We start from the raw sequence: 53099 nt of genomic DNA, 5'->3' as shown, positions 1-53099 counted from the left end.
ATCTCTTGTACAGACCTCATCCATTTGATGCAAAAAGATAACTGACCAGGAAACTGGACAATCCTGACAATGCAATGCCGGTAATAGCTCATTACCACATTCTCATCGAGTGATGGCCGGCTGGCCAACTAATAACCCTGACAAAAGGAAATATCTGGAAACCATGTCAGGACAAGGATGTAGTAATTAACTCTTTATCTGTATTCACTGACTGCAAGACAGAGCCAATACACAGGGAGAGGCCATAACTTAGGTTTTACTATATAAATATCTCGTGAAACTGTACCATTTCAAAGGTGTTCACTTAACCATTGACTGAGTGTGACCTTTCCCTTGCTAGCAAGTAAATTAAAGAAACTTCCGCCGGAGCTGAAGGTGTCTGAGTCGTTTATCGGAGGTCGAGATTTCGACAGTTACTTTTTGGAGGTTCCACCGAGATGCATACACTCTGCCCTGTGAGTAAAACGGATACAGGCATAGTGCCTCTCCAGTGAAAGGCTTCAGTGGCCAAAACAAGATGAGCCTTTTGCTCACAAGAGGTTTCTTCACTGTTGAATTGCATATGTAATCTGTTGTCCACAGGGGAGGTACTGCAACCTACGAGACTCGACATTTAAAAGCTAAAGTTATTTTTTTTATGATCATTTCTTTCTCAGCTTGCAGTCAGAAGAGATCTGGTTCTGGAAATATCTTGAAACAGCCCGAGGAAGGTTTCAGTAGGAAAAGGTAAAAAGAGCGCTAGCGAAGGTTCTTATGTGATAAGATTAGAAAAAAAAGTGATAATCGATTGAAGGTTCTTATGTGATAAGTTAATTAGGAAAATGGTTCTTACGTGATAAGATTTAGAAAAAAAAGCGCTAATCGATCGAAGGTTCTTATGTGATGAGTTAATTAGGAAAATGGTTCTTATGTGATAAGATTTGGAAAAAAAAGCGCTAATCTATCGAAGGTTCTTATGTGATAAGAGTTAAGGTAATGGGACCATAAGTTTTATTAGGCTAAGTTAAGGAGTTGGTCTGTAGTGGCGTACAACGCAGACTGAGAATTGATTATTTGTTTAGATAGAGTTTAAGGTTATGATTTGTATACCCACGTGAATGTTGATTGTCCTAGTTGTCCTTGTTATACTGTTGTGTTCAATACTTTTGTGCGACATTGCAATTAGAGAAACGGGAAGAGTCACTAGGGAAAATTGTGATTCGGAAAAACAAGAATTGATTAAGAAAAGAAACAGTAACTGATTGATCAACTACGGTTGGTTTGTGCCAACATATCTCACACACCCAGACTGAGCTCAAATTAAGAGCCTTTTCAGGCCACGTAACGGCCAGGAGAAGTGGGCATAGAGAACTCGGTTGGCCGAAAGGATTGTGAGATCAGAAACTGTGGAAAATCTTAATCATCCAGAATGGGTGCCGGAACAAGTTAAAACACCACAAAAGGCATACCAGCCTATATCATGCTCCAGAATTGTGGTCAGTCTTCAATTGGCCAAAGAAAAATGGGTAAAGTGGACTAAGGATGAAAACAGGCCATTTCCACCCGATGGTTCATTTAATTTAGAGAGAACAACATGTCTAGAGGAGTGACTTATAAACAGAGATCCAGGTAGAAGAGGTAAAAAAAAAAGGAAAGTAATAGAAAAGGCCTGGGTTCCGATTCTTCAAGCCCATGTAAAATTAACACAGGAAGTAAATCAATATGTAAAAAAAAAGAGAACCTGACAGTGACTTATGGATTAAAAAATAAATAAAGCTGGCCAAAGAATAAAAGCTTTATTGAATGAAGAGACTGTGAATGTCTGCCTTTGAATGAGAGTGCTTCTGTGTTTTTTTTCCTCTCATGTCTGGAAACCTGTTTGGAAAGGTGGTGCAACTGCCTGTTTGTTTTAGCTCCACCCACTTTTTCAAACAGAGTGAAGTTTTTTTTTAAACCCTTCATAGTGTTGTCCTGTATGTGGGAAGTTTAAAACATTTTAAGTTAGAAACGCAAGTGTGGATTTATTCGGATGAGAAGTTACGGAGCTAGGAAATGCACAAAGGGTAGGTTTGTTGAGACATGGTCCCGGTAGTTTTAAAAAAAAGAGAATTTGTTTGACATGCTCACTTACTTGTCGAAAGAAGACACGCAATCATTGATTATATTGGTATGAAAGACATAAATTTAGTCTAGGAGTAAGATAAAGAACGGGGAAGGGAAGTTGTAATGCCTTTTTTAAAAAAAGTCTTTGTGGGTCTCTCGAGGCTGCAGGCTGGGGGAGTACGCTCCCATTGGCCTTGGTGTAAAATCTTGACGCGAAAGCTTCTAGCTCAGTAAGAGGATTTGTTTTTTAGATAAAGAGTGGCAGTACAATATTTAAATTGGGATTTTGAGATATTTCAGGTGATCTCCTTGATCAACATTTTGGGTGTATTAGAAAAATCTTGGGTTTGAAAGCCTTTTAATAAAATTATAAAACAAATACTTTACATTCTGTGATCTGTGAATCACTATAAGCATAAATGAGAAGTCCGTGTAACACACCTTCCGGTACAGAAGCCCAATAGTGACAAATGGAGGTTTGTCCAAGACCTACGAGCTGCGAATGAATCTACTATATTCTCACAATGCTTACAGAAGGATTTGGAATGAAGTATCCCAGAATGCTTTCCAGAATCTTAAGCAGTCCCTCACTTCAGCACTAGCCTTGGGATTACCAGATTACACGAAGCCATTCAACTTATTTGTTCATCACAAGTTGGGTTTTGCACAATCTGTTTTGACTCAGTTACATGGGGACAGGCAGCGACCGGTAGCGTATTTCAGTACCCAACTAGACCCAGTGGCACGCGGACTACCAGGATGTCTTCCTTCGTTGGCAGCAGCTTATTATGCTATACAACAGGCTCAGACAATAACTCTAAATCATCAGACCATTCTATACATCCCACACTCTGTCGAGATTTTACTTACTAAATGTGCCACCCAACACCTAACTTCTGCAAGAACCACTAAGTATGAAGTCGAACTGTTATCAAATCCGAACCTTATCATTAAAAGATGTACTACCTTAAATCCAGCCACTCTACTCCCCATGGAAGAAGACGGCGAACCCCATTCATGTGAAATGGTAACCGAATTAGTGACTAAACCACGTATCAATTTAACAGATGTACAATGTGTAACCCTGATCTAGTGTACTATGTTGACGGATCAGCCTTACGAAATGATAGGGGCCAACCTAGAGCGGCTTATGCAATTGTAACCCAGTTTAATGTTGTCGAAACAGCCTCTCTTCCAGACTCCTTTTCAGCCCAACAAGCCGAATTGTTTGCATTAACTCGAGCCTGTATTCTGGCTGAAGGACAAACAGATAATATATAACTGACTCCAGGTATGCTTTTGGGGTATCATATGACTATGGACAAATTTGGAAGATTCGCGGGTACCTGACTTCTTCAGGAACCACTATTAAAAATGCAGAACAAGTGGAAAATCTCCTGCGAGCCATTCAATGCCCCTTGAAACTTGCCATTATCAAATGCCAAGCACATACAGGCCAGTCGAATGAGGTGGCACTTGGGAACGCCAGAGCTGATAATGCAGCTAAGTCAGCAGCTCTGTCAAAAGGGGGATGCAGATGTCATTGTTCCCACTGAGGAAAAATAATTGCTCAGACCCACCACCCATTATTACTCAGACCCGTCACCCACTATTAATGACGTGTTGGCCTTTCAGACACAGGCCAGTACGGAGGAGGTGGTGACCTGGACGAAGGATCAATGTTATAAAAATCCAGAAAGAATATGGGTTCACCACGACGGCCGCGTGGTGGCACCCAGATCCTTACTTCCATGGATTGCCCGATGTGTTCATACATTCACACATGCAGGCAAAGGGGGGATGGCAGATTATATTTTGGAAACTTGGTATGCACCAGGTATTTCGGCAATTGCAAAACAAATCTGTGAAAATTGTGTTACCTGTCAGACAATGAATCCGGGTAAGACGGAAAAAGTAGAATCTGCCTCCCACCCAAATCCAGTGGGGCCTATTGTACATTTACAAATGGATTTTATTGAATTATCTATGTGTATGGGATTCAAGTATGTATTAGTTATTGTAGATGTGTTCTCTAGATGGATTGAAGCCTTTCCGTGTAAAAAGGCCGATGCCACTACTGTTGCTAAATGTTTGTTAAAAGAAATCGTACCGTGCTTCGGAACCCCTGCTAAGCTTTCTAGTGATAACGGGTCACATTTCACGGGAACTGTTATAAGAGAAATGTGTAAAGCTTTACAGATTAATCAACGTTTTCATTGCAGTTATCATCCACAATCGCTGGACTTGTTGAAAGATATAATGGAACGCTTAAAAATAAGCTGGCAAAATTATGCAATGACACTGGACTGAAATGGACAGAACTGCTGCCCTTAGCTTTGATGGTAATGCGATCTGCAACCAACAGAACAACAGGCCTGTCACCGCATGAGATAGTTATGGGACGTCCTCAACGACTACCTTTTACAGCACCATTTACTGCAAAACAAATGGACATCCACAAAATGGAGGAAAATATGTTGAATTATTGTATCGCACTAACCAAATGTATTTCCAGCTTTCATTCACAGGTAAAGGAAGCTCAAGTCAAGCCAACGGAAGGGAAGTGTCATAACCTGGAGCCTGGGGAATTCGTTTACATCAAAATCTTTAAAAGAAAAAGCAGTCTACAGCCAAGATTTGAAGGACCATACCAGGTCTTGCTGGCGACTAATACTGCAATCAAGGTAAAGGAAAGACCAACATGGATCCATGCGTCCCATTACAAAAGGGCACCCGACCAGGAGGAAGGGAAGAAGGAACCAGAGGAACAGAAAAAGGAAGACTGAATAAGGAACTGTATGGACTATGGGGACTGATGGTGCTGGGCTTGACAGGGTTTTACTTTGCCTTATTGATTATACCAGGGGTACAGACACGCCACCGAAGGGAACTGCAAGTAAACGTATTTATGGCACTGAGTCATAAGTATGCTCAAGAAAGAAACTTGGCGAGTTGTTGGATATGTTCCCATGTACCTGTCCACTCCGAAGGGGGTATTCCCCTAAGATCTGTCCCCTTTAACAAATCAGAAATGGTAGAATGGTTGATAGTGCAAAATAGGACAAACCTAACCAAGGTGTCAGAAACGAAGGAGCAAACAGAATGGAGGTCAGCAGGGTATAAACTTACAACCTTCCAGGGATGGTACCAACCAAATTATAATAATAACCATCAGCCTCCCTTCCTAAGAATTACTCCCAGAATAGGAAATCCTGAGGGTATAATATGCCTAGTGAGTAATGAGACTAAAGGACCAGAAATGGGACGCAGCAAATGTTCCCAAATGACTAAATGGCAAGCCACAACTAATCCCACTGATGGGAGAAAGATAGCAACCGTTGGCTGGACAATGGTACATAACAAAGCCCCAGGTGAAGGATGGGAAGGTGAGACCACTCGAGTATGGATGGCGCGAAAGGACCAGGAGCTGACGTCCTATAATTGCACCTACTTTATTTGTGGCCATAAAGCCTACCCATGGCTACCAGCCAACTGGACAGGGTCCTGTTACTTAGGATATGTGGTACCCTTTATCAGATCAATAAAGACTCTTAAGGGATGCCAATGAAAGTCATAGAGTTAAACGGGATTTGACATGGCTAAATGGAATATTCAAGGTAATGGTGCCACCCTATGGAATAGCATCAACCGAATGGCAGTTACGGGAACTGGCTAACTTAGTCGAATCAGTAGCCAATGCAACTTCCCAAGCCTTCAAAGGGGTGAATGATGAAATGGTAGCTATTCGAACAGTGGCTTTCCAAAATCGTATGGCCTCAGATTATCTCCTAGCCAAGGAAGGAGGGACATGCGCATTAATAGGTGGAGAATGCTGTACGTATATCCTGGATAAATCAGAAGAAATCGGCAGTCTAGCTGAATATATTAGGAAAAAGGTAATAGAGTATAAACAGACAGTTGGCCAGGACGGTATCACCTTGTGGGGTTGGGCATCGGGATGGTTGGGATCCCTAGGGAGATCTGTGGTACAGGGTTTGATCATATTCCTGCTGATAGTCTTCGCCCTATATCTATTACTTGTCTTGGTTAAGTGTTGCTGTGCCAGGGTGGAAAAAACCATGTTACCTACCGAGACCACGACAAGAGTTATGGTAGCAACAACTACTGAAGGCTCTTGTGTGGAAATGGAAATAGAGAGACTACAAGATCAGAATGGATTAAGTTGTCCTTGTGAAGGACAAAATGGGGGAATGTGGAAATGTATTTTTATTTAAGCTGTACCACACTGTATTGTTGTGCCCTTTTTAATATAAAACAAAATGGAGTCCTGGTCCTTCCAGGAATTTCGGCAACAAGCAGTCGGTTTGCATAAACAGCTAAACCTGGCTTGAAATGGCTGATGCCTCCCAGCTGTCTGGTGGCTAAGTCCTGCTGAGACAAGTACCCCCCCCCCCCCCACCATGGTGCTCTCCTATTGTCTATACAACACCAGTTCCACTCCACCCCACCCTTTTCGAAGTACTCAAACCACCAGCCATTATCTCTTGTACAGACCTCATCCATTTGATGCAAAAAGATAACTGACCAGGAAACTGGACAATTCTGACAATGCAATGCAGGTAATAGCTCATTACCACACTCTCATCGAGTGATGGCCGGCTGGCCAACTAATAACCCTGACAAAAGGAAATATCTGGGATGTAATAATTAACTCTTTATCTGTATTCACTGACTGCGAGACAGAGCCAATAAACAGGGAGAGGCCATAACTTGGCTTTTACTGTGTAAATATCTCGTGAAACTGTACCATTTCGAAGGCGTTCACTTAGCCATTGACTGAGTGTGACCTTTCCCTTGCTAGCAAGTAAATTAAAGAAACTTCTGCCAGAGCTGAAGGTGTCCGAGTCGTTTATTGGAGGTCGAGATTTCGACACTTCCACAAGGTGGAGACAGATGTTAATATCACAGAATCTTAGTGCCCATTTATAACGACCACTGATGTCCTAAGCAGTCAGGGACAGCATGAAAAATGCTCGGATTTTGCGGTCAGTGGTAAAGGGATGGCACTTGCTGCTGACCTCGAAGAAAGCTGTCCACAAACTTGTAGTGGGCTCTGTGTGATCAATTTTACCTTTTCCGACGTGATTATTCATCTCACACTATAGGGGATCTGTAGCATCCAGCAACAGTGATGTAATCAAGCAGGCTAAGCAGCCAATCACATTGAAGAATTCTCACAGCCAGCAAACCAAGAAGTAAAAAGCTGGTTTTATCATTCACTATTTATAATTTTGCAAAAAGTGAGATAAGTATTGGGACATACACATGGGATTAAGGTACAAGCTGAAACATTGTAAACAAACTTAAAAATAATAAAAATAATCTGTGGAATTTTTATTATGGAATGGAGAAAATGACATGCCACATCAGTTTTTAAGGGCGAGCGGTTGTTCGTCTGTAATTATGAGTTAGTACATCATTAAAAACTTAGTTACACCTCATTCAACAAGGCTTAACTTTTTCAAGGGTTTTTACAGCGAGAATAGTGCTTAAAAGTTGGAAGTTCATGTCAATTTAGTCATTTTAATTGATTTCCATCGGAGGACTGCAACAGTGCACCCTGAGGGGGAGCAGGGCATCTCTGACAGCTACTTCCGGAAATCCCTTCCTCAGACTCCAGAAGTTACTGTCAGTTTTACAGAGTAATGATGCCAAATGCTGATAGCTTCGCCATCATTACAACCACAAATTCCAGGCAACTGATGACTGGTTTGTACAGTATTCGGAAAACAGATGGAGTGGGCGTTGAGATTTTTTAGTGATTACATGGAATTATATCGTCTTCAGCACAGAAACAGCCCATTCAACCAAACTGGTCCATACCGGTGTTTATGCTCCACACGAGCCGCCTCCCACTCCTCATTATCGAACCCTATCAGCATATCCTTCTATTCCTTTCTCCCTCATCTAGATTTCCTTTAAATGCATCTATGCTATTTACCTCAACCACTTGCTGTGGTAGTGAGTTCCACATTCTCACCACTCCCAGGGTAAAGAAGTTTCTCCTGAATTCCCTATTGGATTTATTAGTGACTACCTTGTAATTACGGCCACTAGTTTTGGTCTCCCCCACTAGTGGAAACATCTTCGCTACATCAAATCCCTTCATTTGGAGAGACGCGAGTCCGGGGTCGGCGAGAGGCCTACAAAAGGCCGCGAGAGGCGTCGGGAGGTGCGTGGAGAGACGTGAGTCCGGGGTCGGCGAGAGGCCTACAAAAGGCCGCGAGAGGCGTCGGGAGGTGCGTGGAGAGACGTGAGTCCGGGGTCGGCGAGAGGCCTACAAAAGGCCGCGAGAGGCGTCGGGAGGTGCGTGGAGAGACGTGAGTCCGGGGTCGGCGAGAGGCCTACAAAAGGCCATGAGAGGCGTCGGGAGGTGCATGGAGAGACGTGAGTCTGGGGTCGGCGAGAGGCCTACAAAAGGCCGTGAGAGGCGTCGGGAGGTGCGTGGAGAGACGTGAGTCCGGGATCGGTGAGAGGCCTACAAAAGGCGTACCGGTGCAGCTACAGGGAGAGGGCAAAAAAGTAGAAAAAAACAGAAAGGTGACGTCACAGCCAAGGGGTAAGTGATTGGCGAGTAGCTTTTCTTTTTCTTTCTTTTTTATATCAGTCAGTAACTTTTAACATTGTTGTTGCCAATTTAAGTGTATCTAAAGGTTAAGTCATGCCAGGGGAGCTCGGTCACGTGATATGCTCCTCCTGTACCATGTGGGAACTGAGGGACACTTCCGGTGTCCCTGACGACTACATGTGCGGGAAGTGTATCCGCCTCCAGCTCCTGACTGACCACATTGCGGAATTGGAGCTGAGGGTGGATTCACTCTGGAGCATCCACGATGCTGAGAATGACGTGAGTAGCACGTGTAGCGAGTTGGTCTTACCGCAGGAGAAGGATCCACAGCCAGCTAGGGAATGGAAGACCAGCAGGAAGAGCAGTGCAAGGAAGGTAGTGCAGGAGTCCCCTGTGGTCATCCCCCTGCAAAACAGATACACTGCTTTGAGTGCTGTTGAGGGGGATGACTCATCAGGGGAGGGCAGCAGCAGCCAAGTTCATGGCACCGTGGCTGGCTCTGTTGCACAGGAGGGCAGGAAAAAGAGTGGGAGAGCAATAATGATAGGGAATTCAATTGTATGGGGAATAGATAGGCGTTTCTGCGACCACAACCGAGACTCCAGGATGGTATGTTGCCTCCCTGCTGCAAGGGTCAAGGATGTCTCGGAGCGGGTGCAGGACATTCTAAAAAGGGAGGGAGAACAGCCAGTTGTCGTGGTGCACATTGGTAGCAACGACATAGGTAAAAAAAGGGATGAGGTCCTACGAAACGAATTTAAGGAGCTAAATTAAAAAGTAGGACCTCAAAAGTAGTAATCTCAGGATTGCTACCAGTGCCACGTGCTAGTCAGAGTAGGAATCGCAGGATAGCGCAGATGAATACGTGGCTTGAGCAGTGGTGCAGCAGGGAGGGATTCAAATTCCTGGGGCATTGGAACCGGTTCTGGGGGAGGTGGGACCAGTACAAACCGGACGGTCTGCACCTGGGCAGGACCGGAACCAATGTCCTAGGGGGAGTGTTTGCTCGTGCTGTTGGGGAGGTGTTAAACTAATATGGCAGGGGGATGGGAACCAATGCAGGGAGACAGAGGGAAACAAAAAGGAGACAAAAGCAAAAGACAGAAAGGAGATGAGGAAAAGTGGACGGCAGAGAAACCCAAGAAAAAGAACAAAAAGGGTCACTATACAGCAAAATTCTAAAAGGACAAAGGGTGTTAAAAAAACAAGCCTGAAGGCTTTGTGTCTTAATGCAAGGAGTATCCGTAATAACGTGGATGAATTAACTGTGCAAATAGATGTTAACAAATATGATGTGATTGGGATTACGGAGACGTGGCACCACGATGATCAGGGCTGGGAACTCAACATCCAGGGGTATTCAACATTCAGGAAGGATAGAATAAAAGGAAAAGTAGGTGGGGTAGCATTGCTGGTTAAAGAGGAGATTAATGCAATAGTTAGGAAAGACATTAGCTTGGATGATGTGGAATCTATATGGGTAGAGCTGCAGAACACCAAAGGGCAAAATACATTAGTGGGAGTTGTGTACAGACCTCCAAACAGTAGTAGTGATGTTGGGGAGGGTATCAAACAGGAAATTAGGGGTGCATGCAATAAAGGTGCAGCAGTTATCATGGATGACTTTAATATGCACATAGATTGGGCTAACCAAACTGGAAGCAATACGTTGGAGGAGGATTTCCTAGAGTGCATAAGGGATGGTTTTCTAGACCAATATGTCGAGGAACCAACTAGGGGGGTAGGCCATCTTAGACTGGGTGTTGTGTAATAAGAGAGGATTAATTAGCAATCTCGTTGTGCGAGGCCCCTTGGGGAAGAGTGACCATAATATGGTGGAATTCTGCATTAGGATGGAGAATGAAAGTTAATTCAGATACCATGGTCCAGAACTTAAAGAAGGGTAACTTTGAAGGTATGAGGCATGAATTGGCTAGGATAGATTGGCGAATGATACTTACGGGGTTGACTGTGGATGGGCAATGGCAGACATTTAGAGACCGCATGGATGAACTACAACAATTGTACATTCCTTTCTGGCGTAAAAATAAAAAAGGGAAGGTGGCTCAACCGTGGCTATCAAGGGAAATCAGGGATAGTATTAAAGCCAAGGAAGTGGCATACAAATTGGCCAGAAATAGCAGCGAACCCGGGGACTGGGAGAAATTTAGAACTCAGCAGAGGACAAAGGGTTTGATTAGGGCAGGGAAAATGGAGTACGAGAAGAAGCTTGCAGGGAACATTAAGACGGATTGCAAAAGTTTCTATAGATATGTAAAGAGAAAAAGGTTAGTAAAGACAAAAGTAGGTCCCCTGCAGTCAGAATCAGGGGAAGTCATAACAGGGAACAACGAAATGGCAGACCAATTGAACAAGTACTTTGGTTCGGTATTCACTAAGGAGGACACAAACAACCTTCCGGATATAAAAGGGGTCAGAGGGTCTAGTAAGGAGGAGGAACTGAGGGAAATCTTTATTAGTCGGGAAATTGTGTTGGGGAAATTGATGGGATTGAAGGCCGAGAAATCCCCAGGGCCTGATGGACTGCATCCCAGAGTACTTTAGGAGGTGGCCTTGGAAATAGCGGATGCATGACAGTCATTTTCCAACATTCCATTGACTCTGGATCAGTTCCTATGGAGTGGAGGGTAGCCAATGTAACCCCACTTTTTAAAAAAAGGAGGGAGAGAGAAAACAGGGAATTATAGACCGGTCAGCCTGGCCTCAGTAGTGGGTAAAATTATGGAATCAATTATTAAGGATGTCATAGCAGCGCATTTGGAAAGAGGTGACATGATAGGCCCAAGTCAGCATGGATTTGTGAAAGGGAAATCATGCTTGACAAATCTTCTGGAATTTTTTGAGGATGTTTCCAGTAGAGTGGACAAGGGAGAACCAGTTGATGTGGTATATTTGGACTTTCAGAAGGCTTTCGACAAAGTCCCACACAAGAGATTAATGTGCAAAGTTAAAGCACATGGGATTGGGGGTCGTGTGCTGACATGGATTGAGAATTGGTTGTCAGACAGGAAGCAAAGAGTAGGAGTAAATGGGTACTTTTCAGAATGGCAGGCAGTGACTAGTGGGGTACCGCAACGTTCTGTGCTGGGACCCCAGCTGTTTACACTGTACATTAATGATTTAGACGAGGGGATTAAATGTAGTATCTCCAAATTTGTGGATGACACTAAGTTGGATGGCAGTGTGAGCTGCAAGGAGGATGCTATGAGGTTGCAGAGTGACTTGGATAGGTTAGGTGAGTAGGCAAATGCATGGCAGATGAAGTATAATGTGGATAAATGTGAGGTTATCCACTTTGGTGGTAAAAACAGAGAGACAGACTATTATCTGAATGATTAGGAAAAGGGGAGGTGCAACGAGACCTGGGTGTCATGGTACATCAATCATTGAAGGTTGGCATGCAGATACAGCAGGCGGTTAAGAAAGCAAATGGCATGTTGGCCTTCATAGCGAGGGGATTTGAGTACAGGGGTAGGGAGGTGAGGCCACACCTGGAGTATTGTGTACAGTTTTGGTCTCCTAACTTGAGGAAGGACATTCTTGCTATTGAGGGAGTGCAGCGAAGGTTCACCAGACTGATTCCCGGGATAGTGGGACTGACCTATCAAGAAAGACTGGATCAACTGGGCTTGTATTCACTGGAGTTCAGAAGAATGAGAGGGGACCTCATAGAAGCGTTTAAAATTCTGACGGATTTAGACAGGTTAGATGCAGGAAGAATGTTCCCAATGTTGGGGAAGTCCAGAACCAGGAGTCACAGTCTAAGGATAATGGGTAAGTCATTTAGGACCGAGATGAGGAGAAACTTCTTCACCCAGAGAGTGGTGAACCTGTGGAATTCTCTACCACAGAAAGTTGTTGAGGCCAATTCACTAAATATATTCAAAAGGGAGTTAGATGAAGTCCTTACTACTAGGGGGATCAAGGGGTATGGTGAGAAAGCAGGAATGGGGTACTGAAGTTGCATGTTCAGCCATGAACCATTGAATGGCGGTGCAGGCTAGAAGGGCCGAATGGCCTACTCCTGCACCTATTTTCTATGTTTCTATGTTTCTATAATCTTAAAGACCTCTATCAAGTTCACCCCTCAGTCTTCTCTTTTTCAAAAGAGCCCCAGCCTGTTCAATCTTTCCTGATAAGTATAACCTCGAGTAGGCCCCCTGTTTCTATTAAATCAACCTAAATACAGGGTCTACTATTTTACCATAACATTGTTTAAAAAAAGGCCCGATTTCACTAAAGTTAACACCATGTATGATCACAGGATCTAACTATCCACAGCTGTTTGATACTCCGCACAATAAGCTAAAAACTGAATGAAAACTACATATGCTATTCTGTTGAGAAAGTTTCTGGTTCAATTTGTGAGGTTAGCAGAACTCTGGCCAGTAGTAGAGGCACTGCATTTGTCTTTAGTGCCACCCACTCCCCAATGCTAGGAAGAGGAAAAACAATCAGCCAGCATTCCCACTTGTGACCATGCCCTGTTGGGGTCTCCACGCTGGTCCTGGGCCACTATAACTCCGCTCCTTTTATGGCACCGACGTGCGGCTGGTGGTTTCTCACAGGTTGGGGCCTCCACGTTGATCCTGGGCCACCGCACCTCTGCTCCTTTTATGCCCGACCTGCGAGAAACCACCAGCCTCGGGTCGGGGCCATAAAGGAAGCGGAGGTGCGGTGTGGAGGCCACTTCAGGGAGCAGCGCGAGCTGGTGAAAGAGGGCGATGACTTGGAGAAGGGCGACTGGATTGGACGTCACCCAAATCAAGGTCACTGATTGGAGCATGGGCAGGTATAGCAGGAGAGGCAGCAAGCAGCAGAGGGGCGGCGAGATCGGGGCGAAGGAGCGGCGAGAGATTATAGAGCGACGTGATCGGGGCCCAGGAGAGGTGTGAGTTCGGGGCTTAGAAGAGGCGAGGGCCCAGGGGCAGCACGGACCAGCCCACACTGCGATATGTGCGCGCACTAGGTCTGTGCAATAAAGCTGGACTCCAGTTGTCTTGGTTAATCCTTGCCATTGGAACATGACCTAGTTCTGTCAAGCCCGTCTGGTGGCTGGTGTGCAACAGCCACCACACGTTTAAAAAAAATCCACGAACAGGCATCTTCCACCCTTCAATATGTAGTTCAGGACCTGATTCTTTATTGAAACACCTGTGAACTCATCCTTTTTTGGTGTGGAAGCAAGTCATCCTCGATACAAGGGACTGCCTATGATGATGATAGTGACTGTTGAAAAATCATTCGTACATGTGCATCAGCTGAGGATAGGATCAGGCTTAGCTGGGAGGCCCTTCACCGCTGATTAACTAGCAGACACTCTTCTAGGCTCATCCATTTAGAATGCTTGGAGTGAGGTACTGGAGAGCCATCTGCACACTTGGAGCAAGTGTTAGTCCATTCAGGAGAGGAGATATTGGGAGAAGAAAAGCACAATGCAGGCTTGCTCGGTACATTGTAAAGAATAAGATGTCCTGGAGCATGTTTCAATAGTGTAACTTTGCTCTCAGATCCTGATGCTTATCCTAGAGTTGTTGGTGCTTTGTAATACTGCCCAGTCCACGTGTTATATAACTGCCCGTCAGTGCATGTGTTATAAGCTGCAATGCTGAGGCTCACTGTTAGAATTCCTCTCCCCTATTTCCTGTCACTTCAAACTTCATGGCAAGACAAATTGCTGCACTCTTTTTCTCTCGTCTCCTGGAATTATTGATTGAGATACAGTTTATGGGTATGACAGCCTTCTAATATAGTGCGTAACATACTATTCTTCAAGTGTGAATGCAACAGTGGCTGGCGGTAGGTTATCTAATGTGGAAAGCGTCACAGTTGACCCTGACCCTGACCCTGTCCTTACCTGGTGTCCTTCCAGCACCTACCTGGCTCAGGGGCATATAGGCCAATTGGACCGCTGCCATACCATGTCAGACTACTTGAGACCAAAACTGATAACACACGTGCAGGCTGGAGGAATGAGAGGGAGGGCAATGGAATGTACACTTTATTTATATACGTAGGATTCTTCACCATTCTCTTTCAAATCCAATAGAATTTATTGTTACACTTTTGCAGCAGTTGTAAATCACATGAGCATGGAGATCTGTTGGATCGTATGTAGTTGTATGAGACTTTTTAATAGGACAGTCAGCATAGGGATGCTCCATGAGATGCTGGCACAGCTCAGACGAGCTTTTGAACACCTGGAGATCAATAAATCTGTCACCTTATTTTTTAATATAATTTCCAATGACTAATTTCTTCACTTCCAGCACCAGGCCGCATTGGAGGAGCTACTATTACTGGTTACGTGGGCCTCTGCCACCTGTTCTCGTCATGACTCTGATCCTATTTAACACTCTCTTGAAAACCCAATCTGGCAATTCCTAACCTACTATGTGATGTACCTTCTATCATAATCTTTCTAACCTTGGCAGTGTCTTGCATTATAGATCTTGGCTCTTAACTTTAAATATAAAAAAATATTTGTACTCTTTCACAGAAGCATAGACTGTCCAAATCTGTGAAACAGTAATCATTTTTTAAAAATATAATTTTTGTTAATACCCTTTCAGTCTAAATGGCCACAGTACTTCAGAGGCAGAAAAATAGAAGCTATTTTGAGGGATTTGATGGAACTCTGCCTGGTAGGACAGCACTCTCATTGAACCAAGTTTGAGAGGTAAAGCTGGTACATTGTAGATCGTATTGCTGAAAACTTTGACAATACAACAAAGAAATACTATTAAAGAGAGATAGATTATTAAAGATTCTTAGAGGCCTTGTGTTCAAATGCTTGCTGAAGTTTACCAGGCAGAATAGTAAACAGCTGGCTTATATAGGGGGAATTGGGGAAAAAACAGGTGAAAAGAACTGAATGAAAAATGTCTAGGATAACTAATTTCATGCTAAATGGTACAAGGAGGTTTGTGGATGGTAAAGGGTGCAGGATTACATAGCGTAGATGTCACACTGATCTGAGGTAGTCTTGTCCTACTACCTATACTGATGAGGTAATGTAACAGTCAATCAGAATGAGCCACATGATCCATGCTAGTGTAGCCCTCAAAGAAGTCTTTAAGCCTTTACAGTCAGAGCCCGAATCCTTTGTAAACACTTGTCGTACAGTTTGAGAGAATTTGTGCCGATAAATGTTCCATTTTTGTTTCTTTTGTGCTCACGTGGTAATGAATAAAGGGATTCGTCCACGGTTCTCCGGACTTTCAGAATCTTCTGCAGATGTTTGGGTTTAGAAAGGATAGCCACAGTGGAACTTGATTGTTTTTCACACCTGAAATATAAAATCACTTGCTGTAGAGAGCAATATCCAGAATACTGTCAGGGCCGAGCAACTGACCCACCATACTCTACCCACTATGGGGTTAGCAACACAACTAAGCAAAATTGTCATCTTTTCGTTTGATGAAACCTAAGAACATTGTGAATGACGCTATGTTTCACCCCTCAATTTTCTTTATTCATCTCATGATGGTGCTTGCTCCCAATTGCAACACCCCTCCAGAGATCAATTAATTCAGCACAAACCAGGTCACACATGGTGGTACTTATTCAGCTGAACTAATCCCTGTAGTTTTGTCCATTTGTGCTCATTTTATGGCACTCCTCCCCCCAGATTGTGGTTTGATTAAGGTGCGAGGGATGTCACAGCAATGGAACACATTCCATCCTAATGCTATGCTTACAGGAATATGGAGCACTCCCATATCGAGTAAAGCACAGTTAGATGCTACACGGTCACATCAAGCACTTCCAGGTCAGGTACAACATGGATCGGATGCTGACTGAAGTTTCCTCAAGCACAGGTTAAATGCAGTGTAAGCTTCTCTCTGCTCTGCTTCGAGAATGTGCCTCAGTACCAAACTAAGAATAGTGCCCAACACCGCTCCAAGGATCCCATATGACAAGATTTATCATCCTGACCCCTTTTCACGCCACCACAAACAGAAGCAGCACTCACAGCCTGCGCTCCGCCTTGATGCAATTCCTCGTCACTGACTTCAGCCGGAAACAGCTCATCGACACAAATTCAGACAACAGCTCCTCCACTGCGTTCACATTCACTCGTTTCTTCATCCGTTTCGCTAACCTAAAGGAAATAGAATCAGAGAAAAGATGACAAAATCAGATCGATGTTCTATCTGCTAATATTTCCATTCCCTCCCCTCCCCCTGATGTTATCAGACATGTTGAAGAAGTGAGCATTGATTTTAACAGTATTTACACTTTTCGCTCAATGCAACAAAATTGAAGCATTTTTATTATGAGGGTTTAATTATTGGATTCTTTCTTGTTGGTCACAGGACACAGGGCTAAAGTCAGGTATTGTTTGCCGATTTTTCAAGCTGTAAAGAATATATATTACAATCTACATTCACAGGGGCAGGCACTGATTTGCATGAATGATTGCTGCTATTGTCTTTGGATGGAGACCCATCTCTCAGATCATTCAAAGTATTTAGAACTGATCAATGGGGCAAGCCATCCCATTCAATTACAAACACCCAATACATGTTTGTATGGCAAATATAGTACGGTGGGCAAACACCATTTAAAATCCTGTGAATGTCTGACTACCTAAATGTAGATATGAGAAGTAGTTCTAATGTCCTTTGAAATGTGAACATTATTTTGGCTGAATTGTTACATTGGGCTAGACTTTCTACTTCTATCGCTATGGGTGGTATTTCCGGCAGTAGTGGATGTCCCACTTTTAAGAACCGCCGGAGTACCGGCCATTTTCAAAACTGCTAGTTTTGGCTTTTTTTGGGGTGATGGTAGTAGTGGTGGTAAGTGGTCGTTGGGGTCTTTTTCATCGTGCAAGGCCAGCGTCCCTAACAACGGCCGTTCTGCACATGCGCAATTTGTTTTCAGCACTTCACTTTTCCCGTGATTCAGCGGGTCAGGGGTCACCTGCACAAGTGCAGAAGAGGAAGGGGGGGGGGGAAAAGAGAGAGAGAGAGAGAGAGAGAGAGAGAGAGAGACAGACAGAGAGCAAGTGGAGAGTGGCTAAAGGATTATTCAAAGATTTAAACCTCATCAATTTATAATAACATTCACAATGGATATTGAGGAGGGAATGATGAGCGACGTGGCTGAAGTGTGGGGGGGGGCGGGGGGGGGGGGGAGGAAGAGGAGGAAGAGGGCCAAGCGCTTTTTGGATGAGGCCAACACTTGGTCCACGAGGTAGAAACGAGGTGGAACCAACTGACCCAGGGTGGGCGCGGGAAATCCCCCCCCCCCGTGTTTACCAACATATTTCGGTGGAGATTGCCGAGGTGGTGTCATCGGCCGCCCATGACTATCGAGAGCCGAGCCAGTGCTGCAAGCGCTGGACCGACCTCGTTGCGTCTGCAAGAGTAAGCACTAACTTTAACTGTAATCATGCACTGACTCATTACTTAAAATGTAAATCTGCCAGATTGTAATTAAGCTTGGTAAGCTTGATATCATGTATTACTTCCTACCCATGATCTTATTACATTGCTTTTCTGAACTTAGATGTGTTCATCATGCATCAATTTCATCCTAACGGTATTAGCATATAACATAACGTTAATGAGACATTGATGAAAAGCATTGGCAATAATAGCTAATTGTAGATGTCTATCTGTGTTCCGTACTAGTACCTGGGCAATTAGCTTATACCATGCTCTTGTCATCTTTGCAGAAGAAGATATCTTCCGATCACGTGGAGCGTCGGCGCACGGGAGGGGAGCCGGCAGAGTTGGTGGAATTGACGGAGCCCTCGTTGGGTACATAATCGCTCGGCCACCCGTGGTGGTGCACATCTGGTTGTGGCGACAGGCAAGTCATGTATAAGCTCCGGGTAATTTAATGCTATTTGAATATATGAATTATGTAATGTAATGCAATTAATGCTGTGATCATGAAATCTTATTATAATGCCATGTAGTTTCTGTACATTCTGTTCATGTTAATTAATATCTAATGCAGTAGTGTTGTTCCTCCTACATATGTCTGCGCAGTGTAAGCGTTCTCATGTCACCCTGGCCCTCCCCTCCTACTAACCTCTCATATTATGTTTTCTAGCTGCCCAGGCGCATCGGAGATCTTTGGAGGCCCAGGAGCATCACCCGTACTGCTGCAAGTGGTACTCACCACCGGAGGGGAGACCACAGAGGAGGAGGATCGTTTGGATGAGCCTCAAGCCAGCTCATCAACACATCTGGAAGAGGGGGACTCGGGGACTCAAGGTTCCAATCTACCTGCAGCCACCTCTTCCTCAACCGAGGAAATAGTGGGACCAAGCGGCTTGTAGCAGGGCACACCGAGTGGTCCAGCGCCTACGCCGAATCCGCGAAGGTTGATTCGGCGAGGCAGGCATGCTCAAAGACAGACAGACGTCAACCTGGACATGGCAACACTGTCTAGGGCGAGAGTCGACATTGGTCGAGAGCTCCTCTAGGCGATAGGTGGGTTAACCGGCAACATTGCCACGCTTTCAGCTCGTCATTCGGAGGACATGGCGCAGCTGATTGCGGTGAACCGCCGATTCCGTCGATGTCATGCAGCAAACGATGGACTTGGTTTATGCCACTGCACCCAAAGATGCTGTATCACCTATGCCAGCAGCGACAGAGTCAGGCGGAAGCAATCGCTTCCTACTCTGGAGACGGGTCTTCGGATACCGATTCTTCTCTGGGATCCCAAGAAATGACGTTGCCCCCCACCCCCATCCCTACAGCAGCAGCGCTCGGGGTGCCTTGGACGACTTGGTGTAAATGCAGGTAGAACCAGGAACAACGGGAGGGGGAAAGGACATGGAAAGGTCGGGGGGCAGGGGGGGTTGGTTGTTATCGTTATTTTAATTGCTATTTAAAAGTTGTTGACCTTTAGGAGGGATTATGGGTGTTTAAATGTTTTCAATGTTCGTCTCTGTTAATTGGTTATTTATTTAAAATTATGTTGCTTTCTTTAACTATTATTTAATTATAAATTTCTAAAAAAGGTTTTTGCAATTTTGTTAAATTATAAAGAATTTTATTACACTTACAATTCTTGTGCAGTGTCTCACTCACTTTTACAAACTGAAGGTTATCAATAGAAGGGTTACAAACAATGGGCAGGCAAGGATGAAACGTAACGTAACAGTCACCGTTCAAGCAAACTGTTCATTTAGGAGCTGCCGACTCAACAGTTTTGCAGTTGCGTAACTACCACAGGGCTTCTCCTGTGGTGTGTGTGTGTTTGTGGTTGGTGGCATGGGTTCATCGCCAGGCTGATTGTCCTCCTCGAGGTCCTCACCCTCCTTTTCCTTCCCTCTCTCCTGAGATGGACCGGCAGTCCCATCTGGCAATTCTTGTCCCCTCTTTATAGCTAAGTTGTGCAACATGCAGCACACTACAACGAACTCAGCGACCTGCTCAGGATGGTATTGCAAGCTGCGTCCAGAGTAGTTCAGGCATTTGACCAATTGTCTTTTCGACGATATTGCGTGTGGCTATATGACTCTGATTGTACTGATGCTCGGCATCTGTCTGGGGCTTACGGAGGGGGGTCAAGAACCAGGTGGCGAGGCCGTATCCTTTGTCACACATCATTCAGCATTGGCCTTATGGCTGACTCTTAAAAAGGTTGGACTCAGTGCTTTCATGCAAGATATGTGCATCATGAATGCTCCCTGGAAAATTGGCATTTACTGCCATGATTATTTGCTTGTGGTCGACAACGAGCTGCACGTTCAGTGAGTGGAATCCCTTTCGGTTACGGTAAACCTCCGACTCCTCTAAAGGTGCTCGCAGGGCGATGTGCGTACAGTCTTCCCCTGGACCTTGGGGAAGCTTGCTATTCTCAAGAAACCCAAAGCCCTCACACCCTGTGCCTCCCTGGTCATTGGGGAGTTTATAAAGTCCATCCTCCATGCGTAAAGGGCTTCAGTCACCTGGCAAATGCAGCAATATGTGGCGTGCTGAGAGATGCAGCAAATGTCGCCAGTTAAGGCCTGAAAGGAGCCCAATGCATAGAAGGAAAGTACCACAATAATCTTAACCTCAACAGGCAGTGCGGTCCGGATGGTGCTGGTAGACTGCAGATCTCCCTTAATGAAGTGGCATATCTCATTGATGACATTCTTTCAGAAGCGCAGCCTTCTAATGCATGTTGTATCGGACAGGTGCAGATATGACCACTGCTCCCTGTAAATGCATTGGGAGGAAGGCCTCCTCCTCCTCAGCAGTCTGCCACCTCTTTGGGCACATAATGAACTCTTCAATTAATCTTCTTTCATCTCTATACTGCAGCATGCGAGTAGTCAGCAATATTGGCTGAGAAATTACAGGCCTCATTCCTTTAAATGTCCTAAACGGTCTTCAAAATTCTTGAATTGTCCTTAAACAACCACAAATGTACTGTAAATTGACCACAATTGCTCAGATAATGTTCAAGATTTTCAAACACCCTTAAAATCACTCACAAATTACTTTAAGGCTCCCATCAACTTGAAGCAACTTTTTCTTCAACTTCATCTGATTTAAAACATGGCGTCCATACTGCTGGATTAAGGTCAGGTGAGTGCAGCTTTTTCGGGTGGCCGGTAATTTGGGTGAATTGCTGAATTTAGTGCTCGCCAGTAATTGGGCGGTAGTTTACATAAGAATGTAAGAAATAGGAGCAGGAGTAGGCCATACGGCCCCTCGAGCCTGCTCCGCCATTTTATACGATTTTGGCTGATCCAATCAAGGACTCGGGTCCACTTCCCTGCCCTCTCCCCATAACCCCTTATCAATTAAGAAACTGTCTATCTCTGTCTTAAATTTATTCAATGTCCCAGCTTCCACATCTCTCTGAGGCAGTGAATTCCACAGATTTACAACCCTCTGAGAAAAGAAATTTCTCCTTATCTCAGTTTTAAATGGGCGGCCCTTATTCTAAGATTATGCCCCCTAGTTCTAGTCTCCCCCATCAGGGGAAACATTCTCTCTGCATCCACCTTGTCAAGCCCCCTCAATCTCACCTCTCAATCTTCTGAATTCCAATGAGTAGAGGCCCAACCTACTCAACCTTTCCTCATAGGTTAGCCCCCTCATCCCCGAAATCAACCTCGTGAACCTTCTCTGAACTGCCTCCAAAGCAAGTATATCCTTTCATAAATATGGAAAGCAAAACTGCATGCAGTATTCCAGGTGTGGCCACATCAATACCATGTATAACTGTAGCAAGACTTCCCTGCTTTTATACTCCATCCCCTTTGCAATAAAGGCCAAGATTCCATTGGCCTTCTTGATCACTTGCTTACTAACCTTTTGTGTTTCATGCACAAGTACCCCCAGGTCCTGCTGTATTGCAATACTTTACAATCTTTCTCCATTTAAATAATAGCTTGCTCTTTGATTTTTTTTCTGCTAAAGTGCATGACTTCACACTTTCCAACATTATACGCCATCTGCCAAATGTTTGTCCACTCACTTAGCCTGTCTATGTTCTTTTGCAGGTTTCCATTATAAACAATCTTTTGAGCGTTACACAAGCAATGACGTTAAATTTTTTTTTTTAAATGGGCGGGCGGTTTCGCTCTTCGCCGGCGGTAATTGACTGCCGAATTTACCGCCGGCGGTAGTTTCCATTTAAACACTGTTTTAGGAGGTAAAGTGCTTATCAGCGGTAAACTGGACGGAATGATGCTGAAAGTCTAGCCCTATTTTTACAGCACAGAAACAACTAGTTCATGCTGATGTTTATGCTCCACATGAGTCTCATCTCACCCTTCTTCATCTAACTCCATCAGCATATCCTTCTATTCCTTTTTCCCTCATGCGTTTATCTAGCTTCCCCTTAAATGCAGCTATGCTATTCAACTACTCCACATGGCAACAAGTTCCACATTCTAACCACTCTCTGGGTAAAGAAGTTTCTCTTGAATTCCCTATTGGATTTATTAGTGACCACATTATATTTATGGCCCCTAGTTCTGGTCTACCCTGCAAGTGGAAACATCATCTCTACATCTATCCTATCTACCCTTTCATAATCTTAAAGACTTCTATTAGGTTACCCCTCAAATTCTCTTTTCTATAGAAAAGAGCCCACTCATGTTCAATCTTTCTCAGTTCTGGCATCATTAGAGTAAATCTTTTTTGCATCTTCTCCAGGGCCTCCATATCCTTTTTATAATATGGAGACCAGACTGTTCACAGTACTCCAAGCGTGGCTTAACTAATGATCTATACAAGTTTAACATTACTTTTCAATTCCATCCCCTTGCTTTGTTTGCTTATTTTTTTTTTTTAAATGGCATCAATCTGTGTCACTACTTTTAGTGATTTATGTAACTGTAGTCCCAGATCCCTCTGCTCCTCTATGCCATTTAGACACTTATTTCCCAAGGATTAATTAAAAAGTCAATTAATTAAATTCTGCTGCAAGCATGTCAGGTGCAACTAGACAAAATAAACGTAGTCATCAAATGAAACACGAGTCGAGATTCTAACGATGGCTGCGTTTGGGATGTAGGGCAGGAAGGAAACCCCATAAAACTCCTGGCATAAGGCCCGGACCGTTTAACTCTCAGGTGTCACTTACCTGGGTCTCTTCTGGCTCAATGCTTCTTGCCGCTAGCTTTTTCTGGTGACTGTGCGTGAGTCACATTTTAATTGTTAAAATTCAGTTGAGGTCCGAATTATATAATTGCGCCCTGACATTTCAATATTTATGAGGGCCCATCTATCTGTGGTGGGTGGCCTCCACGCTCCTCAAAACCCAGGAGTTAAAATCACTGAGGGGTGGGAATGTGCCACAAACACCAGCCTCTCCCCCGAACGCGATTTTGACAACTTGCACACTCTGTTCATGCCAGGAAGGCAGTACTACAATCCGGGATAGGGTAGATTTATTACATTTTGGAAGTCAGAATTATTTCTGTAAAAGGAAAAAAATAACTGGAGAAAACATTTAAAAATGAGTAACGCACTATGTTTAAGTAGGTAAAGGTACCATTTGGTGTAGTACTGAGTCAGACAGCGGAGAAGGTAAATTCCAGGTTTGTGCTGATCAGCTGATCTCAGGTACGGTAATGGAAGGGACAGTATAATTGGACTGAGCACCTCAGGCTAGGGTCCCATTCTTCATTATCTAATGATACCTGCTGGAAATTGTGCATGTGTGACTGTTCAAGTGTGGTCAATATTGGGGTGGCTGCCTTGCCTTCCCATAAGCAACACTCACTACTTCAGCTTATAAGTGAAGAAAGAATTTGCTGGTGCCTTTGGAATTGTATCTCACCATGAATTAGAGTCTTCAGGAGAGAAAGGAAGAAATATTTTAACACATACTGCCCCAAATCAATTTGTAAAGTATTAAGTTAAAAGCCACAGAATTTCCTACTAATTGTTTCAATGACAATAAATAAACCTTTATTGTAAATGTCACCACACAACAAACTGCAACTGGCATCAACATTGATAGCCATCAGCGCAAAAACAAATCATTAATAAATTACTACATTACAATAGTATACCTCTATCTATCTCTAGTATACCTCTAGCTATTATATATTAAATTCAGTATGTGGGGCGCGTGTTTCATTGAAAACTTTCATGGGAACCTTGCCCTTATGGGCAAACATATTATAGTGCCAGTAGTATCAGTTATGCCTATAAGTGGTGGTGGGGTGAGTTTTCAATGTTCAGGATGGCACACCTTGCCTGTCACAGGCTTACCCAGCTCGTGTCACCACAATAGCTGCTATGTAATAGTTAGAGTATATGATTATTCATTTTAATTTCTTAGTAACTTCTTCAGTTTTAAAATATTTTAATTTTATTCCACTTCTAGGCCTCCTGGTCCTGTTTTCTGTCACTCACTCACTTCCCACCCTGCCTCTGCTCACCCAGAATATTTTTTTAAAAAAATAAACTGTTACTAATATTAAATTAGTTTCAGCTATTTTTTGGGCCTGCTCTCTGTCCCTGTGGAGGAATGAGTTTACCTCTTTGTGCAGTCACAGTGATAGAGAGTCTTGGGTTCCCGGTTGTAATAGGAGAATTTGAACTCCTGTGGCGAGATCTTGTACTCACACCGATCCAGGGGTTTGTAACATTTGCAGCTTCTGGAATTATCTGTAAAAAAAAAAAAAGAGTAATAAATATTATTAAATCACTGCCGTGGAGACTTCTCACACAGGACAGACTCTCTCACTTTCAGATGCTTCAACTCCCCCACTTTTGGTAATCAGTTGTTTGTAAGAAGTACCTGGTCCTGGTTAGGAAACAGTGTATCCCCCAACTCCATGTGAGCAATGAAATAGGAGAGCGGTTAGTAAATATAAATATTTAATGTCAGCTCAGTGGGTAGCACTCTCGCCTCTGAGTCAAAAGGTTGCGGGTTCAAGTCCCACTCCAGGAACTTGAGCACAAAAATCTAGGCCGATACTCCCAGTGCAGTGCTGAGGCTCGGAGCGCTGCACTGTCGGAGGTGCCGTCTTTCGGATGAGACGTTAAACCAAGGCCCCAACTGCTCTCTCAGGTGGACATAAAAGATCCTATGGCACTAGATCGAAAAAGAACAGGGGAGTTATCCCAGGTGTCCTGGCCAATATTTATCGCTCAAACAAAAACAAATTCAAAAACAAAATCACATTGCTGTTACTGGGAGTTTGCTTGTGTGCAAATTGGCTGCCACGTTTCCTACATTACAACAGTGACTACACTTCAAAAGTACTTAATTGGCTGTAAAGCACCGAGAGACGTCCGGTAGTCGTGAAAGGCGCTATATAATAGCAAGTCTTTCTTTCTTAATAACAATAGGGCTGCCATGTGTAGGAATATATGAACAAGGAAGCTGGAATTCAAAATTGGGGAAGTGATGCTCCAGTTGTACAAAGCCTTGGTAAGGTATCAGCTGGAGTACTGAATTCAGTTTTAGGCACTGAACATCAGGAAAAATATATTGGCCTTGGAAGGGGTACAGTGCAGATTCACAGAAAAATACACAAAGGGTTAATTCATGAGGACATGTTGCATAAACCTGGCCTGTATTCCTTTTAGATTGGAAGATTGAGTGGTAATCAAGGGATTTCAAATGATGAAGGGATTCGATAGGGTAGATACATACATACTTTTTCCTCGGGCGGGGTGGAGAGGGGGGGGGAGCGGGGGGAAGTGGGGAGCGGGGGGGAAGTGGGGAGCGGGGGGGGGATCCAGAACAAGAGGACATAATCTTAAAGTTAGAGCTAGCTCATTTAGGAGCGGAATCAGGAAGCACTTTTTTCACACAAAGGGTAGTGCAAATCTGGAACTCGCGCCTCAAAAATGCTGTGGACACTGGGTCAATTGAAATTTTCAAGATGGAGATTGGTAGATTTTTAGTAGGCAAGGGTATCAAGGGATATGGATCAAAGGCGGGTAAATGGAGTTGAGGTACAGATCAGCCCATCATCATCATCATCATCATCATCATCGGCAGTCCCTCGGAATCGAGGAAGACTTGCTTTTTTGGTGGCTGAACAGTCCAACACATAGGTGGGACAGACATTCGTCGGGGGAGGGGGGGGGGGGGGGGGAGGGGAGGACTGATTTGTCGCACGCTCCTTACGTTGCCGGAGCCTGACCTCTTCACACTCGCAGTGTTGAGATTCGAAGAGCTCAATGCCTTTCCGGAGGCACTTTCTCCACCTAGGGTGGTCTTCGGCCAGGATCAGCCATGATATAATTGAATGGCGGAACAGGTTTGAGGAGCTCAACGGCCTACTCCTATGTTCCTATTACGCAGAGTGAATTATCAGGGCCACTGCTTTGTGGTGATGGAATGTCAATCCTATTGTTGGTACATGAATTCTGGGATTTTGATCAGTGGTTTAGGGATTGGTTGTCCTGCTGCTCATGGGAAGTTGGAGGATTTGTTTGATAAGCAAAGGATTATATGTTGAAGTGGAGAATGCATCATTGTAGTGGTGCATTTGAGGCGTTGGGAATAAAGGGAATGTTGTTTAACAATAAAGAGAAGAATGTAAAGATGATGAAAAGGTAAAGAGAAATGATCTAAAAATTGAAATGAATGTGTCTGAAAAATTACATGAATTGTAAATCGGAGGTTTTATTATAATTTTATTGTATTATACATAAAATAGTTAAAATAAATTAATGTGAAGTAAAGAAGATATCAAAGTGTATTACAGTAGTGTGTGGTATATAAATAGACACATGAAAAGTTAATACTATGGGTGCAAAATTGGACTTCATTGCACCCATTTTCCTGGCAGAAAACAGAAATCCAATTTAGGAGGCCAACCTCCCAAACAGCATCAGAATCACACCAGAAGTCATCTTTTGGTTTGGGCACTATGGCGGTTGCCTGAAACAGGCATTAGACACTGAACATGCTAATAAAGGACCCAACGCCTGTTTTAGGACCCATTACAAAAATTAATGTGCCCTGAATTACCTGGTCTACACGCAGCCTAACAAATGGTCCTTAAAGAGATCACTGGAGACTGCTACTAAAAAGGTTAGGTTTTAAAGAAATATGGCACAAGGCACCCCCCCTCCCGTTCCCCACTTCCCAACCCCAGGCCACAAGTTTCAACACGGTGGTGACAGCAATAGCAAAGAATGGACAGAACAGGGGGGGAAAAAAAAGTTGTAGGTATTAAGATTGAAAATGATGGGTGGACCTGAGAGTTGAAGCTAGGAAGGTATTACAGAATTCTTTCAAGGCAATCAGAGCTAAGTATACGTAAAGCAGTTTTGCCACAGTGCCTCCTATCTTGAAGGTTAAGCTAGGATGCCTGAATCAATACTGTATCAAAGTGAATGGGACATTGAAGAACATGCAAAAGTAACAGAAAAAACATGATACCTACAACATACGGATGACGGCCCCCCAGTCATCAAGGTCCACTGCGCGGCCCTGGAAAATGTGGACCATTTCCCATACCTCGAGAGCCTCTCCAACAAGAGCAGACATTGACAACGAGATTCAACACTGCCTCCAGTGCACTAATGCAGTCTTCGGCCACCTGAGGAAAAGAGTGTTTGAAGACCAGGCCCTCAAAACTGCCACCAAGCTCATGGTCTACAGGGTTGTAGTAATACCTGCCCTCCTGTATGGCTCAGAGACATGGATCATGTACAGTAGACACCTCAAGTTGCTGGAGAAACACTACTAATGATGCCTTCCCTGGGAGGACAGATGCACGAACATTAGTGTCATCGACCAGGCCAACATCCCCAGCATTGAAGCACTGACCACACTTGATCAGCTCCGCTGTGCAGGCCACATTGTTTGCATGCCAGACATGAGACTCCTAAAGCAAGCACTCTACTCGAAACTCTTACACGGCAAACGAGCCAAAGATGGGCAGAGGAAACGTTACAGGGACACCCTCAAAGCCTCCCTGAAAAAGTGCAACACCCCACTGACACCTGGGAGTCCCTGGCCAAAGATCGCCTCAAGTGCATCCGGGAGGGTGCTGAGCACCTCGAGTCTCATCGTCGAGAGCATGCAGAAATCAAGCGCAGGCAGCGGAAAGAGCGTGCGGCAAACCTGTCCCACCCACCCCTTCCCTCAACGACTATCTGTCCCGCTTGTGACAGGGACTGTGGCTCTCGTTTTGGACTGTTCAGCCACCTAAGGACTCATTTTAGGAGTGGAAGCAAGTCTTCCTCGATTCCGAGGGACTGCCGATGATGATGACCAATTACTGAACAAAGTGTTAAGGGAAACAGGAGTCAGACTGCTAGGAAGTCTATGCATGTGTAAAACTTTGTTAACCTTAGAATTGTGACTGAAACTCCTTATTCATTACATTCATTTTCTGCTGAGTTTAACCCCTCCACCCTGCCCACATCTGAAATATCCTCTTGTTGATCCTAAATACTTCTTCCTTCTGACTACCCACAAAATCATGCCTAAAACCTTCTCGAAGACCAGGGTTGATGAGGGGTTGTTTGCCTTGTGTAGACCCAGTGTAAAGATTTGGTTTGGAGCCCCTAGATGTTACTGGTGGATTCAATTTAATTTGTAATTCTATGTATTACACAAGCGGTTACCTTTAGTATTTATATTCTACTGTTCAGCAACAATTTGTATTTATATAGCACCTTTAACAGTGAAACATCCCAAGGTGCTTCACAGGAGTGCTATGCAATAAAATATTTGACACCGAATAGAAATTAGAAAGTAGAAAATAAATAGAAATTAGCACAGGTGACCAAAATCTTGTTCAAAGAGGTATTTTTTTTAAGGAGTGTCGTGAAGGAAAAAAGTGAGGTAGTGAGGTAGAGAGGTGGAGAGGTTTATGCAGGGAGTTCCAGACTTGGGGCTAAGCAACAGAAGGCACGGCCACCAATGGTTGAGCAATTATAATCAGAGATGCTCAAGAGGGCAGAATTTGAGGAGCGCAGATATCTCGGGCGGGGGAGGGGCGGAGGGAGGTGAGACTGAAGGAGATTACAGAGATAAGGAAGGTTGAGGCCATTGAGGGATTTGAAAACAAGGATGGAAATTTTGAGATCAAAGCGAGACAGGTACCAACGACTGACATACTTCTTATTTCTCCAAGTAGTAGGTTATTGTTTTGTGACATGAAAAATGATTTTGATTTGCAAAAGTGGAGTTCATGTTTAAAAATCGAGTAGAGTTAGGGAAAAGGAGAGTTTGCGCGAATTCTCCTGATTTCAAACCAGTCTTAAATTGTAATCCCCTTAAAAAGTATATTACTGAATGAAAATTAAATCATTCTTATTTTGATATATATTATATAAGCATTAATGAGATTTGTGCAAGTTTTATTTTATACTAACAAATAAGCACAATGAATCCGCAACTGCACAGCCCTAACACCACCCCATCTAAGACTTGTTGTTCCGCTCCCTGCCACATCTTGTCTATGTTTCATGTTGCAATGCTAGGCTTCCTCTATCTGGCATTATGTTGACCTGGTTTCAAATAACTGTTACTCAATAATTCCATAAATTATAATCGTAAAACGTTTAAGTAAAGCTTGGGCTAAACCTTTAGCTCTTCTCCGCTGATGTCTGATTGAATCCAGAGACTGAGGAACAGAGGAGAGCTGCCAATGATTCCAGAATGGCTCCAGTTTCCACTCAGACATGCTGGATCGACAGGCGAAAGGCTTTCTTAGCCACGTGATTGGGTAAGGATTCTGAACTTAGGTTCTTATTGAATTTTTCCCCTGGGGGAGGAATAGAAAAGGAGCCTTCCATCCTGTTTTTGACCATGTGGCTGTTCTTGTCCAGCCCCATCAAAGGCATAGTCACATTTTTGCTCAATGGCAAGATGGGGTCCATCGAATTCTGCTCAGTCAGGGTTAAGATCCGTGCTGCTAGGTACCCCTGTGGACATCATACCTTCCCTCGTCTTCAAGCTGTTGTCAACCGAGTAGCTGGTGGCCATTTGGTTCTCTCTGCCAGTTGCTTCAGGACTTCTCGTGGGTTTAGACCACAGTTCCATTTGAGACTCATCCAAAACGGGCTCCACATAGTCGTATTTGGATTGAGGACGTACAATGGCCTCGGGCACTAGCTCAGTGACATTGCAGTTGCTTGAGAGAGAGAGAGAGAGATGCACAGAGTCAGTCAAACCGCACTTGAGGAGAAGCTTGCACCATCAACAGTGCATTTCTTACATTTGCCCCAATCTCCACACAAAGCAAATTGGCACTGAAATGTAGGGCAGCCACAAGCATGTCTACAAGATGAAAATATCACTCTGGTGCAGCAGGCTGTGTTCCCGCCCCCCCACCCTCGAGCTTGGAAATAAAATACATTGGCCTTCAATTTCCTCAAGGCCTGGAGCATAATGCAGGGGGTCAAAGGGAGAAAATCAGTCGGGGCTCTCGGGTCACTGCCCCAAAGAGTCAGACAGATGAATTCCTGCTGGGGTTGGGGGCAGGTGGCTGTTTCATCTACCCCACAGAAGGCCCAGGACGTGTGTAATGTATGCATCTGTGAGTATGCTCACAAGGTTTGTAGAGCTGTTGCATTATGAGGGGCTTAGCCGGACACGTGATGTTCACAAGACTCAATAAAACCCCAGTCAGTTGGGTTTAGGGGATCCATGATGAGGTATGCAGTTGTGAGCCTAGTGGATGAACTGGTTATGTGTAATGTAATTGTTACGTCTTTGTTAATAAATCAACTAGTTCTTAAGAATTCATAGCAACACATCGATATTAAGAAAAGACCCATGAAGCAAATAAATTACAATGTGGGAAGGTGGTAAGGCCGGCAGGATGGCTTCCCCCACTGGATTTCAGATTGCTCCTGCCCCGAGCACTCAAATCCTGCGTGCCAAAAAGTTACAGGAGCCAGATCCACGAGAAGTGCTAGTGTGGCCCACCAGGTGTCCAGACCAAGACACCTTATAAGAATACCAGCAGGATCAGGCAAATCAAGCGCCTTTAAAGAGGGCCGTGTGCCAGAATACTAATGAAGCTTTTTAGCTGGCTCCATCAACTCAGCCTCCAAGTGGCTTGCTCGTCTCATATCTACTCCCCACTCTAGCAAGTGTCAAAATTTGCATATGGTGCGTGTGCCCATTGGTAGTATTTAAATTGATTGATCTCACCCTGACCCCAGATACTCCAATGAGGGCAGGCGCCCTAACACCCGAGTGACTCTTTGGGCTTGCTTGGGCAACTACACTTGGGCTCATACCCCTGGGAAATAGGGGGTGAAAAAAATTCTTCTAGAGTTCCCACTTGTGATTACCATCCAGACATCTCTCCTCGAATGTGTGTGTGGTCGTTGGGTACGTACAGGATTGAACTTGACCATGATTCCCTCTGCGGTTGGTCAGAAGCTGAAACTCACTGCCTAGGCTTGTGTACGAGGGATAATTTTTCTGAGTTTGCACACTCATTTCAGAGCTTCATCTGCTGGGTGCAAATATTCGGTGGCGCAGTCAGTAGTTCTCACCATAACTTTAATGGATGGGAAGATCTGCATGGATGTTCCCCTCACCTCGTTGGCCGAATTCCTAATACTTGCTCCTGATTGGTGAAGCTCTGTGCTGGGAGTGTCAATTCTTAAAATTTACCCCATGAAGAATGGCCACTTGGGCAAAGGATTGGAACGTGATCAGAACCCCTGAATATAGCAGCAAGAGATATCACCGTCAGGAGGGTAGGGGAGAAAATTCATCGCAAGACTCACCGGTTCCACCAAGTCTTTTTACCACAATGATCAACTGGCTCCAGAATGAAACAGGGGACCTGGAGAATGCTGAAAAATGTTAATCCAACCAGCGTGGAGATAGTATTATTTACATTCTGGAGACATTTCTTGAACCTAAGGTGAGGGGGGGGGGGGAGGAAATTAAAAAAAGTGTTATTTTTCAGTATGGAGATGGGGGATGGAGTATAAAAGCAGGGAAATCTTGCTACAGTTATACGGGGTATTGGTGAGGCCACACCTGGAATACTGCGTGCAGTTTTGGTTTTCATATTTACAAAAGGATATAATTGCTTTGGAGGCAGCTCAGAGAAGGTTCACTAGGTTGATTCTGGAGATGAGGGGTTGACTTATGAGGAAAGGTCGAGTAGGTTGGGCCTCTACTCACTGGAATTCAGAAGAATGAGAGGTGATCTTATCGAAACGTATAAGATTATGAGGGGGCTTGACAAGGTGGATGCAGAGAGGATGTTTCCACTGATGGGGAAGACTAGAACTAGAGGGCATAATCTTAGAATAAGGTGCCACCCATTTAAAACTGAGATGAGGAGAAATTTCTTTTCTCAGAGGGTTGTAAATCTGTGGAATTTGCTGCCTCAGAGAGCTGTGGAAGCTGGGTCATTGAATAAATTTAAGACAGAGATAGACAGTTTCTTAAACGATAAGGGAATAAGGGTTTATGGGGAGCGGGCAGGGAAGTGGACCCGAGTCCATGATCGGATCAGCCATGATCGTATTAAATGGCGGAGCAGGCACGAGGGGCCGTATGGCCTACTTGTGCTCTTATTTCTTCTGTCCTTATTATGTTCTTATACTGAATGATTTCTCAATTAAGGTCACCTGATGTTGACAGGGCTGCCTGAGCCAGTATTCTCTTTCTCTTTGCCTCTCTCGGGCCCTTCTCCCATAAGAACATAACATAAGAAATAGGAGCAGGAGTAGAGCATACAGCCTGCTCCGCCATTCAATAAGATCATGGCCGATCATCAACCTCAACTCCACTTTCCTCCCGATCGCCATATCCCTCGATTCCCCATGACTCCAAAAATCTATCTATCTCAGCCTTGAATATATTCAGAGACTCAGCATCAACGGCCCTCTGGGGCAGAGAATTCCAAAAATTCACAACCCTCTAAATGAAGAAATTCCTCCTCATCTCTGTCTTAGATGGCCTACCCCTTATCCTGAGACTGTGACCCATAGGTCTAGACATCCCAGCCAGGGGAAACAACCTCTCAGCATCTACCCTGTCAATCCCCTTCAGATTCTTGTATGTTTCAATGAGATCACATTCTTCTAAACTCCAGAGAGTATACAATACAATCTCTCACCCCAGGAATCAATCTAGTGAACCTTAAATAAAGTAGACCAAATGTGGTCTCACCAAGGATCTGTATAATTGGAGCAAAATACTCCAATCCCCTTGCAATAAAGGACAACATGCAATTTGCCTTCCTTATTGCTTGCTGTAACTGGAGGCTAGCTGATACGTCCTTACTACACAGTATAAATGCACACGAGGCCCATGCTTGAGAGGTCAGTCTGTGACCTGCCCTTTATTCCTTAGCACTCAAGTGATGAAAGTGGGTGGAGCTTCCCCTTCCATACTTGAAGGTCCAGGTCAGGAGTGTCTCCCAGCTAGTGGTCAGTGTTCTCACGGTGAACAACTTAGGTTAGTTTATACATGGGTTACAATGCTGGTTGAATATATGACATCACCTCCCCCCCCAAAGTCTCATTGGGATCACAGGTTGAGTCTCTCTGGTGGTTTACGCTCCCTTGTAGAGCGCCTGAGTTGGGGCTCCGGTTGTTGGGCGCTGGCCTGCGTGTCTGCTGTTTGCAGTGCCTCAGGCCTGTCCGGACTGCCCACAGTGACTGGGCTCTCCTCCCTTTGGTTCCGGTGTTCGGTCACCTGTGGTGGAGTGAACTCTATATCATGTTCTTCCTCTGCTTCTTCTATGGGGTTGCTGAACCTCCTTTTTGTTTGATCCATATGTTTGCGGCAGATTTGTCCATTGGTAAGTTTAACTACCAGAATCCTATTTCCCTCTTTGGCAACCACAGTGCCTGCGAGCCATTTGGGCCCTGCTGCGTAGTTGAGGACAAAAAACAGGATCATTTACATCAATACATCGCGCCCTCGCATTCCTGTCATTAGTGATATTGTGACTGGCGCCTGCTCTCGACAATTTCTTTCATGGTGGGGTGTATAAGGGATAATCGGCTTTTGAGCGTCCTTTTCATTAGTAGCTCTGCGGGTGGAACCCCTGTGAGCGAGTGTGGTCGGGATCTATAGGCCAACAGGAGGCATGATAAGCGGGTTTGTAGGGAACCCCCTTGGAATCTGAGCATCCCGTTTGATTATCTGCACTGCTCGTTCTGCCTGGCCGTTTGAGGCCGGCTTGAACGGTGCCGTTCTGACATGGTTAATTCCATTGCCTGCTATGAAGTCCTGGAATTCAGTGCTTGTGAAGCACGGGCCATTGTCGCTGACCAAGATGTCCGGTAGACTGTGGACGGCGAACATTGCCCGTAGACTTTCTACCGTGGCAGAGGATGTGCTTGAATTTAAAATGTCACACTCGATCCATTTGGAGTAGGCGTCTACTACAACCAAAAACATTTTCCCCATGAAAGGACCTGCGTAGTCCACATGGATGCGTGACCAAGGCTTGGCTGGCCATGGCCAGGGGCTAAGGGGGGCTTCCCTGGGCGCGTGGCCCAGCTGGGCACACGTGTTGCACCTGCGAACACAAAGTTCCAGATCTGCGTCTATCCCTGGCCACCAAACGTGTGACCTGGCAATTGCCTTCATCGTAACAATGCCCGGGTGCTCATTGTGGAGTTCTCTGATGAACACCTCTCTGCCCATCTGGGGCATGACTACGTGGTTTCCCCACAGTCGGCAATCGGCCTGAATCGAGAGTTCATCCTTGCGCCTGTGAAATAGCTTAAATTTCTCAGGGCATGCCCTGTACGTGGCTGCCCAGTCCCCACTCAGGACACATTTCTTGACTAGAGACAATAGCGGGTCTCTATTTGTCCAGACTTTAATCTGACGGGCTGTCACGGGTGAGCCTTCGCTTCCGAAAGCTTCAACAGCCATGACCATCTCAGCACCATGCTCGGTAGCCCCCTCAGTGGTGGCTAGTGGGAGCCTGCTGAGTGCATCGGCGCAGTTTTCGGTGCCCGGTCTGTGCCGAATTGTGTAGTCATAGGCAGCTAACGTGAGTGCCCACCTCTGTATGCAGGCCGATGCATTTGCATTTATGGCCTTGTTGTCGGCCAAAAGGGACGTTAGGGGTTTGTGATCTGTCTCCAGCTCAAATTTCCTGCCAAACAGGTACTGGTGCATTTTCTTTACCGCATATACACATGCGAGCGCCTCCTTTTCTACCATCCCGTAGCCCCTTTCTGCCTGGGACAGATTCCTGGAGGCATAAGCTACCGGCTGTAACTGACCCTTGGCATTGACATGCTGCAACACACACCCGACACCATAGGACGACGCATGGCACGTTAACACAAGTTTCTTACATGGGTCATATAGCGTTAACAGATTGTTGGAACATAACAAATTGCGTGCTCTATTAAAAGCCCTTTCCTGGCTGTCCCCCCAGACCCATTCGCGACCTTTGCGTAGGAGCACGTGTAGCGGCTCTAGCAGCACGTGTAGCGGCTCTAGCAGCGTGCTCAATTTGGGAAGAAAGTTACGAAAATAGTTCAGGAGCCCAAGGAACGAACGCAGCTCCGTCGTGTTACGGGGTCTGGGTGCTCTCTGGATCGCTTCCATCTTGGATGCAGTAGGTCTGATCCCGTCTGCTGCTCCCCTCATCCCCAGGAATTCTACCTCTGGAGCTAGGAAGACGCACTTCACCTTTTTCAGTCGCAGACCTACCCGGTCCAGTCTGTGTAGCACCTCCTCCAGGTTGTGGAGGTGTTCTTCAGTATCGTAACCCGTAATGAGGATGTCGTCCTGAAAAACCACCGTCCCTGGAATCGACTAGGAGACTTTCCATATTTCGTTGGAAGATCGCAGCAGCCGAGCGAATCCCGAACGGACATCTGTTGTACTCAAACAACCCCTTGTGTGTCGTGATGGTGGTCAGCTTCTTCGACTCACTCGCCAGCTCCTGGGTCATGTAAGCTGAGGTCAGGTCCAATTTTGAAAAAAGTTTGCCACCGGATAGCGTCGCAAAGAGGTCCTCCGCTCTCGGTAGCGGGTACTGGTCTTGGAGTGACACCCGATTGATGGTGGCCTTGTAATCACTACATATCCTGACCGACCCATCCGCCTTGAGCACCGGCACAATCGGGCTCGCCCAGTCACTCAATTCGACTGGCGAGATGATGCCTTCCTTCCGCAGGCGGTCCAATTCGCCTTCTATCTTTTCCCGCTCTGGTCTTGTGGTGTACTGGCCTGGCGTCCGGGATTATGTGAATCACTACCTTGGCCCCCATGAAAGTGCCAATGCCGGGTTGAAATAATTAGTCAAATTTGTCCAGGACCTGTGAGCACGATACTCGCTCCACAGAGGAAATCGCATTGACATCGCCCCATTTCCAGTTCATGACAGCAAGCCAACTCCTCCCCAGTAGTGCGGGACCGTCTCCTGGGACAATCCAGAGTGGCAACCTGTTCTCCGAATCTTTGTGGGTCACGACTACCATGGCGCTGCCTAGCACCGGAATGATCTGCTTTGTGCAAGTCCGTAGCTGTGCGTCAATCGGCGATAATTTTGGCCTCCTGGATTTGGATGCCCACAACTTTTTGAACTGTTTGATACCCATCAGGGACTGACTGGCACCTGTGTCTAACTCCATTGATACTGGGATGTGAGGAGCACTTTCATCATTATCGGTGGCGTCCTGGTGTATGAACTGTAAACGTGCTCCACATGAACTCGCTGAACTTCAGCTTCCAGCGATTTCCCCCAGTGTCCATTTCTGCAGGTATTTTGCTCATCTCTGCAAACTCCGGCTGAATGTATGCCTCCACGCCTCCAGCATGAGTTACGGTTTGAAACAAAAGGTCCCTTGCCAGTCGATCGTCCCTGACTGCCCCTGTTATTGTCCTTGAGTGCACCATTAACAGGTGTTGATGACCCCATTACTGGCCGCATTGTCCCTTGCAATGGCGTGAATCGCTGTTCAGCTTGCCATTGTCTCTGTCGAACTCCCCCTCTGGGTTCGACTACATGTTGAGGCATTCCTGACTGCCCTTGTCTGCCTGGAGAACTGTGTGCTGCTTTAACAATGTTGAATCTCTGTCCCAACCATTCCTTAACACAGTACCTCTCGTCTGTTCTGCTAGTGGCCATGCTCACATGGTTTAAATCCCAGTTTCTTGTCGCCATTGATACGTCCTTACTACACAGTATAAATGCACACGAGGCCCATGCTTGAGAGGTCAGTCTGTGACCTGTCTTTTATTCCTTAGCACTCAAGTGATGAAAGTGGGTGGAGCTTTCCCTTCCATATCTGAAGGTCCAGGTCAGGAGTGTCTCCTACCTAGTGGCTAGTGTTCTCACGGTGTACAACTTAGGTCAGTTTATACATGGGTTACAATGCTGGTTGAATACATGACACTAGCTTTCTCCCCTGTCTCCTCCCCATCATTCCGTCATGCTAGCTTTCATTTCTGCCCTCTTGGGTAAATTGCCTGCCCCTCCCAATTCCTATCCTAACACATTTGAAACTTAAATACCACTTGAATAAACCTACAGCTAACGTCTGTGCCTCCCTTGGTATTCTCCAAAAGGCCCATCAGGGCACCCAACATTGCTTCCTTGTGAGCAGCAACCATTCACCCCTGCCGACCTCCCCACCGAGCACTCCCATAGGGGGGAGGGACTTACCTCACCAACCTCCTTACCGTCCTGCTCACTTATTATCTGCAATTTTTTTTAAATGCAACTAAGCGTAACCTAATCATTATTTCTTGATTTAGTCCATCTCTCCTACTTTGGTGACAGTCTAACGCTATGGACCTTGGCATCTGGCTTACCTATAATCACAGTCACAGTGGGATATGGTGTGCAGCCTGAAGTTTCGCATTCCATAGTTGTATTCGAAAGCACCTAATTTATGTTCGCAATGGTCATGTTCTCTGCAGCAGAAGTCTGTCTGATCAAATATTCCTAAACATGGGAACAGTGATTACTAATAAAGAATGATTCAAGGAATGTACAGTTCCTTTATGGTATCAATATTTAAAGAGACATTGACAGGTTAAAATTGTAACATTTAGTGGGCACAATCTGTGAAGAAAATTGTTAGTACAGTAGTTTAGTTGTGGTACTCAGCCATACAGAGAAAGTCCTAAATTCATTTTCAGAGCTATTGAGTTAGCTGATCTCAGTTGAGGAGCTACAGTTAACCTTGGTTTCTCTGGGCCGAGGATGAATTAGTCAGGATTCCCAACGCTGAATACTACCGATATAAAGAGTCCATGTGCGGACCGTATTGGGCAAGGGCGGCATTGGGCGAGGCAGTGATGCTTTGCTGCTGGCACTAACTGACATGGCGAATAGCCACTTGAACGAAGTACTAGAAGACTGCCGATACCTGTGGAACTGTACCCCAGGAAGGAGTCAACATCTTTGACAGGGGAAAGGAAAAATATAAATTAAAACGAGAGAGAAAACAAGGGGAGATTTGTAAGAAAGACATTTGTTTCACTTCAGTTCCTCATGATCACACATCTTGCATATCATGGCTGATGTCCTCCTTGTGCAAAATGGAAACAGCCTGACCCTTGGATAAAGTGTAGATCATATGAATTACCACATAATGCTAAACGTTTTAAAGAGAATTATCTGTATACCCACTCTGCTCTGATGTCTCAGACTGTCCTGGCTCCCAGGCTTTCAATGCTGGACAGGAGCAGTCATTTTGTGCTGATGTATGCATGTACACTACAGATCACAAAGGAATTCACTTTTGTCAGTTGTGGCTCAGTGGGTAGCACTCTCGCCTCTGAGTGAGAAGGTTGTGGGCACAGACTGGAGCTGATACTCCTGTGTTGTGCTGAGGGAACGCTGCACCGTTGGAGGTGCCGTCTTTTGGATGAGACGTTAAACCGAGGTCCCGTCTGCTCTCTCAAGTGGACGGAAAAGATCCCATGGCACTATTTTAAAGAAGTGCAGGGGAATTATCTCCGGTGACTTGGCCAATATTTATCCCTCAATCAACATAACTAAAATATATTATTTGGTCATTATCACATTGCTGTTTGTGAGAGCTAGCTTGTGCGCAAATTGGCTGCTACGTTTCCTACATTACAACAGTGACTACACTCCAAAAGCACTCTATTGGCTGAAAGGCACTTTGAGACTGTAATGTATGTATGCCTGGGTTTACCTGCCACCAGGGGGAGCGACCGTTGGAGGTCACTGAGCCACAGACACACATGCAGCCCTTGTATATAAAAGAAAGCCTCCATGTTTAATCCTCACTTTGAGCGCTAATAAAGTAGAGTCAGGTCACACCTGATTGAGTTCACGGTGCTAAGCCTATTGAGTTATTGCATACGCAACATTTGGCAATGAGGCACAATACGAACTTTCACACACAAAAAAAAATGAGCACCGTTGGAATCCTGGAGCGATTCGTGGAGGGAGAAGACTGGGAGGATTTTATAGATCGCATTGACCAGTACTTCGTGGCCAACAAAATGGATGAAAACGCTGACGCAGTTAGGCGCAGGGCAGTTTTCCTCACGGATTGTGGCCCAAAAATCTATGGCCTCAAAAGAATCTGCTCTCACCTGCACATCCAACAGAAAAGACCTATGAGGAATTGTGTGCTCTGATTCAGGACCATCTCAAACCTAAAGAAGGCATCATTATCTTGAGATACCGCTTTTACAAACATGTTCGTTCTGAGGGCCAGGACGTGGCAGAATTTTATGCTGGCCGGAGACACCTCGCTGGCCGTGTAAGTTTGGAACCACGTTGGAAGATATGCTGCACGACGTCTTTGTAACAGGCATAAACCACGAGGTGATCCTGTGGAAGCTGCTGGCTGCGGAGACAGTGGATCTGAGCAGGACCATCACGACCGCCCAGGCTTACCTGACCACGGTCAATAGTATAAAGCAGATATCCCCGCAGAGTTGGAACTCCACGGCAAGTACTGTGCACCAGATTGTGTCGTCGGTTGGCAGAGCTGCACCTGGCAGGGCCTACCCGACTGTTTGCGAAACCCGTAGCTGCTCGAAGTCCGCCATTGGGCACGAATCCGATTTCACCTCGTTGGCGTTGTGGGGGCAATCATCGGCCTCATCAATGCTGTTTCAGACAGTATATTTGTAGAGGCTGTGCAAAAATGGGGCATCTTCAGCGGATATGACCGCAGCTCAGTAAGCGCCCTGTGACACACCACATGGATGATGGTGACCGATCTGGAGGGGATCCGGCAATGCAATCCAAGATACCAGAGGAGGAAGTGTATAGTGTATTCATTCCCGACAAAAAACCAACCGAAAATGATTAAAGTAAAATTGAACGGCGTGCTGGTATCTATGGATTTAGACAAGGGTCAGTCAATTATGAACCAGAGGACTTTCGAAAAGCTGTGGGACACCAAGGCCGTGAAACCCAATCAGAGTCCAGTAAATGCAGCAGTCAAGGTGTTGTACGATGGGGCGGTTCATGATCTATCGCTGTGGATCATTCCAGGGAATGGTTCAATGCTGTTCGGCTGGAGTTGGCTCGAAAAAATAAAGTGGAACTGGAACGATATTAAAGCTTTGTCATCGGTGGATGATGCTTCGTACAAATTTCCCTCGCTGTTTGAACCGGGCATCGGCAACTTCACGGGATTCAAAATGCAGATCCACCTGGACTTGGATACAAGACCCGTCCATCACAAAGCCCGGGCAGTCCCGTACATGATGAAGGAGAAGGTCAAAATCAAACTGGACAGACTCCATCGTGAAGGGATCATTTCACCGTTGAATTTAATGAATGGGCTAGTCCCATTGTTCCTGTGCTGGCACTGTCAGGATTTGTGGAGACTACAAGGTTACAATCAACCGAGTTTTGAAACAGGATCAGTACCCGTTACCAAAGACTGATGACCTGTTTGCAACGCTAGCTGGGTCGTTCACCAAATTGGATCCGACATTGGCCTATATGACACAGGAGCTTGTCGAATCATCGACGAAACTTACGTGCATCAATATGCATAAAGGGCTGGTCATTTACAACAGGTGTCCTTTCGGAATTCGCTTGGCTGCAACCATATTTCAGAGAAACATGGAGAGTTTACTGAAGTCCGTCCCTAGAACCGTGGTGTTCCAAGACGACATTCTGATCACAGGTCGTGACACTGCCAAACACCTGCACAACCTGGAAGAGGTTCTACGTCGTCTGGACAAAGTGGGGCTCAGGCTGAAATGTTTAAAGTGCGTGTTTATGACACTGAAAGTCGAATTCCTGGGAAGGATGATTGCTGCTGACGGCATCAGGCCTATGGACTTGAAAACAGAGGCTATCAAAAATGCACCCAGATCCCAAAATGTGAAGGAGCTGCATTCGTTCCTTGGTCTTCTCAACTACTTCGGTAATTTCTTACCTAAATTGAGCACATTATTAGAGCCACTGTACATGCTGCTCAGAAAAGGCGACAACTAGGTTTGGGCTGTATCTCAAGACAGGACCTTCGAGAAGGCTAGAAATCTGCTTTGTTCCAACAAATTGCTGGTACATTATGACCCGTGCAAGCGTTTAGTATTGGCCTGTGACGTGTCATCACATGGGGTTGGTTGCGTGCTCCAACAATCCAATGAGTCAGGCAAAGTACAACCCGTTGCGTACTCGTGGAGAAGCATGTCTAAAGCGGAAAGAGCCTACGGCATGGTAGAGAAAGAAGCTTTAGCGTGCTATATGGGGTTAAAAAGATGCACCAGTATCTGTTTGGCCTTCATTTCGAGCTTGAAATCGATCACAAGCCGCTCATATCTTTGTTTTCAGAGCATAGAGTTATCAATACCAACACGTCGTCCCGCATCCAGAGGTGGGCGCTGACATTATCTGCCTATGATTGTCATTCGCCATAGACCTGGCACCGAGAATTGTGCCATTTACTGTTGCCCACTCCAGAGGTGGAAACGCCACAGCCCGCAAACTTACTGTTGGTCATGGATGCTTTTGAGAGTAAAGGGTCACCTGTCACTGCTCAACAAGTTAGGACCTGGACCAGCCAGGATCTGATCTTATCAGTTGTAAAACGTTGTGTCCTTAGTGGTGATTGGTCAGCCATTCCCAAAGAAGTGTGTGATGAGACCAAACCTTACAACCATCGCAAAGACGAACTATCCATTCAATCTGATTGTTTGCTATGGGGTAATCATGTTGTTATGCCCAAGAAAGGCAGGGAGAGATTGGTACAGGATTTACACAGTACCCATCCCGGTATTGTGATGATGAAGGCCATTGCCAGGTCTCACGTTTGGTGGCTTGGCATTAACTCTGATTTGGAGTCTTGTTTGCATCAGTGCAACACTTGTGTGCAGTTAAGCAATGCATCAGTGGAATCTTCGCTAAGTCTATGGTCGTGGCCATCCAAACTATGGTCGAGGATCCACATTGACTATGCGGGTCCTTTCCTGGGAAAAATGTTTTTGGTGGTGGTAGATGCGTATTCCAAATGGATAGAATGTGTAATCATGTCAGCACATCCAGAGTCACCATTGAGAGCCTTCGTGCCATGTTCGGCACTCATGGTCTGCCCGACATCGTTGAGCGACAACGGATTGTGCTTCACGAGTTTGGAGTTTCAAGAGTTTATGAGACTCAATGGTATCAAGCACGCAAGGTCAGCACCATTCACCCGCGTCCAATGGTCAAGCAGAGCGGGCCGTCCAAACCATCAAGCAGAGCTTGAAACGCGTAACTCACGGTTCTTTGCAGACTCGCTTGTCACGCATACTGCTTAGTTACACACGCTTACCGGAGTCCCCCCTGCTGAACTGTTGATGAAGTGAGGTCTCAAGACCAGGCTCTCACTTGTCCACCCTGATCTTAACAATCACCTTGAAAACAGACGTCAACATCAGCAGTGCCGTGTTATGCGACATCTCTATTAATGATCCTGTGTATGTGCTAAATTATGGTCAAGGCCCCAAGTGGATCACTGGCACTGATACGGCCAAGGAGGGCAACAGGGTTCTTATTATCAGGCTCGCTAATGGGCAAACATGCAGGAGGCACATTGATCAGACGAAATTGCAGCACACAGACGAACCGGAACAGTTTGAACAAGACACCATCAATGACCAACCAATTCATATTCAGCCATCAGAAGACCCTGCTGTTGTCAATGAATCTCCGGCATGGGCACTGTCACTCCCATTAGATCGGCTACCCAGCCGCAAGTCATGAATGACTCGGAGAGCTCACAGAGATCTGGAATTGAACTGAGACGATCAATTATGGAGCGGAAAGCCCCGAACCATCTCAATTTGTAAATAGGACTGATACCAAGATCTTGGGGGGAGGGAAATGATGTAATGTATGTATGCCTGGGTTTAACTGCCACCAGGGGGAGCGACAGTCAGAGGTCATTGGGCCACAGATACATACGTGCAGACCTTGTATATAAAGAAAGCCTCCATGTTTAATCCTCTCAGAGAGCTAATAAAGTAGAGTCAGGTCGCACCTGATTGAGTTCCCAGTACTAAGCCTATTGAGTTATTACATATGCAACTCGTACAGTGCTCGTGAAAGGGGCTATATAAATCCAAGTCTTTCTTTTAAAGGGGACCATTATTATGGTGAGGGAGAAAAGTAGGGAGCTGCCACAGATTAACATAATGGTAGCACAGTGATCTTTTCATGACCTGACACATTTCAAGATGATTTACATTATTGTAGTTGGCAAATTTGGAACTGGGGGGAAAGGCTTGCCAAAGACTTTTTAACAAGATATAGTTCACCCTTAACAGCATGCTGGGAATCAAACATCCTCTGCGGGGAATTGCTGATCATTTGCAGCTGGACTTAGTGCCTGAACCTAAGTCAGTAACCTAGAAGTAAGCAATTTTATCAAAGACAAATAGCAGCCTATGTGGCAATGGCCAACTCTGACTCTATTTCCAACAACTACACATGATGATGCTGATTGCAGCACACTCAACAAATACGAAAAATAAACCAGTTTGCCGGAACTGCAAAATATAAACAGAAAATACTGGAAATAATTACGGAGCATGTTAATCAGGCCTACTGTGCATTTCCAGCATGTCTTGGTTTTATATTTATAAAGTATCCAGTTTTATAAACATATTTTGTGTAAGAGCCCAGCCAACATTCAGACACATGCATTCTTCCAGGGTGGTGGAGGGGTGAGAGGGATTCCAATGGATAGTAACCAGAAGTGGGAACTCTGGCTAATTTCCCCTTTCCATTCTCAGGAGTGCTGAGGCCAAGTTTGATGGTTCCAACTGCTATCCCAGAGATTCGCTAACTCACGACAGACCTGGGATCAAATCTGATGCATTCCTGGTCTGCACGATTCGCACTGGCTGATACATTGATCCAATAGGGTAGTGAGAGATTATGAACCTTGCTTTTGCATAGATTATAAAATATATTATGCTGTACAAGATTTCTTTTTGTCAAATCGCTCTTACTGCTAAAGAGACATGACTGTTGGGGAGTTACCAGCCTGTGACCTTTTTTTTTTAAAATAGATGAGGTTAAATCATGCAGAAATGGGCAGGAGATTAAATCAGGCTTGTGTAGAGATAAAAGTGTGGTTGCAAAGCTAAGCTATGTCCTAAACGGAGAGTTTTTGCAAAAGCAGACTGATTATAGCCGTTGCAATTGCAGTTGCAACGCCTATATGTCGTACGCAGAGTCGAAAGGAACAGGAATAGACATTCAGCTAACAATGCCAGACAAGAGAGAGATGTGAAAAGCGTACTTGCCATAAGACAATGGGGGGGGGGGGGGGGGGCAAAGTTGCGCCACGGCCCATTTGTGGCGCACAATTCGAATTAAATTAAGATTTAGTGCCCGGCAAGATGGGCAGCTAAGTGTCCCGGAATTGGAGTCTTTGAAGCAAAAAAGTCTGCGGGTGGTATCCGAGGCGTAATTCACCTCCGTGGGCCAGTACCACAGCGTTAGCGGGACGAAAGCGCAGCGAGACGCTCAGCGCTATACTGAGCACATCACCATGATGCAGTTGTGCTGCGTCACGCTAATGCATCACAACGTCTCTTCCTTTCCCTTCTTTTAAAGGGATGGGCCACTGCGAATTTTACAGCCGGCTCAACAATTGAGATATTGAGCCGGCCATAAAACCACGATAAAGAACGTCAATGAGATTTCACTGTGGCATCACTGCTTTCTTTAAAATGCAGCAGAAGCAGATAATCTGATCTAACTCACTGTACAAACAATATAATCTCAAGCATCTTCTCCCCGGTAACCTGATATAGCAGTTATGCCTGAAGAGAGTCATATAATGATTAAACTAATGATACAGAGGATGTCACGGATTCTTTCATGCAAATTTCCCCCCTCCTGTCCTGAGGACATTGAGTCATTGCTGGGATATAGTTTTACAGGTGCCAAGCCCCCTCTTGTATCCCACAAAGTATACATTATTCACAGGTGTGCCTAGACAGTGATTGTTGACAGGTTGCTTGACATATGGGTCAGCACAGCCGAGTCTATTCTTGTCCTTACTCAACATCCACACATGCGCATTTTTGTAGTCGCGGTGACAGGAAAGTGATCAGGAGCACAAACCTCACTGGACGCCCTAATTTGATAAAGAAGGATTGATGACTGGTTGGGCAAATGGACCAGGGAAGGCAAGGAGTGGGGTATGAGTTGGCTAATGTCAAGATATCATGCTGACATTCTGCCATTCTCATTGCTTGTTGATATTTTAGTGTTGCAACTTAAGTTCTACCTGTAATATTAAGTAAAATTCTCAAGGTCCCCACAATGGTTTCATTATGGGCTGATGCGGTATACAGAGCAAGAAAGTTCCTGGTTTGATCCTTGGCCTGTGCTGGTTAGCTGGTCTCTGCTGGGACTGCAGTACAAGTTGGCCTTAGTGTCTGCATGATATGGAAGGGTAAAATTAGACATGGTTCCTGATCATGATTGAGTGACTCCTGCTGGAAGGTGTGTGTAGTGCAGTATGCGGTGCAGTATGTGGTGCATGCCGTGCCGTGCATGCGTGCCGTGCATGGCACGTTGTGTGTGGTGCGGTGTGCGGTGCGGGCACGCGTGGTGTGTGCTGTGTGGCGGCCGAGTACGACAGCAGGATTGGCTGTGATGTTCCTTTGTGGTTGAACAACTTGCAGACACTCACTGTCTAAGCTCTCATGTCAGGTATGCCCACTCGGGAGAGGTCTATAGACATCCATGCAGATCAGCATGAGTCAGCAACTTCAAGAAACACAAATCATGATTAAAAAGGTCGCTTCATTAAAAAAAAAAATTATTTATAATTTATCCTCACACATGACTTCTATAATCCAATCATATCATTACATATGCCATGTTGGCAGAAAGCTGCAGACCACTGCTTTTTCACAAGTGTAGGTATGAACCAGCAAAGCTCAGCACACTGCATCAGCATGCAAAATATCACTCATACAAAAGGACAGGGTAGGTAGGAATTCCTCAATAATCAGAGAACAAAAAGACATACGATGAAAAAAGAAAGAACTTGCATTTATATAGCACCTTTCATGTCGTCAGGACATCCCAAAGTATTTTAGAGCCAATAAATTATTTTGAAGTGTAATCACTGTTGTTTTGCAAGGCAAATGGGGTGATCACTTTACGCATAGCAAGGTCCCACAAACAGCAATGAGATAAATGACCAGTTAATCTATTTCGGTGGTGCTGGTTGAGGGATAAACATTGGCCAGGACACCAGAAAAACTCTCCTAATCTTCTTTGAATAGTGCCATGGGATCTTTTACATCTACTTGAACAGGTAAAAAGCCCTCAGTTTAACATCTCATCAAAAAGATGGCAGCATCCCCTCGCTCAGTACGGTACTGAAGCATTAGCCTAGATTATATACTCAAATACCTGGAGCTGGGTCTGAACCCACAACCGTCCCAACTCCATGGAAAGCATGCTACCGCTGTACCAATCTCACACATTAGAATTAAAATTGATGGATCTGCACTGAGAGGTTAAAGCTTAAAAATATTAAACAATCTTTATTTTCATTTCAATTGAGCAACCTGGGTGCAGGAGAAGGCCCGCAGAACAGTGTACCATCAGGAGCAGGAAGGATGACAAAGTAAGGCAGGAAATAGTGGTTAGATGATGCCAAGCTTGAGTTTTTAAATCCTGTAGACTGTAGGAGGGAGAGAAGACTGAGGGAGATAAGGAGTTTTTTAGTTACTGAGAAACAATGAGTTGAGAATAGGAGTCTGCAATGAGTTTTCATTTCAACACAGTAAGGATTCAGAAAGAGCATGTAGGAGGGTGCATTTGCAGCTTAAGAGGAAGGTTCAGAGGAGCACTGATCATACAAATATCTAAAAAAGAGAGATTGGAAAGGTTGCAATGCAGCAGGAGAATTTAGAGGCTAGTGTTTAGATGCGAGAGGACTCACATATTAGAAGTCAAGCATCTTCCTGTATTTTTAAATAGTTGAACATTTTCTAACCTATGAGATAAGACTGCTGACACTTTTGATTCATAAAATCGATGTCCAAGTCTGGCTGGAGTTCCCCTCAAATGCTGAGAGCCAGTAACTACGGATTGTCCAAGATTGGTTGGGAAAGTTCTCCCTGTCTCATTGAAAAAACCTGCCTAACATTTGTAGTGACAAGCTTCGAGAGACGAGGGTATAGGATAAAATTAGTACTCACCTCGAAAGATGTAGGTTAATTCAAGACAGCCAGCATGAAATTGTAAAAGGCAAGTCATGTCTGACAGATAAGTCTTTGAGAAAGTAACGGTGTGCACTGAAAGAAAGACTTGGATTTATATAGCACCTTTCACGACCACCAGACGTCTCAAAGCACTTTACAGTCAATAAAATACTTGGAGTAGTTACTGTGGCAATGTAGGAAATGTGGCAGCCAATTTTTGCACAGCAAGCTCCCTCAAACAACAACGTGATAATGACCAGATAATCTGTTTTATTTGATCAACAAATACAGTGCATGTTGAGTATGTGAATTTTCAAAAGACATTTAATAAGTTGCCACATATAAAGCTTGTTGATAAAATGAATGCAGAGACTCAATGGCCGAATGGCCTCCTTCTGTACTGTACTATTCTGTGAATTTATGATTCTATGGTATTAAAGGTGTGGCTGCATTGATAGGAGGTTGGCTGAAGGATAGAGAATAGGAGTTAACTGATGTTTATCAGACTTGCCGGATACAAACAGTCGTGTCTCCCAGGGTTCCGTGTTAAGACTACTACTTTTCTCCATATAAATCTGGACTTGTTTATAGGGTGCACAATATTAGCATTTGCAGAAAACACAAAAAGCAAGAGCGTGGTTAATCATGAAGAGGACTGTAAGCAACTTCAGGAGGATATAGATAGGTTAGTAGGTTGGGCAGATGAAATTTAATGTGGAGAAATGTAAGCTGATGCATTCTGAAGGAAGAATAAGGAGAAAACATATACAGAAAACAGCAAAACGTTAAAAGGAGTACAGGAGCAGGGAGACTTCAGGGTTCAGATGCACAAAAGAGAGAGGAAAAGTTGCTAAAGCGGTTTTTAAAAAAAGCAAATGGGATCCTAGGTTTTAATATAGGGATACTGGGTACAAAAGGCAAGAGATAATTCTAAACCTATACAAATTATTGGTTAGGCTGCAGTCAGAATATTGTGTCTAGTTTTGGGCACCTTACTTTAGAAGGATATCAAGAAATGAAGGTGGTGCAGAAAATATTCACTAAAATGATACCAGGGAAAAGAGGCTGTAGTTATCAAGAGCTACGAGAGAAAGTGGGCTTTTTTTCGTTACAAGAAAGTTAAGAGAAGATGTAATAGACATGTTCAAAATTATGAAAGGTTTTGATAGAGTAAATTGGGAAAAACTATTTCCACTGATCAGTCAGTCAGTCAGTAACTACAGGGCATAAATTTAAGATCATAAAAAGAGCAAAGGAGGGGTTGGGACATTTTTTTTAATACCAGGATTATTAAAATAAAGAATGCAGACTTGATCATATATTTTAAAGGCACAGTGGGCTGAATGGCCTCCTGTGCTGTAAAATTCTATAATTCCCATTCCTGATCACCATCCAGTGCCCATTCTATTATAAAAAGTAAATATTGCGGATGCTGGAAATCTGAAAAAAAACAGAAAATGCTGGAAATACTCAGCAGGTCAGGTCCCTTCAAAACAGGTAAGTATGTGGACGTTGGGTGAAGAGAGGATTCAGCTCGGCTATGACAACCTTGCTGATACGGTGCCTGGCCTCACACATGTGGACCAGCTACCCCAGGGAGGGCATCATTGGAAAAAGTACTTTAGTTGTTTAAGTTAGGCAGGAGTAACCAACAATTGCTTCCAGGCGTGTTAGTTCAGTTCCATTAACATCACAGAAGTTTAAAAAAAAACATCACAGAAGTTAACTCATCAATACACAAGAGCGTTAGTTTCAACTTTTTGCATAGGGACCACCAATCACATTATAGGACCACACATGAAATGTCAACCACAACATATGGTGCGGTGCACAAGGTGAATGTTAATTATTCTACATTTTAAAAAAATCAACTTTCAGTTGAGTGTAAGAAATGTCTAAAGTGATCAATTTGCTCAGATATCAGTCTGGTGTGTCTGTCTGTCAAAGAGACTTAACTCAGAACACACTTTCCTCCTCCCTGCTGCTAATTGAAAGGGCCACTACCTTCACACAAAGTGTTGGAAGAAAAGGCAGAAAAGAAATAGGAGCAGGAGTAGGCTATTTGGCCCCTCGAGCCTGTTCCACCATTCAATAAGATCATGGCTGATCTTCCACCTGCCTGCACTATCCCCATATCCCTTGATTCCCTTAATATCCAAAAATCTATCGAAATCTGTCTTGAATATGCTCAACGACTGAGCTGTCTATGACTATAGTGTCATATACAAGTGATGCAATAATGTTTTTCTTATCTCCTATATTAATTGCCTTTGGACATTCTCTAAAGTAACCATATAAATTAAAGTTGATATTGATGTAATGTGTCCAACATCAAGTCATGGATGAGCCACAACGTCCTCCAACTTAACATTGGGCAAACTAAAGTTTTCAGATCCAGCATAAGCTCCGCTGCCCGAGAATCACAGAATCTTACAGCACAGAAGTAGGCTACGGTAATTTATATATACACCAAGGAAAGCAATGATCCCAATGCGACTCCATGGCATCCTTCTCTCAAGTCAGAAAAACAAGGCAGTAGTTGAGGCGACTAGTATGAATGCATTTAAGGGGAAGCTCGCTAAGCATATAATGGAGAAAGGAATAGAAGACTATGTTGATGGGGTTACATGAAGTACAGTGGGAGGAGCATAAACACTGGCATGGACCTGTTAGGCCAAATAGCCTGTTTCTGTGCTGTAAATACTTTGTAATACAGGGTACTACTCTCTGCCTCCTATTTCTTAGCCAATTTCATATCCAAGTTACCATTTGTCCCTTTAAACACAAGTGCTTCTATTTTCCACACAAGTCTGTTATGTGGCACTTTATCAAATGCCTTTTGAAAGTCCATATATACATATCTACTGCACTACTTTCATCAGTCCTCTCTGTTAAGTCATCAAAGAATTCAATCAAGTTAGTCAGACACAATTTGCCTTTAACAAATCCATGGTGCTGTCCCTTATTAAGCCATGTCTCTCCAAGCACTTCTGTCCCCTTCCCAGCCACTCACTCAGACTGAAACACACGGTGTGAATCCTTGGCATTCTATTTGATACCGAGTTGAGTTTTAAACCCCATATCCTAACCATCACCAACACCACCTATTTCCACCTGTACAACATTGCCATTGCCATCCCTCTGCCACTGAAACTCTTATCCATTCTGTGACAACTCTAGACTGAATTATTCCAATGCCTTCCCATCCTCCACAATCTCCCATTTGTCCAAAATGCAGCAACCTGTATCCTGTTCTGCACTGCCCCCCCCCCCCCGTCCCATCATTAACCAGCACTGCCCCACCCCATCCAATCATCGACCAGCACTGCCCCACCCCATCCAATCATCGACCAGCACTGCCCCACCCCATCCAATCATTGACCAGCACTGCCCCACCCCCCACCGTCCCATCATACACCTGCACTGCCCCCCCATCCCATCATCGACCTGCACTGTCCCACCCCGCCCCCCCATCCCATCATCGACCTGCACTGTCCCACCCCACCACCATCCCATCATACACCTGCACTGCCCCTCATCCCATTATACACCTGCACTGCCCCCCCCATCCAATCATCGACCAGCACTGCCCCATCCCGTCCAATCATCGACCAGCACTGCCCCACCCCCCACCGTCCCATCATACACCTGCACTGTCCCCCCATCCCATCATCGACCTGCACTGTCCCACCCCGCCCCCCCCATCATCGACCTGCACTGTACCATCCCATCATACACCTGCACTGTCCCACCCCGCCCTCGTCCCGTAATCCACCTGCACTCCCCCTCCCCCGTCATTCACCTGCACTCTCTTCCCCGCCCACCCCGTCATCTACTTGCACTCGCCTTCCCCCCATCCATCTGCACTCCCCCCTCCCCCCGTCATCCACCTGCAACTCTTCCCCCGCACCCCCCCCCCCCCGTCATCATCCACCTGCACCTCCCCCCCTGTCCCATCACACACCTGCACTCTTCCCCCCCCCCCCCAATCCCATCATACACCTGCACTCACCCCCCCCACCGTCCCATCATACACCTGCACTGTCCCCGTCCCATGAGGGATCTTTTGGTGGCATTGGCTCCGCTCTAACCTCCTCTGCATGTCTACCAGTCTCTACTCCTTAAAAAGTCGTCCCAAAAGCCAGCTTTTTGGCCAAATGTTGTCCATCCCCTGCACGGCTCCATCTCTCCCCTTGGCAACATTCACTTGTGAAGTCCCTTGGGTTATTGTTCTTTACTTTAAAAGGCGCTCTACAAGTGCAAACTTTAGTTTGAATTTGCTGTTCAGGTTATTGTGTTGCATCTGCACACAAATCAACTGAACTTTTTTTCATCAAGAACACCTTTAAATATTATTGCACATGCAAGGCAAAAATATACCTAAGATGGACAATTTCAGATTATAAGGGGGTACCCTTGTAAATGTTGGAACCATCATGCACACATTTATATTTACATTGAATGGAGTGTCAAATGAGTAGATTGTCCTGATTCTGTGAGAGGTTTTGAAAAATTAAGACGGTATGAAAACTCTTACCTAAATCGGTGAAGTTGTGAGCGGAGTCTCCCGCCCCGCACCAGATGGTGCCGGGGACTGTCCAGCCCCGCCGGCTCCGCCGCCTGGCTCCTGGGCGCGGGTAGCGGAGGAACCCGGCTCCGATCGGGATGTGCAGAGTGGCGGCGAGGCCGGCCGGGGGGCTCCTCCTGGCCCGCCGGAGCCCGGCATGGGGGCTGGGGGTCAGCGGGCTGGAGCAGCAGCCGAGCCCCCGCTCCTCCACAGCCCGCAGCTCCGCCTGCAGCCGCCGGTCGGGGGCCGTCAGGAAGCGGCCGGGCGGCCGGTCCCGCTCCTTCCGGCAAAAGGCCAGGTAGGCGCGGGTGATGGTCTCCTCCTCCCGCACGGTGCAGTGCTCCAGCTCACCCTGCCGGCTCCAGGTCGTCTGGAAGAGGACCAGCCCCCCGCTGGGACCCCCGAGCCGGGCTAGGAAGCTCAGAGAGCGGGCTGAGGGGTCGCCGGCCACCAAATAGCACAGAGACCTGTGCCCACTGGATAGACCCACCAGCCCTTCCCTCCGCCACGCCGCATGCCCAGCCACTTGGCAAAAGTACAACAGGCACAGCCAACATCCACTCAGAAGCATCCTAACTTACTTTTACCCTTCACACACGCACACAATGAGAAATGAGCGATTTAAATAATAAATGATGTTTGCATTAGACGTTTTGATTGATGTTGGGGCTTTATGTGTTTATTGGTGATGAAAGGGGCGTGCTGTTTTTTTTTAGGGGCGAGGAGGCCGTGCCTTTGGCTCTCGTCCTACCTCTACCTCAGGTTTGCATCTGCCCCTCCCACTCACTTTTCCTTTCTCGCCTCCAGAAGCTG

At 45.3% G+C, this 53099-nt stretch overlaps 1 protein-coding gene across 2 annotated transcripts; it reads right to left on the bottom strand.

The window, feature by feature from the left end:
- Positions 1–14685: 14685 nt before the first annotated feature.
- pla2g3 (phospholipase A2 group III) lies at positions 14686–52875 on the bottom strand. Of its 2 annotated transcripts, XM_070886377.1 has the most exons (7): positions 52257–52875; positions 37865–37997; positions 31840–31974; positions 30034–30227; positions 24654–24783; positions 16668–16796; positions 14686–15980 (listed from the first exon to the last, which is right to left on the bottom strand). In XM_070886377.1, the coding sequence occupies exons 1-7, from the start codon at positions 52855–52857 to the stop codon at positions 15767–15769; spliced, it is 1536 nt and encodes a 511-aa protein (XP_070742478.1). In that variant the 5' UTR covers positions 52858–52875; the 3' UTR covers positions 14686–15766. The 2 variants fall into 2 exon arrangements, with proteins under 2 accessions (XP_070742478.1, XP_070742479.1); XM_070886378.1 differs by lacking the exon at positions 31840–31974.
- Positions 52876–53099: the final 224 nt, after the last annotated feature.

The sequence above is a fragment of the Pristiophorus japonicus genome, chromosome 8 (genome assembly GCF_044704955.1).
Source record: "Pristiophorus japonicus isolate sPriJap1 chromosome 8, sPriJap1.hap1, whole genome shotgun sequence".
Taxonomy (NCBI): Eukaryota; Metazoa; Chordata; class Chondrichthyes; family Pristiophoridae; genus Pristiophorus; species Pristiophorus japonicus.
Note: the sequence above shows the minus strand (reverse complement) of the source record. Positions and strands in the feature narration are given on the sequence as shown.

Coding starts and splice junctions, on each gene's coding strand:
- pla2g3 (XM_070886377.1), bottom strand. CDS start 52,857: ATGCTTCTGAGTGGATGTTGGCTGTGCCTGTTGTACTTTTGCCAAGTG. Junction 37,998..52,256: donor TCACAACTTCACCGATTTAG/GTAAGAGTTTTC, acceptor TCCCATGTTTAG/GAATATTTGATCAGACAGAC. Junction 15,981..16,667: donor ATCAAGGCGGAGCGCAGGCT/GTGAGTGCTGCT, acceptor TTTATATTTCAG/GTGTGAAAAACAATCAAGTT.